Source organism: Phaseolus vulgaris, chromosome 9 (genome assembly GCF_000499845.2).
Source record: "Phaseolus vulgaris cultivar G19833 chromosome 9, P. vulgaris v2.0, whole genome shotgun sequence".
Lineage (NCBI taxonomy): Eukaryota > Viridiplantae > Streptophyta > Magnoliopsida > Fabales > Fabaceae > Phaseolus > Phaseolus vulgaris.
The window spans coordinates 7,217,934-7,290,022 of NC_023751.2; the positions used below are offsets into that span (position 1 = coordinate 7,217,934).

The 72,089-nt window shown below is 32.8% G+C and overlaps 5 protein-coding genes and 2 non-coding genes across 9 annotated transcripts; 3 read left to right on the forward strand and 4 right to left on the reverse strand.

Annotated features, from left to right (window-relative positions):
- The first annotated feature begins 7,099 nt into the window (after window positions 1-7,099).
- On the forward strand, window positions 7,100-8,035 carry LOC137822178 (uncharacterized). Its single transcript, XM_068627079.1, has one exon. It carries the CDS (start codon window positions 7,100-7,102, stop codon window positions 8,033-8,035), a length of 936 nt encoding a protein of 311 aa, XP_068483180.1.
- A 13,319-nt stretch (window positions 8,036-21,354) lies between these two features.
- On the forward strand, window positions 21,355-25,211 carry LOC137820521 (uncharacterized). 2 transcript variants are annotated; one of them, XM_068624653.1, is made up of 5 exons: window positions 21,355-21,700; window positions 22,058-22,458; window positions 22,656-23,985; window positions 24,070-24,216; window positions 24,323-25,211. In XM_068624653.1, the coding sequence occupies exons 2-5, from the start codon at window positions 22,405-22,407 to the stop codon at window positions 24,802-24,804; spliced, it is 2,013 nt and encodes a 670-aa protein (XP_068480754.1). In that variant the 5' UTR covers window positions 21,355-21,700; window positions 22,058-22,404; the 3' UTR covers window positions 24,805-25,211. The 2 variants fall into 2 exon arrangements, with proteins under 2 accessions (XP_068480754.1, XP_068480752.1); XM_068624651.1 differs by having other exon boundaries at window positions 21,367-21,786.
- Window positions 25,212-26,579: 1,368 nt separating this feature from the next.
- Window positions 26,580-28,347, reverse strand: LOC137820522 (protein WHAT'S THIS FACTOR 1 homolog, chloroplastic). The gene has a single exon (XM_068624654.1). It carries the CDS (start codon window positions 28,196-28,198, stop codon window positions 27,005-27,007), a length of 1,194 nt encoding a protein of 397 aa, XP_068480755.1. The 5' UTR covers window positions 28,199-28,347; the 3' UTR covers window positions 26,580-27,004.
- TRNAY-GUA (transfer RNA tyrosine (anticodon GUA)) lies at window positions 28,313-28,398 on the reverse strand. The gene is given in 2 exon segments: window positions 28,313-28,348; window positions 28,362-28,398. It is a non-coding gene; the product is annotated as a tRNA-Tyr (tRNA).
- Window positions 28,399-32,143: 3,745 nt separating this feature from the next.
- LOC137820520 (probable pectin methyltransferase QUA2) lies at window positions 32,144-40,655 on the reverse strand. 2 transcript variants are annotated; one of them, XM_068624650.1, is made up of 9 exons: window positions 40,311-40,655; window positions 38,733-39,556; window positions 38,511-38,643; window positions 37,692-37,932; window positions 36,219-36,432; window positions 35,572-35,747; window positions 35,143-35,446; window positions 33,482-33,620; window positions 32,144-32,700 (listed from the first exon to the last, which is right to left on the reverse strand). In XM_068624650.1, the coding sequence occupies exons 2-9, from the start codon at window positions 39,425-39,427 to the stop codon at window positions 32,542-32,544; spliced, it is 2,061 nt and encodes a 686-aa protein (XP_068480751.1). In that variant the 5' UTR covers window positions 39,428-39,556; window positions 40,311-40,655; the 3' UTR covers window positions 32,144-32,541. The 2 variants fall into 2 exon arrangements, with proteins under 2 accessions (XP_068480751.1, XP_068480750.1); XM_068624649.1 differs by having other exon boundaries at window positions 40,170-40,649.
- A 4,391-nt stretch (window positions 40,656-45,046) lies between these two features.
- On the forward strand, window positions 45,047-50,476 carry LOC137822179 (uncharacterized). Its single transcript, XM_068627080.1, has one exon. The coding sequence runs from the start codon at window positions 45,047-45,049 to the stop codon at window positions 50,474-50,476; it is 5,430 nt and encodes a 1,809-aa protein (XP_068483181.1).
- Window positions 50,477-66,420: 15,944 nt separating this feature from the next.
- TRNAM-CAU (transfer RNA methionine (anticodon CAU)) lies at window positions 66,421-66,505 on the reverse strand. The gene is given in 2 exon segments: window positions 66,421-66,456; window positions 66,468-66,505. It is a non-coding gene; the product is annotated as a tRNA-Met (tRNA).
- Window positions 66,506-72,089: the final 5,584 nt, after the last annotated feature.

Sequence of the window (72,089 nt, forward strand, 5' to 3'; positions counted from 1 at the left end):
CTTTTTATTATATTGACTACTAATTATGATGAATAGTCTTTTTATAAATCATTAAAAATCAGTTATATTTATAAGAGAAAAATATATACAGAAAAAAAAATATTTATAAAATAAATTTTTTTTTATAAATAACTAATAAAAACATATGCACATATGTGTATGCCTATTTATTTTTTAATGATAATTTATAAAATAAATATTATAATAAATATTCAAAAAATAAAAAGAATATTACTAAAATTTGTATTAAAAGTTGTAAAAATGTATGTAAAAAACAATTATAAGAATAAATTATCTTTATTGAAATTTATAATTTTATTGATAGTAGTTTTTTAAATAATAAAATTGATTAAATGTGAAATAATCTTAACCATTAATTCAGTTCAATACATTCAATAATACACTCCATACAAAAATTATTTTAGTTAAAAAATTTATTAAAATTTTGCATTATTGGTAAAAGTTCGCTTAATTTTTTTGTTTATGTATAACAAATTGAAAAAATAGTTAAAAAAATAAATTATCTGAAATGAATTACCATATTATGATATTTATTTAAAATTGGTTAATACTTTGTAATTATACCTTATAAGTATTTGTTTCAAAATAAGTGTATTAATAATATAATGAATGTTTCCATTTTATAATATACTTTAGTGGTATTGATTTTTAATGTTATTTCATTAAGCATGGATAATTCGTTGTTTTTTAGTATAATCCAATGCTATGTCTTTTAGTATAGTTTGATATTGTGCCAATTTTTTTCATATATAATTGTTCTTAGATTTAGTTTGGTGATTTGACATAATGTCTTTGATAGTTAATTATTTATGTTTGTTAATATATTTTAATATTACACTATGATGTCTTGTATAACTAGTTTTCATTTTTTAAGTATAGTGTGGTGTTTTGACATGATATCTTCCATACAAAAAAAAATCTTATGGTTTTTAATATAGTTCAGTCTTGTGGTGTAATGTTTTGCATAACTAATTTATTATGTTTTTAATTTATTTCAAGGTTACAACTAGATGTTTTGTATAATTGAATGATTGATTGCATGAATCTTATGTTTTTTAATGTTGTTAAATACTATAATGTAGTGTGTTATATAAGTGATTACTTATCCTTTTAATATAACTCAATGTTACAACGTGGTACATATTAATTACTGTAAGAGTTAGAAGGAGTACAATAGATAAAAACTTAATAAAAAATAAGATTCATGGATAGGGTGAAAGAGTTAAAGAGGAAAGATAGAAGAAAATAGTTTAATAGAATTTTTCTTTACAAAAGAAAATGTTTTAAAATTTAATGAAATGATTTCTTCTAATAAAATTCTAGAATATTATTCTAAAATATTTCTCTAAAAAATATTACCCCTCCTATAACTTTCTACCGTGTTTCATAACAATATACAATATCTCTTTAGTGTTATTAACTAATTTAAAAGTTAGAACTAACTAATGCACTTAATTATCATTATCATTTTTGATAAAAAAAATAATTATGACTTATTAACCTCTTATTATCTATACTTATATATAAATGGATTCCTTCTACTCTCAAATATTTAATTTTATTATTATATTATGAACATGGTGTTATTTTTTATTTTTTTCTAAAATATATTAAAATAGTTATCAATAAGCAATTTTGAACATATCTCTATTTTTTTATAATTTTTATGGATGGCGGCTGTTTTTTAATTTGAATTTTTGGGATTTTATCACCATTTTTTCTCTCTCTTTGTTTTTTCTCACTTTATATCTCTTCTTTTTCAAATTCTTAAAACTTAATAACATGGCTCTCATGCTCTTTGTTTCTTCCACACAGATACACATAAATTTATATTTCATTTAAATAAATATAAATATATATATATATAATAATAAAAAAAAAATGTGGATGCATTAGCACGGGAGCGTTTGTTCCCACTAGTCATTAACTAAAGGAGGTTGTGTCATGTTACAACACTTAATACAAATACAATGTTCACCTTTTTAGTTTTTAAAATAAATATACAATTTAATTAATATAATAATTAATATGTTTTTTAATGTTATAACATGATTTGTTTGATATTTAGATCACCATTGATTGATTTTTATTTTGAAAATTTGGGACAGTTATACATTAAGAAGTTAACTCATAAAACTTAGTGGATTGGTTAATTATAATTTTATTGATTTAGTACTCAAATTTACATTAATAAATAAGGTAATATATTTTAATAATATATTAAATTGTAAACTCTTATATATCATTTTGTATAAGTTCTTTTATAACTGATTGAATTATGTCTTACAATAAGTAAATAATGATATTCAATATTACTAACCTTGTTTTAATATTATCTAAACATATATCATTTGAACTATTTAAATTTTAATTAATATAGATTTTTAATCTAACTATGTACAAGTTTCAAAGTAGACACGGTATTATAACCAACCATGAAAATAAACTATTTTAGTATTAATGAGTAAAACTCATTTTTAATAAGATTTTTTAAAAATACTTATTTTGAGTTTATAGTGTAACATCCATATATTTTACCATATCTAATAACCATAATTTTGTATGAAATATTAAAATAAACATATAATCATAATACAAATATATCTAAAATTCTTTTTTATAATGTTTCAAAATATCTTTCTCTTCATAAAACTTTAAATATTTACATAAAATTAAAACAAATATTCAAAAGAAAATAAAATATTTTCATTATCCAACTTCTCACTCATGAGCTCTATCACCTGTAACATCATTTGTTCCCGTGTAAAATACATGATCATCACAAATCAAAGACAAACAACCACAAAACAAAGGGTAAGCTAGGTATTTTTAAAACTTATAACATAAATATAACTTTAAAGATCCACTTAAATCCAACATTTCTCATGCATTTCACATAATCATCAAGTGTGTATCAACAATTTCAATATTCATCTTTTTCACGTCAATCTTCTACTAACTCACAACACATAAACATTTGACTCTACTTCCGGAAGACTTGTGTGTTGACTCAGACTCAGAGATCTGCATGAGTTAATTCATATAATAGGTTAAGTTAATTATCTTTCAAACAACTTACTCATTCATATGAACCTCCTTCGACTCTCACCACCTAAATAACTTCATTTATATGATTCCATTATACCAGGAGAGTCAGGATATATCCTTCTAGACGAATCACTATTCAATGCACATCCTAAACAATCTTAACACAGTATTTTCTCTCCTGAAAATATTATGTCTGGATTAAAATTCATATTATGACTCTCACAACATCCAAATCACACAATCAAATCATACCAAAGTTTAGAATTTCCAAATCACACAACAATTCATTCACTAATCATATAAATATTTTAAAATTTTATAAACAATTCAATTATATATAAAAATTCACTTAAACACATGACTAAGTTCCAAATATATTTTGAACTAGTGACCACGTCACCCCCACATCTAGATCTTCTAATATATGGTTCTATAAAAATAAAAAATAAAAAATAAAAAATAAAAAATAAAAAATAAAAAAACTAGCTTCCCTTACCTGAACTTGAGCATATGCTCACTAAAAACTCAAAACCCACCAAAAGCTTAAGGATAGCCTAACCTGCACCACAGAATCTTGATCACAAATCTAACTATATCACTCAAATTCTCAGCTAACAAAGACTACTTTTGAAGATACAAACATCACATGCATGATTAACTAAGAGCAAAACTAACTCAAAGGAAAAGGAGCCAATAATGAACTTACTCTATCTAAGATTTTGATCGGACAATCTCGTAGAGTTCACTACCAGGAGTCCAATTACAAAGTTCGATCGTTAAACTGATAAGCAAGGATATCCTAATCTTACAGAGAAGAAAAAGGAAAGGAAGAAGGGAACAAAAATGAACTTACTCTATCAAAGATTCTGATCAGACATTCTTGTAGATCTCACTGTCAGGAATCTAATCGTTAAACAGATGAGCGAGAAGGTCAAAATCTTAAAGATAAGAGATGAAAGTAAAATGAAACTTATAGAGAAATGATAATGAAACCTAAATAACTAAATTTCTATTTATATAGCTTTTTCACTTTAATAATAAAATATTTCAATATCATTTTAATTGTACTATTTCTACTTTAAGACTATTTTTCTCGGTCCTTACACATATGTCATGTAGCAAGCCAATATGTAAATTGATTAATTCAAGAAACTAGTTTTTAAAACTAATTTTGGTAATTATGGAAAGAAGTTTACAAAATGTTGTTTTACATTTCTAAAATTAGTTTTCTAAAGTTGTTTTAAATTTCAAAAATAAATTTTGGCATATACAACAACATTTAAAAAACAAAATTTCAATAAATATAGAAAATTAGACGGAGGAAAAAACTAAAAAAAAAAGAGTCCAAAAAGAAAAACGAAGGAGAGATAGTGAGAATCTGAGTGCGGGACCGTGACTTGTATTTAGTACCCACTTAAAAAATTTACGTGGCAAGAGAAAATTACTAAAAATAACAACTTAATTTTTTGATTTTTAAAAATCTTATTAAATTTTTATATAAATATTTATTAGTGATATCTTCTATCATTTAAAAATTATAATTAACTAAATTTGTTATTAATGAAAATGAAAAAAATTACTTGATACCAAATATTCTTGATGGTGTTAATCAAAGATGTCTTGTTCCTACTAGGGAGATGAGACCTAGAGAACTGTTGAAGTCTTCTTCTCCTTCCTTCGGTCGGTCAGGTTGCTAGGTGATGAACTAGGATTCTTATTGTCCTCATGCTTCTCCTTCGGCACTCGGTCTCGGTGAACACCGGATGGTGGGGTACCTGCGAAGGCACTCCGACGCTCAAGTTAGTAAAGCGCGTGATGGTGTTCTGGTAGGTGAACAGTAATAAATGACATAACTTACTCCTTGGGATGTGTACTATTTATATTATTCTAATGGGCCTACCTTGTTGGGTCCGTTTATCGGAGTGGACCCTCCTTAGGGTTGTATTACCTAATTCTTAATGACGAATTAACTTCACTGACCTTGGTTTGAGCATTAGCGGTAATATGGGTCGGCCGTCGGCCAGGTTTCCCAAGTTTCGGTCGTCTCGGCCAAGTCTCTCAGGTCTCGGCCAGGCTTCCCCCGTCTCGGTCAGGTTTCCCTGCTATCGGTCGTCTCGGCCAAGTAGACCAAGTCTCGGGCAGCCAGGTGGGTCTCGGTCAGGGAGACCAGGGGTCGGTCTCGGCCAAGTCTCTAGGGTCTCGACCAGGCTTCCCCGGTCTCGGCCGTCTCGGCCAAGTCTCTCGGGTCTCGGGCAGGTTTCCTTGGTCTCGGTCGTCTCGGCCAAATCTCTAAGGTCTTGGCTAGGTAGACCAGGTCTCGGGCAACCAGGTGGGTCTCGGTTAGGGAGACCAGGGGTCGGTCTCGGCCAAGTCTCTAGGGTCTCGGCCATGCTTCCCCGGTCTCGGTCATCTCGGCCAAGTCTCTAGGGTCTCGACCAGGCTTCCCCGGTCTCGGTCATCTCGGCCAAGTCTCTCGGGTCTCAACCAGGTTTCCCTGGTCTCGGTTATCTCGACAAAGTCTCTAAGATCTTGACCAGGTAGACCAGGTCTCGGGCAGTCAAGTGGGTCTCGATCAGGAAAACCAGGGGTCGCTCTCGCCCATATCGTTACATGTCTAAAACTGAAAATAATGAAAAAAGGGGTAAAATTGATTAAGTTGTGTTCAGGGGTAAAAATATAAAAATAAAATATAAGCATGAAAAAGGAAAAAGGAGAAGTATAGTTAAGAAGGGGTTGGAAAGAGAATAGTCCATCAAATTTTAATTAACTGTTGAATTAATAAAACTTAATTTAATGAAAAGAGTTACTATTTGTAATTTGGTTCCACTTATATTATATATATATATATATATATATATATATATAATATTAGTATATGTATGTACAAATATATGAACTAAAATTTGCAATAAATAGGAGGCTTGTGATGGGCCATGTATGGGCCAGCAATAATGAGAATGGGACTGGTAGTTTTGCCTTGGCAATTACTTTCTGAACCTGCACTAGATTTATGTGTGGAAGCATATTATTATAATATCAATAATATTTTTGGAATACGTTTTCGAATTTGAATTTTCAGAATTCCTGAAATATTTTTCTGAAATTCATTTTTAAATTTTAATTTTTAGATTTTTTATATAATGGATTTGCTTTTTCATAACAAAATTTTGATTTTTAATTTTTATTCTAAAATTTTATTTCTAAAACACACTAATCTATTTCAGATTTAAGATATTTTTAAATTCTGATTTTTCATTCGGAATAAAAGATAATTTTGGAAAGTAGTCAGGTCCATGTGTGACATTGTTAAAATGCCTTTAATCACATCTGTACTGGGCCAAGAGATTGGACCGAAAGCAAGGTGTATTAAGCCGACCGAAAGCAAGGTGTACTAAGCCGACCGAAAGCAAGGTGTATTAAGCCGACCGAAAGCAAGGTGTACTAAGCCGACCGAAAGTAAACTAAATAACGAAAGAAATAAAATAGAATGGAAATTATTATTAAGCAAAAGCCCATGAAACGGGACCCAAATATGTAGGTATGTATAGTAAATGTTTAATACAAAAAGAAAAGGCCCAAATAACTTCTGGGCCCAATAAAAGAGCAGTATAAATAGAGGGTCATCCTGAGAGGTAAGGGAGGTTGAATTCATTTTAATATCCTGTAAAACTGAATCTAACTTTGGCATCGGAGCACCTTTCAGGTACGCACACCCATCTGTGAGAGGATGCCGAGACCAAAAACCGAAAGATCGAATGGAGTAAATTAAAGTTGACCGGGAAGTGTCAGTCAAGCAATTCAATAAAACGTGAAAGATTTTCAAACCAAATACAAACCAAGAACGAGTAAGCCGAAAGATCACACCGAGAAGGGAGTCCGGAAGCGAAGGCCGAGAGGTCAACAGGTGGAAGACGAAGACAGTTTGTTTCTAGGTCCTTGTAAGAACATTTTGGCGCCCACCGTGGGGCCGAGAAACAAAATGAGCGAAAGAGGAGAACATTCTAGAGAACAAGAAGATTGTCAGAACGCCATGACTATGGCCATGTTAATGCAATTGCAAGAGGAATTTGAGACACTGAAGAAGAGTAATGAAGAGGAGTTGAGCATGTTGAGAGCTGAGAATGCTTACCTGAGACAAAGATTGAATGGAGAAACATCGTTAAATACTTCCCCGAGAAACTTTGTTAATGAAAGAGAGAACAAGGAAGAGAGTTTCGGGGTTACACAAAGGAAGATACCTGAGACTTCCGGTGTCGCTGTGGAAACGCCAGTCAGAAGACACCCGTTTTCTGAGACTATAATAGAGACCCCATTACCTGACAATTGGAAGAGTTTAACAATAGAGAAGTATGATGGGAGCACAGATCCAGATGAACATGTTGCAATATACACAACTCAAATAAGTCTGTACACGTGGAACGACGCCATTCTATGTAGGGTTTTCCCAACTACCTTGAAAGGAGCGGCTCTAAGCTGGTTTACCCGGCTACCACCCTTATCTGTTGATTGTTTTGACACTTTGATAGAAAAGTTTGGAGCTCAATTCGCTACAAGTAGACCACATCACTTAACATCTATAGCTCTCGTAAACATAAGACAAGAACAGAATGAGTCACTGCGAGCTTTTATGGAACGCTTTGGAAGGATGGCTTTAAGTATTAGAAACCTCAGTCCGGAAGTTTCTATGCATCATATGATAACTGCCTTGAGACCGGGACCATTTGCCGATAGCTTATGCAAAAAACCAGCCGTAAGCCTTGATGAATTAAGACGGCGCGCAGCAAAGTTCATGCAGATGGAGGAGTTAAGGGACTTTAGGAATCAGGCAAGGATGGACGTGAAGAACGAGAAGAAAACAAATGAAAGAGAGGTAGGATATCAAAGTAGACGTTTCAGAGAGGAACCCCGTGGCCGAAAGTTTCAACAATACACACCATTGAGCACAACTCGGACCCGAATACTTTAAGAGGCAATGGCAACCGCAGTAATACCGCCACCAAGGAAAGCACGAACCCCAGATCGAGCTGACCATAGCAGACGTTGCCAGTACCATAAAAATCATGGCCATCACACTGAAGAATGCATAGCGCTGAAAGACCGAATTGAAGAGTTGATTCAGACAGGGCAATTAAAACGCTTTGTTAGAGTCGGAAGAATGAAGGCTAGTCAAAGTCCAGAACAAGATGTCAGGAGTAGAGGAGAAAAATTTGGAAGAACGACTGATATACAAAACGATCGAAAGGAGAGAAGAGGAGGAAGAGACGAAAAAAGAGATTTAAGAAGTGGAGGAAGCCACCTCCATTCTCAAGAGAGAAGGAGCCGACAACGCAGTTTGGGAAGGCCAGTCAGGGGGTTCATTAATACCATCTCTGGAGGTTTTTCGGAAAAGGAAACATATAATACGATGGGAAAGAAATATTTGAGAGGTGCCATGACCGTGAATTATGTTTTCAAAAGAAGAAGTTTGCCACCTATGTTATTTACTGATGAAGATTTCCAAGATATTGATCCTGATCAACGAGACCCAATGGTGATAACAATTGAAATTGCCAGGTACGCGGTAATGAAAACTCTAGTAGATCAAGGGAGCTCAGTCGATATTCTGTTCTGGGAAACCTTCAAAAAATTACATTTGAAAGAACAAGACATAGTTCTTTTGAAGGAGCAAATAATTGGGTTTTCAGGTGAAAAGGTTGACACCAAGGGATATATTGATTTGCCGACAACCTTTGGTAGAGGAAATGCAACGAAAACAATTACAATCAGATACCTGGTGGTAGATACTCGTACTTCCTATAATGCCTTGTTAGGAAGATCTTCGTTGAATAAGTTGGGAGCTATAGTGTCGACGCCGCATTTGGCAATGAAATTTCCAACTGAACGGGGAGACATAGCAACCATATACGTTGATCAAAAAGCAGCCAAAGAGTGTTATGTGACCGGATTGAAGATGGTCCGAGAGCCGAGAGTGGCGACCGGAAGTATGGAAGCAAGAAACATGGTTGCAACGGTGGACTTGGATCCCAGAATGAATGATGATGAAAGGATAGAGCCAAGAGAAGAAATTACATCGGTTCAATTAGGCGAAGATGAAACGCAATGTACATATGTTGGGGGTAGTATGCCCGAAGAAATGATTGATGACTTAGTGGCAGTGATAAGAATGAACAAAGATTTGTTCGCCTGGAAGGCATCAGACATACCGGGAATTGATCATAACATCATTTCTCACAAATTATCTGTTTGCCGAGAAGCAAGACCGATAGCTCAAAAACGAAGGAAGTTGGGAGAGGAAAAACGAAAAGCTGCTCTTGAAGAAACTGAAAAATTGTTACAGGCGGGTTTCATTAAAGAAATCCAATATACGACTTGGTTAGCAAATGTAGTTCTCGTCAAGAAGGCAAACGGAAAGTGGCGAATGTGTACTGATTATACAGATTTGAACAAGGCATGTCCGAAAGATTCCTATCCTTTGCCGAGTATTGACAGGTTGGTTGATGGGGCATCTGGTCAAGCCATGATGAGTTTCTTGGATGCTTATTCCGGTTACAATCAAATACAAATGTATAAACCTGACATCCCGAAGACTGCATTCACTACCGATATGGCAAACTATTGCTATCAGGTCATGCCCTTCGGTTTGAAAAATGCCGGAGCAACATATCAAAGATTGATGGATATGGTGTTTAAAAAACAAATTGGAAAGAATATGGAAGTGTATGTGGATGATATGATTGTTAAGTCTCATGCGGTAGATAACCATGTGAAAGATCTTGAAGAAATATTTGCACAGATAAGGAAGTATAACTTGCGATTGAATCCAGAAAAATGCGTTTTTGGAGTCAAAGGTGGGAAGTTTCTCGGCTTCATGTTGACTAACAGAGGAATTGAGGCAAACCCAGATAAATGTGAAGCGATAATGAATATGAGGAATCCGATAAATTTGAAAGAAGTTCAGAGGTTAGTAGGAAGGTTAAATGCATTGGCAAGGTTTTTGCCGATACTGGCCGAGAAGTCCAAACCGATAGTGAAGTTGTTGAGGAAGGCCGAAACGTTCACGTGGAATGAACAATGTGAGCAAGCTTTTGCAACGATCAAAGAGACGATAGCTAAACCTCCCATCCTGGTCAAACCTATGTCAACTTTGCCTATCATTGTCTACCTTGCCACTTCTCACGAAGCCGTAGGAGCAGCCTTGATACAAGAAAATCCAGAACAAAAGCCTATATACTTCGTGAGCAGAGTTCTCCAAAGCGCCGAAACTAGATACCAACGGGTTGAAAAAATTGCTTTAACACTTGTATACACAGCAAGACGACTTCGGCCATACTTTCAGAATCATCAGGTTATTGTCAGAACCGATTGCCCGATAGCCAAAGTATTAAGAAAACCTGAACTTGCGGGAAGAATGGTAGCATGGTCAGTAGAGTTGTCAGAATTTGGAATCAAATATGAGCCGCGAGGAGCAATCAAAGCACAAGCATTAGCAGACTTTATTATCCAAATGCCGACAATGGAAGCTGATCATGAAGCGTGGATTGTATTTGTTGACGGATCATCCAGCAAGAAGGGGAGTGGGGCAGGAATCGTGCTAGAAGGACCAGGGAACTTTCATTTGGAAATGGCTCTGAAATTTGAATTCAAAACTTCAAATAACCAAGCCGAGTATGAGGCTTTAATTGCAGGGTTGGTTTTAGCCAAAGACATGGGTGCACAAAATGTTATATGCCGAAGTGATTCTCAATTAATGGTGGGACATATGAGAGGTGAATACCAGATAAGAGATCCTTTGTTATTAAGGTATTATCACAAAGTCTTAAGCATTATGGAAAACTTTATCACAGCCGAGATCATACACATTCCGAGAGAACAAAACACAAAAGCAGATTCTCTATCCAAGTTGGCAAGTCAACGAAGACAACCTCAGCACAACTCCATTTTACAACAAACCTTGCACAATCCGACAGTTGGAGTGGAAGAATGTTTGATTGTTACCACAGAGAAAGATGATTGGATTCGATCATACAAAGAAGTGATTAACAATCAAGAACAAGGAATTGAAATTGATGTTAGAATGGCTAGAAAAGTCGCTAATTTTATCCTCATAGGGGATGAACTGTACAAGAGAGGGTTTTCAACTCCTTTGTTAAAGTGTCTTTCTCATGAGCAAGCTGAACAGTAATCCGCGAACTTCATGAAGGACTATGTGGATTGCACTGTGGTGCGCGAACAATGGCAACACGAATCTGTCGTGCCGGATATTATTGGCGACAATACGTGAAGATTGCAATCAATACGTTAAAACCTGTAAGAAGTGTCAGGAATTTGGAAGCCTCAATCATATACCATCACAAGAGTTGCAGAGCATTGCTTCTCCTTGGCCATTCGCTAAATGGGGAATGGATATCCTCGGCCCATTCCCTTTAGGCCGAGGACAAACAAAATTCATGATTGTTGCGGTTGATTATTTCACAAAATGGATAGAAGCTGAAGCGTTGACAAAAATAACAGCTCAACAAGTTCAAACATTTGTGTGGAAGAATATAATTTGTAGATTCGGCATTCCACATTCTATTATAACCGACAATGGCCGACAGTTTATTGATAAAAAGCTTCTGGAATTCTATGCGGATTTGGGAATCAAGTCTACAACTACCTCAGTTGAACATCCGCAAACAAATGGGCAAGCAGAATCAGCTAACAAAGTCATTCTCAGTCAACTAAAGAGAAGATTGGGAAGTGCGAAAGGGTTGTGGGCCGAGAAGTTACCTGAAATATTGTGGGCATATAGGTGCACACCGCAGACATCAACTGGAGAAACACCATTTAATCTCACATATGGAACAGATGCTATGTTGCCCATAGAGGTCATTGAACCAACATTGCGAAGCCAAATAGAAGATTGGAGTGTTAACAATGAATGTTTAAAGGCAGAATTAGATTTGATTGAAGAACTTCGAGAGAAAGCCAAAATCAGAGAAGAAGCAGTGAAAAGAAGAGCATGTAAGAGGTTCAATGCGAAGGTAAGACCGAGAACTTTTAGTGAAGGAGATTTGGTATGGAGAATGAGAACTGATGCAAGAAAAGATCCAGCACAAGGGAAGTTAGCACCAAACTGGGAAGGACCGTTCAGAGTAAAAGAAAACTTGAAGAATGGAGCCTATAGGTTGGAAACGTTAGACGAAAAGCCAATACCCAGAACTTGGAATATGAGTCACTTAAAATTTTATTTCAGTTAAGGCTTGTATTTAAGAACACTAACTATTGTATATTAAGATCTTTTGTTGAAAGTTCTAAGTATCAACTAGAAACTCTCGGTCTTGGACGCTTTCACTCCAGGTGAAATCCTTCCCGAAAGAACGATTGCCCGCTTGCTTGATTAACATCGTAAGTGCCGGCCGAACGCTCACCAAATTTGCTTGATTAACATCGCAAATATTGGCTGAACGTAACATTGCAAGTGCCGGCCGAACGCTCACCAAATTTGCTTGATTAACATCGCAAATATTGGCTGAACGTAACATTGCAAGTGTCGGTCGAACGCTCACCAAATTTGTTTCATTAACATCGCAAATATTGGCTGAACGTAACATCTCAAGTGCCGGCCGAACGCTCACCAAATTTGCTTGATTAACATCGCAAATATTGGCTGAACGTAACATCGCAAGTGCCGACCGAACGCTCACCAAATTTGCTTGATTAACATCGCAAATATTGGCTGAACGTAACATCGCAAGCGCCGGTCGAACGCTCACCAAATTTGCTTGATTAACATCGCAAATATTGGCTGAACGTAACATCGCAAGCGCCGGCCGAACGCTCACCAAATTTGCTTGATTAACATCGCAAATATTGGCTGAACGTAACATCGCAAGTGCCGACCGAACGCTCACCAAATTTGCTTGATTAACATCGCAAATATTGGCTGAACGTAACATCGCAAGTGCCGACCGAACGCTCACCAAATTTGCTTGATTAACATCGCAAATATTGGTTGAACGTAACATCGCAAGCGCCGGCCGAACGCTCACCAAATTTGCTTGATTAACATCGCAAATATTGGCTGAACGTAACATCGCAAGCGCCGACCGAACGCTCACCAAATTTGCTTGATTAACATCGCAAATATTGGCTGAACGTAACATCGCAAGTGCCGGCCGAACGCTCACCAAATTTGCTTGATTAACATCGCAAATATTGGCTGAACGTAACATCTCAAGTGCCAGTCGAACGCTTACCAAATTTGCTTGATTAACATCGCAAGTAAGCTGGCCACCTATCCTTAGTTGTTCGCTTAAAGATCACAATTAAATGGCCGATCGCCCGTTCTTGTTCGATTAAATAGAATACATTTATCGTATGAAATTAAGATAATAAATAGCTGGAACTGATCACGTAAGATAGACACGAAGTACATCAAATATTATCATATAATTTGATGCCGTATATCCAAAATTCCTATTACTACAGAGACAAAACGTCCTAAAAAGTCCGAAAGTTTTTACTCGGAGCTATTACAAAAAACAAAAAACATCCTAATTAGATTACTATTCGGCCTCGTCATTCATTTTTCATCCTTCATTTTCCCTCTCATCTTCTGGAGATCCGTCATAAGGAATATCACTGACTGGAATTAATTTGCCCTTATAGAAGTCTTTGCCGACATCAAAGTTACCGGCATCTAACGGGATCTTGTAGAAATATTCGGCTTGTTGAAGAGCTTTCTCAAAACCCAACTGGTGTTGTTGAATAACAAAACTCTCAGCTTCACCAACTCTCAACTTTAACTTGTTTACTTCTCCTTCCAATTGAGAAATGCTTTCAGCATCGATTTTCTTCGCAGCAGTGAGTTTAGCAACGTCTACCTTCAATTCTTGATTCTCCGAGTTAAGTGCCAAAGTTTGGGCCGAGAGCTGGACGTTTTCACTCTTCAATTTTTCTTTCTCAGTTTCTTGTCGGTTATTAACCGCAGAAAGTTCATCAATTTGCGAATTTAGTAACGCGATTTTCTCATTCGATTCAGCTGCTTCCCTCTTCAATTTCTCAAATTCAGCAGAAGTAACATGGCTCTTTGTTTTTTCTTTTATCGCTTCACTAATCAAAAAAGCACGGCTAGTCAATTCAAACATTGAATCAGCTAGAGAAGGAACAGAAACCACTTTGAACATATCCCGAGCAGAGGAATCAAGGTTGCAATCAACAAAGTCTGAAAAGCGTGTGGACGATGTGAACATTGTTTCAAAAAGCGATTCAGAAGAACTCCCAGAACCATGACGATGCTTTTTAGAGGAGTGTGACCTTCTATTATTCTTGTCTCGTTTCCTACTCTTTCTAGAAGGTCCTATTCCGGCGTCCGCGGCTATTTCAACCTCTAAGCGAGGGGTAGGCTCAACAACTTCATTTCCTGTTCCTGGAGCTTCATTCTCAAAACGAGGAGTTGAACCTCCAGCCTGATTAAACAGCTTAGAGAAATAAGCACGATCCTTCGGTTTTGTGGCCGCCATTAAACCTGGACATCACCAATAGATTCAGCAAAGTTAAAATTCTTATTACTAAAAGAGAAAATCCGAAAGAATCACATACCCATGAAATCCTTTTGGGGTTTACGAGAAACGTATAGCCGAAGCAGAGCACGAGTTGGAATCTTATGGGAGAAGTGACTTAGAACCGCAATACTATGCTTCTCTTCGGTAGTCATCGAATGGTAAGAACAAGAGTTGAATTTCACAGGAGCACGGGTCCAGTAAAAAGGGAATTTTGGAATATCACCATCAAAGAAGTACTTTCTCCCGGTTTCCTCAATTAGAATTTTAAAGAAGCCTCCTTTGAAATTTTTATACGAAGAAGTAAATGGAGAAAGGAAACACACTTTTGTCTTACTGATCAGGGACAACCAACTAGGCTTCTTACCGGGCCGAGAGCTATAATAATATAAAAAGGTTTTCGGACTCGGAATTAAAGAAAGGTATCTACACAAAATACTAAAAGCTTGCATATAAGCCCAACCGTTGGGGTGAAGTTGAGTAGGAGCAATATTAAGAAAACGCAGGACACCCATCTGAAATTCACTTAACGGAAACCGAATATGGAGATCAGTAAAGAGACATTCATAAAAATAAAAAAATTCGTGTTCGTCGCCTTCACGGCCATGACAAACATTATCAATGGCACAAGTTCGCCGAAAAGAAATGATTTCCTCAGTGGCATCAGGAGAATACACATAAATTTTAGAAAGGAAGTTACGAAGGGTTGAAGTAAATTGGTACCGAGAGAAATATTCCCGAACTTTTGGATTAACCCATTCGTACCCGCGCCGAAGGCTTAATTTTTGTTCGGCCACTTCTTTTTCCTCGACCTCAACATCTACGCCGTCCTTGCTTGACGAATTCAGACACGAAACCGTTTCAGGTGACAAAGCAGGGTTGGCATTCTTATTGGTCTCAATCACTCTCCCAGTAGATTCATTACTCGTGCTCGAAAATTCCGTAAACTCAGAAGAAACGGAAACAGAACTTGATGAGGACATTATACCTTCCGCGAATATTTGCTTCAGCTTTAATATATAATGTAGGGAGAAACTGTGAAATAAGGTAAATAGAAGTGAAGATTTATAGTGGTGGAAGAGTGGTGAAATCTGAAGAGTCATGGCATAGTGACCATCAGATTTACTTACATCCGATGGTTGGCACTTCCAGCTTGTCCTGTCAAGCGGTCTCATCAGCTTGTCTTTTCATAGTTAATACACCATTCAAGTTTTTCTCTCTTTTCTTTCAAAATTGATTTTCCCTCCAAAAAATACAAGAGGTAGCATTTTATCTTCTAATAGACATTTCGTCGTCTACACCTCCTTATGCCTGGGGGGCTTAGTGTACTGGGCCAAGAGATTGGACCGAAAGCAAGGTGTATTAAGCCGACCGAAAGCAAGGTGTACTAAGCCGACCGAAAGCAAGGTGTATTAAGCCGACCGAAAGCAAGGTGTACTAAGCCGACCGAAAGCAAGGTGTACTAAGCCGACCGAAAGTAAACTAAATAACGAAAGAAATAAAATAGAATGGAAATTATTATTAAGCAAAAGCCCATGAAACGGAGCCCAAATATGTAGGTATGTATAGTAAATGTTTAATACAAAAAGAAAAGGCCCAAATAACTTCTGGGCCCAATAAAAGAGCAGTATAAATAGAGGGTCATCCTGAGAGGTAAGGGAGGTTGAATTCATTTTAATATCCTGTAAAACTGAATCTAACTTTGGCATCGGAGCACCTTTCAGGTACGCACACCCATCTGTGAGAGGATGCCGAGACCAAAAACCGAAAGATCGAATGGAGTAAATTAAAGTTGACCGGGAAGTGTCAGTCAAGCAATTCAATAAAACGTGAAAGATTTTCAAACCAAATACAAACCAAGAACGAGTAAGCCGAAAGATCACACCGAGAAGGGAGTCCGGAAGCGAAGGCCGAGAGGTCAACAGGTGGAAGACGAAGACAGTTTGTTTCTAGGTCCTTGTAAGAACAACATCACACCATTATTTTACAATATTGAGGACTTTCTTATCGCAAAAGCAAAACCACATGTTTGTTTGTTTCCATATATTTTTATTATGATTACACAAATGTACTCTGTTTTTATTTCATTTCTTACACTTTCTTTTAAATTTTATAAATAAAAAATAAAATAATGTTTTATATTATTATGGTAAAAATGTCGAACAAAATAAAGCCACCTCCCATATACACTGAAAACTACCTGCAGTATAAATAAAAATATATGTTGATTAATATAATTTTTTAACTACATTAAAAAAATATTATTTTGTATTTTAATGTAGTTTTTGCTAATACCAATCAATGTTATCTTTTAATGACGTTAGTAAAAACTTTATTTGTTAATATCAACAACTTTTTCATTAATATCAAACACAATTTTGATATTAAACAGAATTTTTTATCGATGAAGTCGCAGTTATATTTAATTAGGTTTTTTCGAGTAATACTTACAAAATTATTTCTGTTATTATTATTGAAAATTAAATTTTATTAACAACAATGAGATATAGATTGATACAAATTAGAATATTTTAGTCCATGTTTGAAAAAGTTATTTTCTTATTTACTTTTATTCATATACTAGATTTTTTTTTTTCAATTTTTTCTGTGAAATTGGCACATTCTTTTAAGATATGCTAATAACATAAAGTGATATTTTTAATTAATGTATTTATTTTTTATTGATATTTGAAGATTGTTGGAGATTCCACATCTACTTAGATATTAAGACATTTCATTGTATATAAGTGGGGTGCAAATCTCATCTCATAAACCGGTTTTATGAGGTTGAGTTAAGCTTAAAACTCACTTCTTTACATGGTATCAGAGTCATTTCAAGCCTATTTTAACGAGTATTTATTGAGTTTTTTTAGCAGGTCACCCGCTATTGGACCGTTATCGGACAAAGATAATTAAAATCTAAATAATGAAATTAAATTTACTAAACTTAAATTATTTTACTCAAACATAACATTTAAAAATACAAATTTAATCCAAATTTCTATAATATAAAGTTCTCATAATTTGTTTGATAAAAAAACTATTAAAATAGGTAACTACAGGTGAATAGATATTGTGTAAAGGAAATCTAAGTGGCGATATTCTTAATGAATCCTCCATTGATCCTATTTGGTATTCTCTGCCATTATTATTATTAGGTGAATGAGTTGAAACTAATTGGCGTTGGTTGCAGAAGAGGTAGGAGACATAGGAAAACATGGTATAGAGTAGAGAGAAGACAGAAAAATTTGTTGAAGAAACACGAAATGCAACTTGAAAGTTGACGACACCAGGATAGCATCCGACAAGACAAGAAATCCGTACGTTGTTGTGTGTGACACGTGAGCAACAAGTTGGTGTGGTTGTTCCTGATCTTCCACATTCTGAGTTTGTGAAAGGTTGAAGAAGAAGAAGAAAGGAAGGAGGAGTGCGCATGCAGTGGATGGTGGAGCTTGTTGTACTTGTTGCAACTGCTTTCAAACTGCACATTAATACTTTCTCTACTCTTCTCACTACTTTTATTTGCAATTCACAGGCTAAAATATCCTTATATCAAAACCACAATTATTATTTTTATTTTTAATTTCAATATTCAAATATTTACTTAACAATTCATTCAAACTTCATGTACTAATCAAATCATTAAACCATATTATTATAACAAAAATTATATATATACCAAAATAATTAATTAATATAATGACTAAATTATGTATTATTTTATAAAAAAATTATTGGTATATAAAGTAGTTTTTATTATTAATAAAAAAAATATAAAGTAGTTTATAAATTGGTAAGTTTTAATTCTTAGTTACTTTATATTCTAAATTAGTATATCTTCACCTTATAGAAACCAAATTAGAGTTAATTTTGTATAAGGGTTGGGATATCTCTTAAGTGTCCCATTTAATTTAATTTATTTATTGATGAAAAAAAGAACCAATTTAAAATATAAACTACTAGTAGTTGGAAACTTTATAGTTAATTTATATGTTAATCTAAATATTATTTTATAATTTTTTTTTAATAATAGATTTCACTTTAGATACTAATAATATTTGTAGTCTATAAAGTAATACGTATTTAATTTAATCAACATAGTGACTAATTAGTTTTTAATGATTTTTTTTAGTGTATATAAGATATCTAGGTTATATAGACTCAAATTAATATCTGAATCTATTGTTTAATATTTATTAAAGAAAATCATTAAATAAAAACTAATTGGTTGTTATACTAGACAAACTAGATATTATTTTAGATATTAACAAAAATTATTAGTATATAAAGTATTTTATATATTATTGATAAATAGTTTGTAAATTAATATATAATTAGCTACCAAAGTTTTAACTATCAACTCTAAAATCTAAATAATTAATAGTTAAAACTTTGTTAGCTAATTATATATGAATTTATAAATTATTTATCAAATAATAGAAGTTATTCTATATATCAATAATTTATTTAAATTTTAAAATAGTATATAATTTAAATTATCTTTTTTATTTAATTATTTTCTAATAGTGATTATTGTTTAGTGAGAACTCTTATAATTATAATCATTATTATTGTCATGGTAATTAATGAAATTCTTCTTATTAATATTATTATTCTTTTTAATATAATTATTATTATTGTGGTATTCTCCTCTATCATTATTCAATAATGAGAGATAATCATTAATGATAATAATAAAAATAAATTAATAGTCATAATGATAAAAAAATATATCAAATTCAAGTAAAATTAACATGATAATTAAGTTATTTATGGAAAAAAAATTGGATATTTTATTTTTTTTATTTGATAAAACTTTTAAAATTCGAAGATTATGTTAGATCGATCTTAACAAATTTTTAAATAAATATTTTTTAAATAAGCCTTTTAACTTATATATTTTTATTTTAGTTAATTAATTAAGAAGAGTGATTATCACACACATATATATATATATATAAATGAATAATTTAATTTTTAAATAATCATGTCCTTTTATTTATACGATGTGTTTTTACTATTTCCACTAAAAATGGGTTTCTCACTAAACATTCTTTTAAAAAATTATTAAATAAAAACCAAATTTAAAGAAAAATTAGTTAATTAATTATATTAACTAAATTAAATATTATTTTAAAAAATAAAAAATTATTAAAAAAATTTATTAAAAATAATTTTTAAATTGATATCTAATTAATTATAAAAAATTTAGAATTTTTATTAATAATATAAATTATTTTAAATATTCATATTTTTTTGTATTTTTTAAAATAATATTTAATTTAATTAGTTTAAAATAATTTAATATTCTATGTTAAACTTCCACGTAATTCATATGAGTAAGAAAAGTGCACTAATTACATGTGTAAGATATGTAATTTTTAAAAAATGTGAATTGTTTGTCTTTTTCTCTTATGTACATTGAATTGTTTATCACTTATTATCCTTCTTTTCCTTCATCGAGAAATCAGGATTACTTCTTAATCCATAGGCCCACACCCAATTCAATATATATCACGTATTTAAAAGAGATCTTCAATCATGCTTCAATTCAAACACAAACGCAATAATTCACCCAAATTACTTCATTAATTGATTTTAACTATAAAGTTAAGGTACCCAATTCGCTATATACACATAAATATTCGGATAAAATTATTTATAAAATGAAAATTAAATGAACATGTATTATTTTATTTACGGGATAAATTAAAATGAAAATAAAGATAATATGCTTTTTGGACTAATTATTTTTAAGAGTACAAAAAATAATTTTTTATTTTAAAAAAAAAGCTTTTGCGAAACAATCATTGTCAAACCATGTGATGAAGCACGGCATTGCTGAAATTTTATAAAGACAAAAAAATAATTGAGGTTCGTTGTAGATTATGAATAGAATAAATAAAGAGAAGCTAAGCCTTACAAAAAAAAAAATTAAAAATTATGGTGGGGAATCCGAATGCGAGAGTTACTCCAAGAATACCACCTTTAATTATTTATGCCGGCACTTGGAAACTAAAAAATATATATGTAAAAGGCGGAAAATAGAATAATTTTATTCCCTTTTTATAAAAAAATTTATTATATTTTAAACACTAATCTTTAAGTATTATTAATATAATTTATAATAATATTGATTTCCTGAAGTGAATTTTTTTTCTTAACTTAGGAAAATAATTAATAATTTTCTCAAACGACTTTAAAGTGCCACCCTTAAACATTTTCAACTAGAGATCTTTTAAAAGGTAATTACATTAAAATTAATAAATTAACAGATAAACGGATAAAAATGAATTAATTTAAAGTTTCTTAAAGCATCTAAGTTACTTTACAAGAATTTTCATTAATGTGAATTCCATAAATAAGTAATTTTTTTTAAAATATGACAATAATATCTTTATTTTTAAAACACTTGTATAAAGAAATTGTCGAGTAATTTAGTGATTTTGAATTAAAAGTTACAGTGAATTTTATATAGTTTTGATAAGTGTTGATATATTACACTGATTACAATTAAAAGAGAATGAATATTTTATTGAAATTATCATAAAGTGTATTTTAAGTCTAATTCAATCTCATAAAACTAAATTAGTGAAATGAGTTTTTACATTCAATTATATATAATTCAATTATATATAATTCAATTATATATAATTCAATTATATATAATTCAATTATATATAATTCAATTATATATAATATATAATCCACTTATATAATGAAATGTGCTGTGTGGATCTGTGAGATTTTCAATAGAACAATTTAAAAATTGGATTAGAGAGTAAAAAAGTAACACTTTCCTAGTTTGATATATGTAGTTGTCGCATTTGGTTATGAAGAGGCACATGCAGAGGGCAAGCCATGGTCACAACCCCTCCCAAGGAACTTTCGACAGCCATCAGCATGATGACTGAAGACACCGTGTGGATTGCGCGTTTCTCTCTCATTGTTTTTTCAGAACAAATTCTACCACCACCCACCATTTAATAATCTTTCTCTCTCTCTCCCACACACCACAATTATGCTCCTTTGACAGTTATCCGCACAGCCACAACAGATCTTGGGCCGAATTACCATCCCTTCAGAAGGTTCGTTTTTTACCACGCATGTTCCCTCTTTATGTGCCTGGGACAGTGTCTGTGTTACAATCACCAGGTGTTTTTGTTTTGGTCAGGTTAGTGTTTTTGTTCCCTGTCTTTGACCCCTCAAACAATCGCCAGGTGTCTGCTGTTCATGTTTTGCACAGATGTTGAATTCCTGGCATATGCCTTAAATCAGTATATATTCTTATTTGATAGATGCATGAGTATAGGCTGCAAGCTCGAGATGTAGTATATAAATATTTTTTTCAAAGATTTTATTCTTGTACTGCAAGTTTTACTTGGTTGGCATATATTGTTTATCTGAATTTTTGAATGGTTGGTTGGTCTTCTTCCACTGCGCAGGTCTATTTCAAGATACAAATATTCGCGGAGCTTTGAGTAGCTGCGTCATATACTACAACTCTGGCCAATTCTCTAGAAATATTTTCACCAACTGTTGAAGGTGTTGGTCATTATTCCTTTTGTGGTTCGCGGTTTTGTGTTGACAGGCTTCTATCTCTTGTTCTGCACCTTCCCATCGACTATGGCTAACTTTTGACTCACTCTTGCTTCAATCTTACTGCTATGATATAACTGAGTCAAACAAGATGTGAGTGGCCATAGGATTATAGGAATTGTGCGAAGTTTGAATGCGCAAGAGGATTGAATAAAGTTATAAAAAGGATTCAGAACAAGCTTTATCTTCTGTCATGGCCTTGTGCAGGTGTTTCTCCTTCTTTACTGGAAAGAAAGAGGGAAACAAGGTAACAAATATGTACTCATATTGGGTGTGCTTGATTTCTATTTCAAAAATCGTATTTGGTGTGTTCGATTTCTATCTTCAAAAACTATTTTTTGTAATAAAAACAAATATAGTAAACAGATATCCACACTCAGCTCATATCTCACTCTACCTGCTTCAGCAACCCGTATATCTTACCTGCTTTGTTTACTTCTTCAGGGTACTGCTGAAGGGCCTTTAACAGGGGACCTTAAAGCTCAACTTGGTGAAATACAGCACCCGAAGATTTCAACAGAGAGTCGTGATTTGAAGCCGGCCACCCTCGATGTCACGGTACCCTTTGGTGTGCAGAAGAATTCAAGGGGAAATGTGAGGATCATGAATCTTGAGAGTCCTGTGAAGACTGAGGTGGAGGAAGCTTATGAAGGGGAAGACGAGCATGAGGAGTCTCCTTCCATCAAGAGGGAGCTCTCTGATTTTGATCTTCAAGTCCACCAAGCTGCTGCAAGCAAAGGAGGATATGATCCATCAAATGAAGAGATAGAATACCCCAGTCCGTATGAAGACCAAGCTAACATTCAATTCGAAGACAGAGACCATAAATACAGCAAAAAGAGTGATGATATAATCCAAAGTGGACATGTCAGTGATCCTGGGATTGGCAAGGCTGACTTTTGGGCTTCTCCAGAGCTCAAGAGATCTTGTTCTGACCTGGAAAGAAGGGATGTATTTATGAAGACTTCTCATCTCTTTCCAACTTCTAAGTCACAGTCTTTTGAGGATTTGAAAGGATTATCAGCATATCAGATGGTTAATCTAAGCCCCAGGTCTGCGATGACTCACTGCAGTGCTGATAGAGTGATGTTGAAAAGGCATTCCTCAAGTCAAGTTCTCCCTTCTAGAAGTAAAAGATTGTGGTGGAAGTTGTTCCTGTGGAGCCACAGGAATATACATAGATCTAACTTAAGCAAGTCGACACAAATACATCCTGCAATTGCTGCTTTAAGTAGTCAATGTGGCTACTCCTCCGACACCGTTGAACCAAAACAAGGCAAGGCATTGAGACACGAAGAATCACCCTCACCAACCTCATCTTTTGGGGAATATTTTCAGAAAAGCTGCGATGACCAAAATATTGATAATCAAAGGTGGAGCAGATTTCAGAAAGAGAATTTTGGATTTTGGCCACAAAATCAATGGGTGGCTTTCTCAACAGAATCATCCTCGCTTAGCAGAGTGGATGAGTGGGTGAAAGATCTCGAAATTCAGCAGCCACCTCCTGAGGATGATTTTGGTGATGACAGCATTGGAAGCATTGCCTTTCCACCTTCTCCTGATGATGGTAGATCAATTGCAAGAAGCACATCTGAGTTGATTCGACATCCAGATGCCAATATTTCAAAAGATATAATGAATGCCAATAGTCTGGTCCAATCCCTGAACCCAGCCTCAACTGCAGCTCATATATCAGGCATTGGTATAAAAGCCATCCCCTCCCTTTCACACTTCTTCAGTCTCCGCTCTGTCAATTTGTCAAGCAATCTTATAGGTACGCTTTTCTGAGAGAAAAAAGTTACCCTTTACATCACTTACTCATAATAATAATAATAATACTAACTAAACTGATTTGTAGTTCACATCACGCCTGGATTTCTCCCAAAGGGTATTCATACACTGAATCTGTCAAGAAACAAAATCAGCACTATTGAGGGCCTCAGAGAATTAACCCGGCTGCGGGTACTTGATTTAAGTTATAATCGCATTTCAAGAATTGGACAAGGTTAGTTTCTATATTGGTTGATGCTAAATGAAGGATGTCACTTCTCGAATTTGTTGGCCATGTGCATTATTTTCTATAATAAAATTATCCACTATGTTCTTATCAGGATTATCAAATTGTACCCTTGTCAAAGAGCTATATCTTGCCGGAAACAAGATAGGTGATGTTGAAGGGCTACACAGGTTATTGAAGCTAACAGTTCTGGACTTGAGCTTTAACAAGATCGCAACCACAAAAGCATTAGGCCAGCTGGTGGCTAACTACAACTCACTCCAGGCCTTGAGTCTGCTAGGAAATCCAATTCAAAGCAACATCAGCGATGACCAGTTGCGCAAAGCAGTTAGTGGTCTTCTTCCAAAGCTTGTGTACCTGAACAAGCAATCTATCAAGCCTCAAAGGGGACGAGAAATACTCACTGATAGTGTTGCCAAAGCTGCCCTTGGGAACAGCGGCCACAACTCCTACAGAAGAGTACTAAAGAAAGCTGGTGGCCAAGGAGGCTCAAGTTCCTCCAGTGTGCATAGAGGAAGTGCTAGTGTTTCCCACAGTAGCAGGAACAGGTCAAGGAGCCGAACTAAGCGTCATTAGTTCTCGGTAAAAGGTGCAATTTATCAGTCTATTTCTAAAGTGGAGGAGTTTATCAGTCCGTTTCAACCTGTTAGTTATCTTGGGTATTTGATTAAGATCGCTCTATTCATGAGATTCTCTTGGTTTAAGACTTGGAATGGAAGTACTACAGCCTTCATCGTTTGGCTGGTTTCCCTATATACTACTTAAAAGTGGAATAATGAAGAGATGAAAATTTGTGGATTTCCATCTTGAAGAAGTTTTTCTGCAGCATTTTTTGTCTTTTTTTTGGCAAAGCGACACTAGGTTTGAACATTTTAAGTTGCTCTAGAATTCCCTCAGTCATTGTCATTAGTAGTGATCAATGTTGGATATAAAAAATTTGGAATTGAAATAGAGAATGTTCCATGAAACACTACATAATCAAATTGTCGCCAAATCTGTTATAGTTTCTCAAATATGGCAGTAGATTCTGAAACCGAAGAGCCAAGTTATGATCCATAAACATCAAGTCTGCTTGACGGCATTTCTTTTAGGCTACTGCTCTTCACGAGGTCGTATTTCAATCGCACAATTTGAAACTTGCAGGTGGATTTTTGCGGTTGCTAATAAACATAGTACTTCTCGAGTGCCACGTTTTTCAGGGCTCATTACGAACAAAGTCAAATCCGAAACACAGAATTTGAGTCCTAGAATAATATAAGGTAGCCCAGCTAAAGATGATAGCTTGTAAACAGGCTAATAACAGAGTTTTTCATATAAAACAGAGAGGTATGTGATCTTAGATATATACATATAAAAACAGCAGAAAAAGAAGATAGGGTCGTAGCAGTTATTTTGTTGACCCCTGGGAACGACCGAACGACGCTATTAACAACAAATTCAGAATTTTGGGTTTATTTTTATAATTAAAGACTTTTTAAAAAATAGTTTTTAATTTTTAGTGACTTACAAGTTCATGGTATAAAATTTACTGAAACTTAAGTAGTAAAGTTCATCGTCTAAAATATATTGTTACTGTAGTTGTGAGAAAGACTTCGCTAAGTTTTTAAATTCTTATATTTGAATTAATTCAAATTGACAGATCTTACACTTAACCATTAAGATCGTAATGTCTCTTTTATCTTCTTTCCCATTTTCTATTTTGTTAATTCTTTAATGAAATTATCATTTTCCATTTTATTAATTTCATGGAAATTTTCGATAATAAATGGATCAAATATTAGATACTGATGCTTGCGTCCCCAACATTTTCATAACAGTTTCAAAGGGTTTCGTTGATAGACTATTTACCCACCCATTAAATTAATAATTTTCCAGGCACTATTTTATGATGTGTAGATTACTTCTAAATAATTGCCCACCTGAGCAACACCAGTGGCTGTTGGGTACACAATGTTACGTATGCAATAGTAAAGAACTTCTGAAGCAACATCATTGTTTAGGTATTTGATTTGTTACTAAATGAAACACTTCTGCCGCGAATAGGAACAATTTGTGTGGTGGGGGGAGGCTGGGGCACAGACACCAATTTTCTTCAAGCAGAAGCAGAAGATAGACCAAAAATAATGCAAATTTAAGAGGAATGTAAAAACACCACATATCGTGGTTCTCACATTTAAATAAGGAGATATAGTCTTGAAATAAGAAGTCAAACCTAACAAATTTCAATCAATAACAGAGAAAAATTATTGATTTTTTTTAAGCAATAGAGAAAATATTGATATTATTTACTTTATTTTAATAACTAAGGAAGAATTGCAGTACAAAAACTATGGAACCTCAATGCCCAGATAGAAAGTTGAAACTTTGGAACCTTGTGGCTATATAACTCAAGAAAAATATACAAGGATTGGGAGTACAACCAAATCTAGATAGAAAGTTGAAACTACTGAACCTTGTATACCCAGATAAAATGACAGAGAGACTTAAAATCCTTGCCACTTATCCAATCTTCACAATTCCTCCGTGGAATCCAAGAGGACCCGTGAAGCCAATAACCAGCATAGACATGGACTAAATTTTCAAAAGAAACTCTAATCTTTTTCAATTCCATTATCAAAAAGTCATTTGATTTCTGTTTAAGAGAACCCTTAAATTGAAGAGTTCCAAATTCCAATCAGTCTTTCTTTTCTTAACTTCCAGACACATTTCATTCTCCTAACTCAGCACAAATTTCTCTTCCTGGGAAGCACACCGCAAGTAACTCAAAAGCATCAAGTCAAATGCGCTCTTCCACCCCCAGATCAGGTTCCATTTGGTCCACCTGAGCATACTTATAAAGCTTCTCATTAAACACCACCTGGGGGTCCTTCTCAATCAAAACCCCATTCTCATCATAGGCATCCTTCAAGAACACAACCCAATTCATCTCAGTCCCGGCCAAGTAAAACGCTCGTGGCTGCTTCCGCAGCATCTGATAAGTATGCTTGGTCAAACTAAACTCCTCCTTGAACTCCACAAGGTGATGAATGGATGCCCTCTTCTCCAAAGTCAAGCTCAAGAACTCATGAATCAACCCAACCCTATACTTCTCCGCCTCCAACGTCCACAGATCAAACCTGTGCCCATCCGAATAGGGAGACACCAAGGGAAGCGAGTTCAGCAAATCAAGCTTCCTATTATCGTCCAATTCCAAATCCAAATCCTTCCCGTGCTTCACGGGAAACCTAAACTTCCGCTTAGCCGAATCCTCGTCAACAACGAACTCCCTCTCAAGAGCACTCACGGCGAGAAGTGGATCCCACTTCACCAACTCGAGCACCCTCTTGCCGTCGCCGTCAACCGCGATTTTGAAAAGGTCGGGGTATTTGGAGACCCTGTCGCGGAAATCGTCGGGGATGCCGAAGAGGGTTCTGCAGTGGTGGATTTTGCTGAGAGGGATGCGGTTGCGCGCGGACATCATGATGAGTTTGCGAACCTTCTCTACGCGGTTCAGTTCCATTGCGTCCATGAGGGAGTGTTCCTCTGCGAGAAGGTCCTCCATGAGATCGGTTAAACCGAGCCAGGACTTGCCGTCGGTGTGACGGTACGTTTGGAAGAGGAGGGGGTGATGCTGGAGGAAACGGGAGACCTTGCGGCCGCGAGGGAATCCGAGCTCTCGGTGGAGCTTGCCGGCGTCATCGAGGCGGATGACGTGCTCCGGCTGGGCGGAGAGGAACTGTTTGGAGCGCGTAACGAAGCGGAGGAGGGCGTCGCGGTGGAGAATGCGCTCGAAAGAGGGGATGCGGTTGGGCTGAGTCTGAACCAGGGTGGTTCTAGGGCTGGGCTTGGACTTACGCTTTTTCTTGAACTTTTTGGGGGTTTTGGTTACAAGGAAGGAGGTAGAGAATGGGGCTGTGTAGGAGATAGGGTTAGGGTTTAGAGTATTTGAGGTTTTGATGGTGGAGACGAAGGAGAATAAGCGCCAAGCCATGAATTGAGACTTGAATCATCCATCATCAACGCTTTTATATGTGTGGATAGCGATCAACGGTGATTAGATGATCCAAGAGTAAGCGACTGTAAAAAAATATTACCAAAAAGTATTTCCGACCTGCCGGATTCGAACCAGCGACCTAAGGATATCTGTCTCACAACTACAGTCCTCCGCTCTACCAACTGAGCTAAGGTCGGACGATGGATTAGTTTCATGAATTAAAGTTAATATAAAGAATAATAATTTCATTTTAAATGTGCATTTTCTGCTCTACCTCCAAATCTCTGTATAACAACAGGGACTTCTCTTTTAATTAATAACTCCATCCTTATGTGTCATTTAAACTTTTAATAACTTTCTAAATAAATTATTATTTATTTCTTTTAATATAATAATTACAATTTTATTTCGCTATTTTCCTCCATAAATATTCTCACTAATATAAATTCTTTCATTATTAATTACAAACTAATTAGATGGGATATATAGGTGGAAAATCAATCCTTGAAATATCTTCTACTAGAGTTATTTACAATTATTTATAAAAATATTATTTTAATATAAATTCACATGAGGTTCACGTGTGGTTTTGGAAGGGGTTAAATGATGTTAATATGAAACAATCAATATATTATAATGCATTAGATAATGAGTGTAGGACCCATGAATGTATTGATGCATCTAGGACATATGAGGTAAAAGTTACTACCAAAAAAAGATGTACATATTGTGTATCCGTGAACCATACTTGGTGAATGAAGTATAAAGTTGCCATAAGTTTTTGTAGGTATTCATTACTCAGAATGACCTCTTAAAGTGGGCAAGAAAGGTTGCCGATTGTTATTTTTATATTAAGTTTGGATACATCAATTGTCAATGGACATATGTATTATTATGTTGTGATAGATGAGGTAAATGTAGACAATATAAAAAAAACATAAATGTTACCGAAAGTGAAAGTAGAAAATGTGATTATCCTTTTAGATTGAGAGGGAACCCAATAAAAGTGGTGAATGATGGATTGTCAAATTACTTTGTGTCTATCATAATCATGATTTGACATATACGTTGGTAGATCATTCATATGTTGCTAGGTTAACACTTAATGAGAAGTTTGTGCTTGTTGATATGACAAAAAGTTCAATAAAACCTAAAATTATTTTGCTAACAATGAAGGAGCATAATGATGAGAATGTCATCACTATAAAAGCAAGTTTATAATGTCATTATTGTGTATCTAATCTCAAAACAAGGTCATAGAAATGAAATGCAACAATTGATGATGTTACTTCAACGATACATGTATATTCATTAGTTTAGGTTTATTGAAGACATGAATATGGCACAAAATATGTTTTGGACACTCCCTGATTCAGTGAAACTACTTAATTTTTTTAACATTGTGTTGATGATGGATAATACCTACAAAACTAACAGGTAGAAGATGCCTTTACTTGAAGTTATTGGTGTTACCTCAACAGGGTTGACATTCTCTATTGCATCTCCTTTACTCAAATCTAAATGTGAAAATAACTTTGTGTGGACCTCTAAGAGACTTAACAAGTTGTTTTTGAGAATTTATGCATTCCTTAAGGCTCATAGTTAGTGATAGAGATATTGCTTTCATGAATGCAATAAATGTTGTGTTTTCTGAAGCTTTTAATCTTCTATGTCGTTTTCACATTGATAAAAATGTGAAAGCAAAGTGTAAAATGTTAGTGCATCCAAGAGATGCATGGGATCTGTTGTGGAATGTGATCATGTAGAAGGATTTCAACTTCGTGTATTGACATTTAAAGATTTTTGTTCTCCATGACCCATATCTGTTGAACATGTCAGTGCTACTTGGTTAATTCTCCACAAAGAAAATTTGTTAAGGTATAGATGGATAGGGTGATACACTTAGATAACACAATAAGTAACATGTATGTACGTCTTTTAACCATATATTATTGTGATTGAAAACCGAAGTCTATTAATATTTGTTTTCCTTTGTAAGGTTGAGGTTGGACAATGGAGTTTAAAGAGAATGTTTTAGACCCCATGGAGACTTATGTTTTTGTTGGAATTCCATGAACAAAATGTTTATTGTACATCTAAAGATTTATAATGCAATATTTTCCACACATGTATTAGAATTGTATTATTTATAAATATTTTATTCTAAGACTTCAAGGAATAATAATGATAAGAATAAGTATTAGTTTTAAAATAATAATAATAATAATAAATTATTAATTTTGAAAAAAAAATAAGTATTAATTTTAAAATAATAATAAATATTAATTTAAAAAGAAAATTATTATTAATTAATTTAAAAAAAAGATATAAAGACTTATCTCTAAGATATAAGCATGAGTGTTGCAATTAATGTGACTTAATCTTATATGTTTGGAGAGGGAGGGGAAGGGGGATAGGATAGAGTTATGAGAAGGGCTTGAGTTTTTTTTTTTTTTTTATACAGGTTGAACCATTCCTGAAGTAGTTCACATTTATTGATTTTTTATTGTCCATAAAAAAAAAGAGTTATGAGAAGGGACAAAAATAAGAGAGAGAAGAAGGGAAAAAAATAATAGTATAAACTTTTAGTGAGATTTCAACACCTTAATTACACTTCAATAATTAAGATAAGGGAATGAGATATCATTTATTTATTTATTTTTATTTATAAATATGGTGTAACATACCTCATTTATTTTATTTATTTCATTTATATTATTTTTAGTTATGTAGTGATATATTTTATTTATCTTCAATCACACACAAATCTATTTTATTTATTTTATATATATTATTTATCTTCAATCACATACTGATGCATTTTATTTATATTATTTTTCCCTAATCACATATTGGTCTATTTTATTTATTCTATTTGTATTCTCTTTCGTCACACACTAGTCAATTTTATTTATTTTATCTTTAATCACACTAACACACGAATCCATTTAATTTATCTCTATATATTGATTTAATTATATTATCTCGCTAATATGTATTTTTTTATTATATAATTTTTATTATTTATTTTATTCAACAAATGAATATGATAGAAATAATTTAAAAAAAAGTTATTCTACAAATATAATAAAGCTATTAATAAATAAAGATTTGAAAACATGATTGATGAAGATTTGATCTTGAGAATTTAAATGAGTAAATATTGCTCAAAATGATATCATCTTGTACTATTATGTCAACCATGGTAAAATTCATTTTTCCGGATTAGTCACTACAAACTTTATTCAAATCTTCCTAATATGAAAAAAAAAATATTATTAAAATTATAAAAGATGATTTTTATATTATTTTGATATGATATTATTTTGTTCTCACTTTCCTATATTTACTTTTGGTACATGAAACAAAATATAATATTTTGAAAATATCACATAAATAGATGAAAGCTACAAATTATTCCAATTCATTCTCCACCATCAGTATCACAATATTTCTAGAATAAGTTAGAATACTAACATGGTAAACAATTTAGTTACTTTTCATGGAACATGACTCATCTCACATGTGGATACCCCAGTCATTTTAGAAAGATCCATTGTGGTCACCTTTTAAATGTTAACTACTCTTCACATTAACCTCCTAACTGATATTTTTCCTCCAAAGATAAAATAAAGTAACAGTGCTACAAAAGAAAGGGTTTGCAGACAAAAAAAACCTACTACTTAATTATAACCCCTTGAGGTCATTTATGTCATTTCGTTAACGTGAAGGGTGCAGAAAAACTGATTCTCCAGGCACGGAAATATAACTTGGTTTTAATCATACTGGGTAATGTCAACTCCACCAATTAGGTATTTTTACACTGGCTAATGTTGAAAGTGAGTTTGATTTCACACTATAAATACTGACAAGATTTATCAAAATATGGTTTTGCTGGGGTTTTACAGGAATGAGAGCAGAAAAAATAATTGTATACGAATATGGGGGAATTAATTGCTGAGCATTTTATACACCACAGCAAACATATATAATATATATAAATTATTCTATCATGATTTATCTTGCCAATCTGAAATGATCATGTGTATAACTGTAATCAGACATCACATGAAAAATTGAATCAACCAGTATACTTCTTCATCCGCTCTGCTCTGCTCCTCGTTTGATAATTACAAGGCCCTATGTATATATGCCTTACGGCTACATAGGAGTTGTGGTGGTATCATTGACGAGAAATCACTGTTTCCTCTATGTTTTTTTTTTTCTGTCCAAAATTTTCAATCCCCACCTTCTATGGCGGAGCATTATGATAATAAATGAACACTGTGAAAATGAATATATGAATATTATGGTCTAATTTCCTGTGGACTTTTAATGAATTAATTTGCCTGTTTCTTAAAGAAAGGTTTCTGACAGATCAGGAGTCTCTGATCGCTGTCACTGTCCATTTCTACAACTCGAGCATCCCACTTTAACCTTGTTGTTAGAGCTCTGGCTGACTCTACGAAAGGAGCTGTATCACGAATTATAATCCAACCCTGCACACATCATCACCAATTGTCACCATATCAAATGGCTTAAAAATATATCAATCCATTCAAAAGGAAGTACCTAGGCTATCTGGTGATAGCCTCCTGAAAATCTAACAATTCTCTATTTTCCCCTTAGTATACCTGAGAAAATTCCATTTTAGCCTTATGTTTCCACAAGGAAAAAAATAAAGTTAAAGCTTTCACAAATGCATCTCAATTTGATGATGACATTAGAGTTACTAGGCTGACCCCAGTGGTTCTCAAATGAACATTGAACTGACTACACAATGGGGATGCATACCCTACATATATGCAATATCATGCTGATAGTACAATTTTAAAACTGGCGTTTTTTCAAAAAAAGGGGAAAGCCCTATAGGCAGGGAAACTGATAGCTACAAAAGTAAGGCCATAAATCACACAATATTAGGCAAACTGGCGATAAATATTCAGCGAAATCAATATCCAGTTAGTATTAGATCATATGATCAAATCCAGGCCATTATGATTTAATTTAATAAAGAAACAGAATCTATTGCATTACTTTATGATAATAAAACCCAACCAAAGTGAAATCAAGAGACTCCTTCCTTTGCTAAGTGTTTAGCTAAGGTTTTGAAACGGTTATCCTCACTCCAAAGAGTGTTTAATAAAAACGGATTCACGTTTGTTCATAGCTTTATATACTTATACCTCATAAAATCAGATGAAGTTAGTAGGAAAACACACAACTAAAAAGATAAAGGACCACAAATGAAAAGTTAAAGCGCGGAGTATATTTACATACCTCTGGCCGAAGTAACCTGTCAATTTCAATGAACAGGTCAAGCATCTTACAGCTGCGCTGCCGAGCAAATTCAAGGGATAAAAGTCCTGCTGCATGCACCAAGTCATAGGTTCTAGGGTACGTTGGAAAGGCCTCACACCTAGAAACCACAGAAGACCAAAATTGTAAGAAATATATAAGTGGCGACAAGTGTTCACAAACAGTGCCCTTTTCAATTAACTATGACCTTTTCACAAGGAAGATAAGTTTAGAATATTTAGTTTTAATCTGCAAAAACTTTGGCATGTGATAGAGTCTAAAGATTCTAAACCATTCTTAAGGAACCGTTTAAAAGCTTAAGTTTTAAGATGAGTCGGTCCTTCAAATGGTCTTCAAGTGCTCTGAATTTAATCCTTGCTGCTCCTATTCACAATTTAATTTAATTTTCGCATTGAGTGAGTGGTATAAGGTTGTTCACTGTTCATGCTCAAGCCCGAATAGCTTTTTCATTAAGGGAAAGTTAGAGATATAAAGCATTCAACTGCTCTCTCCTAGCATCTTAGGCTTTATAGGTTAAACTAGTTCTTGACAGATTCAAGCTTCCATTATCTATCAACAATTTTCCAAGAAACAAAACAAAACTTAGGGAAATAAAAATGGGAGGAGATGCCATACCACAAGTTTTGAAATTTAAATTTCTGGGATCAATATTTCAAATACTAAGATAGATGTGTGGTCACTCAAGAAAGGACGAGATACAAAATGATTGTATGCAAGAAAATATAGGAAAAAATTAAGGAAATAAACTAGTGTTTTGACATGTAGAAAGAGGCCATTCGAATCAATAATCAATAATAAAGAGAATACATTGCATGAATTGTAGTCATGTGAAAAGGGGTGGCGAAGGAAATCAAAGAGGGACAATGGAAAAGGCTGCTAAGAGTAATCTCATGGTGAATGATTATCTCCAAGGAATTTGTCTTTTACAAAACCAAATGATGACACATAATTCTTGCAGTCGATCTTACCCAATGAGATAAGGCTTTTGTTGTTGGATTACAATATTGTTTCTGACAGAAGTCAGAAATTTTTTTTTTACTTAGTTTACATCAAATAAAACTAAAAAACAGAGAATACCCAAACCTAATTGCAAATGTTATATCCTCCCCGCCAGAACTTATGTAAGTTATGATAGGCATCAACCCATGGAAAGCTTATGTCACAATGAAAAATTGAGTAACTGAAAGAAGTTAGTTTAGAGGGGCAATTGTGTGTGGATGACAGTTATTTTATCAGTTATGTGTCAACTATTTTACGGGGTAGTTATTATACGTTATAAGTGTTTTAGTGATATATGGCAGTTTGAATGTGTGTTTGAAAGAGAGAACTATAAGTCAGGGCTTAGGCCTGCGTTTAGTGGGTTTGTCAGTAAAACTGTCTCATTTGTGTGTGAAATCTCTTGAGCCTAACAAGTACACAACCTAGTTCAAGGCCTTAATGGTTATATTGTATATAAGGAAATCAATAGTTCTATATATTTGGAATGATGACGTTAAAACAAAATTGAAAGAAAGGTCAAGGAAGAAAGATTTTTAGCAGGAGGCTGTGAATTTCAGCCAAACAAGAAAAGGGCAAACAAAGAATCATGAAATTCTAAAATAAGAGAAAGGAGTTTAAAATACCAATCATGCATAACGCCAACATAACCTCGGTCCAGGATCAAGGGAAGGTAGTTGGGTCCATCCAAAGGTACCACATTCATTACCCATACAGATTTTCCAGCGTGCAACAGAGCAGAATTAAAACCACCAAAATGAGAATTCATGTCTAGCACATTTCTTAGCATGTTATATGGTGGCGGAGGGTCCTCATCACCAGGTCTCTTTGGATGATCAGAAAATATTAAAGGTGACAGAAGAGACCAATAATTACGCACTGATGCTCTCCAGCTTTCAGAATCCTCGGCAAATTCATCAGATTGCAACCCTAATGCAAGTAAATAGATACGTATTTAGATAACCTACCTGATAGCAGATTTCATTCAGATATATAGTACAGTGAAATCCTTCTGATAAGAGAAACATAAAAATATTAAAGAATATAACAATTACCAAAGTTTTCAAGCTCCTTCTTGTTCAATTGATCTCTGGAAGGCCAAGTTTGCCTCTTTTCAACAGAAATCCAACGGCTGCTATCTGTTCCTCCGATGCAGTTTTGCAGTTCTCGATAATATGGAGTTTCCACGTCATAGCCTCTGCCACATAAAGGAGGGGGAGAAGTATTCTTTCTGGAAATCCAAACAGACAAGAAATGCTAAGTATTAGGGACAGCTATAAAACTTTATGTAGTATACAAATTGTTGAATAATGTCCTGTCATAGATTGAATAATTATTGATTTTTTTTGAAAAAATATTTAGTAGTACTCATGTGACTCTTTAGATTTGTAACTATTAGAGCATTGTTATAGCAATAAGGTATTTTTCAATCTCTAAAATGTCTTTGAATGTCATACAGAATGTAAGCAGAAAGAAAAAAAAAGAGTAATTCAGTTTTAAATCATCTTCCTCTTGTTCTAAATTTTCTGCACAATTTTAAAGAATGTAAGATTCTTGGGTGTTAAATACCAACATCACCTCTGGAATACCACTAACACAACTTCATATTCATATAAAGCAGATCCTGGATGCTAAAAATTTCTTCCCAGTATATACAAAGTGTAATATATTTTGATCGATACATGTCACAGCAGTGATATACCTTGAACTGTAGCAAGTCTTCTCACTCGTTTTCTTCCATACAACAGTTTCATCTTGTTGTGACATCATATCCCAGCAAAGATTTTCAGCAAAACTTTGTATAAACTTCCATCTTTCTTGACTGTCTTTGTCACGAGCATTTGTAAGCGGTGAAGTCCAGACAAAATAGCCCCCTGGCCTTAAAAGCCTATCAGCTTCAATCATGAGAGTGCCATCTATGCCATTGAATATGAAGGTTAATAAGATTTAAGAAGAGTCCAGATATTCAACGAATTCACCTCACTGACCACAAGGTACTATACCATTACAAAATGCAGAAAAATTAAGGCCAATGTTTTAAATATTAGAACTAAATTTTCAGATTCTTGAGTTTAAACTTTGAAAAGGGAATAATAATATGAAAAAGAGGCAGCTTGATGGATAAAATGTATGCAGAAATATGAGGAATACATCAGCCAGTAAACTCCAGTTTGTTGGAAAATTCAATGATTAAGAAAATAAACATTGAAGGTATGACCATATTATGCTATTATGAAGTTTGCAATTAGAGGACGGGAATGATATTTTATAATAATTCTAATCTATGGTTCTGAATAATCATTTTATAATACTAACAAAAAATAATATTTTAAGTACAATGTTTAGTTTGAGATGGTTTCACACAGACATTTAACTTTAAGAAATTCCTACAATAAAGAACTTGTTTCCCCTAGTGTACAGCATACACCCTCCCACCCCCAAATAATTCTGCAGTTCAAAAGTAGAATTACGCAACAAAAAAGAAAGAGTGGTGGGAGGGACTTTCATGCATCTCATGGAATATTTTTAACGTAATCAACATAAATGGATAGAGTAATAATCTAATAATCAAAATGGGAAAAACATATTGGATTAGTTGGAACAACCAGAAAGAACATAAAAGGCCATATAACTACCATTATTTGACATAGGTGGGGATAAAAATACAACACTGGAGGAAACAGCCGGTTGACATAAATCAACATATGAACTGTGTTCAAAATTTCAAAAAGAAATAATTAAAGAACCTAAGAATTGCAATAAAAAAAAAATACTTAGATTGAAATGGGAAAATCCATGTAGAAGCGTATTTGTAAGATAACCATAAATATTATATGACTATCAATCAACAGTTAATATTTTCCCTGGTTCCAAAAGAGTGTTGATGGATGGTCTATGTTCACTTGTGAAACAATGCAGTACCACAAGGGACAACCAGCCCTCAATGTTCAATTCCTGAATATGTAAAAATGAAAAAGTATAACTTGAAGAAACAGAATGAGTAAGTATTATAAGTCTATAAGAACAATTTATTTATTTTTATTTGTTATCTAATTTCTCCTTCCACAGGCAATCATAGTCCAACATCTTCTTTGGAGTTGCGGAATAAATATGCAGAATGACAGAATTACATTGACCTTATAGAAAATAGTAGGAGGTAGGTTTTCAAAGATACCCTTTCGGTCCCAATCAATGCCACATCTGGCACAATGCAACATGTCAAAGGAGAGAGATGGATATGGCAATTGTTTTGAATTGAAAGAAGCAACCATAGCAGGAAAACCCCTCTCAAGTGTAAGCTGAACTTGACTGCCAGAAGGCTCATAGCTTGCAACGCACATGGTTAAAAGCTGATTCTGAAAAAGGTGTGCTCCAAAGCTACCGTAACCACAGTCAATATCCAGTATTGTTCTAACCTGCATATTTAGAATCCCAACATGTTCAATCAAGGGAATATTATAATCAAACTAAGAACTAAGTTCACATTCACTACCTCTATAATCCGTTAGAAAATATATCACAAAACCCTCTAAGTGCAGGGTACATAAATACTATGAATACAAGGACCCATCAAGTAGATGAGGACATGTTGCTTAGCCAAAAATGTGAAGAGACATATTCCATAATCCCATGGGATGGCACTTAAAGACAAACAATTGTATCTTTGCAGGGTAAGGTTTTTGCTAATAGAACAGTTCAGATATAAATAAGAACATTTCAACCAAAGGAAGAATATTTGAATTTTCACTAATTGTTTGAACAAAATACCTTCAAGATAATTAATAATGATATCTATTTCAGTATTAGTACTATTAGAATTACAATGAACTCAATGCAGATGGCTACCCATTTATCAAAATTAAGTAATGTTGATGAATTTAAGTTTTTATAACTGAAGTTCACTGAATTAGTGGAATATGACTATAATTGATGAGGAACACCACAACAAATCCTTAATTACACCATTTCCAATGGAGAATAAATATTCATTTACCCCTGCTTGTATGAAGTTAGATTCATTTCTGAGCCCAATCATTTCAGCAATTTGATGTGAATAGTCTTCCACACCATCAAACATATGAGAGACTGAGCGAAAGGAAATTTGCTCTTCATCAAGCATCATCATCCTATAACCAAATAAAATACATGAAAACTTTAAGATGAAACAATAGCTCAATGTATGACAGCAAGTAGGAAAGACATATCACTCACTCACCTTTTGGTCAAGCTTCCAGAAGAAAGAACCTCCTGTGCAGTGAGTTTAACATTAGCAACCCAGATAATATCCCTTCCAGTAGGCCACCTAAGAGGAATTTTGTAATTTGGTGGTGAGAGTGATAAACAATCTTGCCTGGGCTCATGGTTGCATTGCCGGTCAAACTCATTGCCATCAGAAAAACCAAGAGCTAGATTGTCAGAAACATTAAAGCAAGGAACATAATTTTCAAACTCCTTATAACAAAATTCCAGTTCTTTCAGCCTTGAGGGAGCGTAAGATATCTCCCCTATATCCAACAGGTCCAATACAAGTTGCTCATGGAGTCTTCTATAGCCATGGTAAATGTGACCCCTTGACGCAGTTGAAATCGATATTGTCCACCAAAAAGACCCCGCAAGAGCAAGAATAACTACAAACACTAAACTAAACTTCAAGAAAAAAAGAATCAACTTATGCCTGTTTCTTGGAGTGCCAATAATGTAGGGGTCAGATAGTAAACCATTCTCAGTGATACCTAATTTGGAATTAGAATTATCTGATAAAAGCAAAGACCTCAAGGGTGAGGGGTGAGGAGAGGAAAATCTTTTATCAAAACCTTCCTTTTCTGTCTTATCTTTGGATTGAGAGTCCCTCGAGTCATTGTTTCTTTCAGGGATCCGAATAGATACCCCTCTGTGTAGATGCCTGGACATTCTATAACCAATAAGCTCGATGCTTAGCGTGCAAATCCTCTATGAATACACCCAGAAACCAATAGCATCATTCAATGTGAGTAAAGAAAAACATTGAGTGAATCCCCCTCCAGTTCAGCATGCACAAACCTAACATCAAAAAGGAAAATGGTGGTGTTCATTTAAAATAAAACAACGAAGTAATTTAAAACATCAATCCAGCAAATAAACAAAACAAACTTCCTATTCAGAGAACAAAAACATGGGAATAGGTGAAAGAAAGACCGTTAATAAATTCACACCACCAGATCCATAAGAGACCCAATATTGAGTTGCATAGGTATCAACAAAAGATTTAAATCATTAAAAAAGGATAAACTTGAGTGGCAATTACAAGTCTGAACTCGGAAAGAACAAGATGCGAAGAAGTTAAAGTTGAAGTAGAGAAGAACATAGGTAGGAGGATAACACAAGAGTTAAATCACTTTCAGCTACTTCCATCAACATTAACTAGACTCTCATTAAAGCATAAGCTTGTTTTTATTTTTCAAGAGAAAAAATCATCGTCATTGCGTTACCGAATCGCAACCCAAAACCGAATCAAGATAGTAAATGGTAATTTTCGTAAAAAGAAAAGAAATCACCTTCGTTAGCCATCCCAATCGAAACCCAGATACGAGTCATAAAAAAGCGGAAGCACGCTTTGTTATTTGAAAAAAAAAAAAAAAGGAAAGCCAAAACGAAAAAGAACAATTTGACGTACCCCAATTGAAATTGAGAGAGGAAAAATAAAATCCCATTTAGATCAATGCAGGAAGCAACATGAACGGGCGAAAAATTGGGGAGAAACGTCAGATCGAAGGCAGTGAAAAGGAAGAGCTTTGGAAGGAGCAATGACGAGTACCTCCTCCTTGTTTGAGGAAAAAACGAAGAAGAAGACGAAAATTAAGAATCCCGAGAAAGCAGGTTGAATTTTATGGGCACTTTCGTTGCTTGGTGCACTCCAGTCACAGAAACAACACAACACCACCGCCCGCTCTTTATCTCTATCCCCTCTGGTTTTAGATTTTGCTTTGGTTTCCCTCTGTAACGTATATTTCTCTCTTTCTCTTTCTCTTTCTCACACAGACACACTAATAGCTTCCAATACTAACTCTGCTTGTGAAACAAACGAACGAAACATAAGCAACCAGATTTTGTACTGATCCGATCGTGACTCGTGACACTACCCCCCAGGCCAAGCAATAATAAAATTAAATTCCACAAATAAATAACTAATACGAGTATTTAATAACCATGATTAAAAACTTTACGTGTTTATATTAATTCTAGTGCTAATTAAGACAAGCAGTAAATAATGTAACTATTGCAGATTAACTTGTATTAATTATTTGGGATGAATGAACAGAAGAAAAAGTGAGAAATAGGAAGCTACCTAAAAAGGACCCTAATTAATCAATCTTCTACAGGAATTGTTTCCCGCTAATTATGTCATGTTTTGAGATAGAAAAAAAATTGCACGCATCTTGTGGGAAACCGTACGAAATTAATCCAAGCCCCACATCTTCTCTAATGCATGATTAATTAATATAACTAATATGGGGGTTTTAAATATTCATTTTAGTAAATTTATTAATGCATCTTTATGTTCAATATAATGAATTGTGTGGCATTAAACAGTCTTTGGAGGTCATTAATTAGAAGTTAATATGTGTAATAAATTTTTAGTAATTAATTTAAGGTGTCATTAATTATAATTTCTTAATGCATTTATGCTGATCATTGAACCAAAACCGTGTGTATATTATTAAAATCATGAATTTTGTTAATGCAAATTGTAAAAGTTAATCCCTTATTGTTTTTTAGAAAGTCTAAAGCTATGTGGTGAAGAGAAAAATAAAGGAGTGGAAAGTGGGAATTGTTAAGTTGCTGTAGAAAAGGGTAGCCACATGGTAGATCTGATAGAGAGAGAAAGAAAAAACAAAAAGATTGGTTCGGTTGTGTTGTTTGGTAGTTTAATTTGATGTAAGGTTATCTTGTCTGCGTTTTGACTTGAGCACGAAAAGGGGAACATCACCCACAACACAACACCCCTCCTTATTTATTTTTTGCCTTTATTATTCTTTTTCTCTAAACTTTTTTAATTAATAATTTTTTTATCAATTTTACATTCTTAATTTCTAGATTTTTTTTTTAAAAAATTCTATCGTTCTTCCACCATGTTTTACGACCATGATCATTTTCATGGACAAGGTGGAAAAAGGAGATAATGATGTTTTTCTGTTTTTTTATCATTTATTCTTGTTTTGTTGGTAATTACTATTTCATGTCAAGAAGATTTAAAATCTTTTGTTATTTATGATGCAATGTATACAAGGTGGATTCGACAAATATCACAGTCAGTTTAAAAAAGGAACAAATTTAAAGTTAGGAATTAGGGATAGCTTCACCTAGAATCTTTCCTTCATGTTTTTGTCTTGGGTTCTGTTTTTAAATGAATAACATAAATATTCTTTCCATTTTTTAAAAATAAGTAAAAATATGTTTTCTATTATATTTTTTATTGATTAAATATTCATCATACGAAAAGAAAACTTTGGTTAATTGTAAAAAATATATAAAAAAAATGTATGACTCGCATTTTTTTTTAATAAATAGAAAACAAATAAGTAATTTTTTTTGTAATCGAGTGTTTCCACTGTGGCAAACATTTATTTCAGTGTTGAGCAGGTGTTGCTACTTAACAAAAGAATAGTTTGTGCATGTGAATTGCCACGTAGGTTTGGTTGAGTGTGGAATTGCTTAAGGACAAAAATAGAAATAGAAACACAAGAACAGAGCGTTGGAAATGCTATAATAATAATAGAATAATGGATGAGCCTCCAAATGCTGCTCAACTTTCAATCAGAAATTGAGCACATGGGAGTAATCTTAATCTTATCCCAGTTTTGTAGAACTTAGTACAAATAGCATGTGTAATTAAACAATAAAGGAATTTAAATTATACTTTATATTTTATAATTCTATAAGATACTTAAAAGTAAATAATACCACTATAAATATAATATTATTATATAAAATAATATATATTAAATAAAAATTTATATAAAATTGTATTGCTATATATACACACATACATAACTATACATACACCTTTAACTATCTATAATTATTAATAAGGAAGTTTTTTCTTATAACCATTTTCAATATATAAATGTTATCTACTTTATTTTTATTAATCACAACTTATTTTATTATTTGTAAACAAATTATTTAATCATTAGTAATAAGGAATTTTTTTCATTTATATATATTAGTTTATGTTTTTATTTATTTTTATTATTATTTCAATGTAAATTTTACTAGTACTTTTTTAATTTAACAACTATTATAATGTTTGATTTTTAACTATACTTCTTATTTTCTGTGGTCATAAATAGTGGGTACACATGAAGCACATGTATTTCTATTGGTATATATAAATACAGTTCTACAAAATATGTAAAACACGGTTGAGCAGTTGATACGAATCTATTCTATTATCAAAATACATTGGAACTAGTTTCTGAAATTTAAACTCGACATAATAATTCTTTTTAAGTTGGTTAAGATGAAAAAATAACATTGTTAATATGAGTAAAAAGAAGTACTAATTTATTTCAAATGTTGTGAAGATATAAAGCGTTTTTCAAGAGTGATTAAAAGTAATTGTAAATATTTTATAAGAATATATATAATGAAATAAAATTTACATATTTGAAATTCTTTTTTCTTACTCAAAAGGAAATCTCTTCTCGAGTTAAAACTTAAAATAACTATAAAAAAATAAAACATAAACTTATATGTATATATAAAAAGAAATCAAATTTACTTAAACAATATTTTAAAACAATAGAAATTAATTTTTCCAACACAAAACAAATTTAATATAATGTATTGTCTAAGTTAGTATACCTGTTCGTCTTAAACCTTTAGTAACATTTACTCAAATTTTCAATATATGATTGACAAGACAAAACATATATAACGGGAAAATTAATATGAAAGAATTTAAATTTACAATTTTATTAATTCTAATATGTAAATATCATATAACATTATACACAATCCTACTAAAACATGGGGTAGAAAGGATGTGGTTAGCAACTTTGTGGGGGTATCTCAAAACATTAAAATGAAGTTATTTGTGAAAGGGGAAGATAGATTTTTAAGAGATTTTGTATACAGTCTAATTAAAAGCTTGAATTTTGTTGAAAACTAAATTATCAAACTTTAGTCACTCTTTTTTGGATTGGTTTTCTTGTCCTATATTAGGAAGTGGACTTTAAGCCTAACTCGTGCGTGAGACTATATATTATGGGTGGTCCGATAGCGGCCCGATAGCGGGTGGCACGATAGACCCAACAAATACTCACTAGGATAGGTTCAAAATGGCTCTGATACCATATTACGAAGTGGACTTTAAGCCTAACTCAACCCCATAAAACCGACTCAATGGAGTGAGGTTTGCACCCACTTATATATAATGAAAGGCTCTAATCTCTAGTCGATGTGGGATCTCCAACATCCTAATCAATGTTTTATGAGTATTTATTAAGTGATTATCGAGACAAATAAATTTTTGTGATGAATATTTATCTACATAGAATTATGGGGTCATTTGCTTATCAACAACATGTAAGAAATTTTTTGTGTGCGTGTATGAAAAGGTTGGAGGTTAATAATGCATATGGAAGTTCAACAATTATCTACAACGTTTGGCTCCACTGCACCTCATTTAAGCAATGTCATTAATACCTCCAAAACTGTTTTTCGAAGTCTCTTATACATGCATGAAGCAAGGACAAGATATGTTAATACTGAGTTTTTCTTTTATGTTGGACAATTAATTTTTGTACATTAGACACCATTCTTGTTAGTCTCTAAAAACTTTTTCTTAGATAAAACTTTTTGTTTTTTTGGTCTTTTTATGTATTCATACAGACAGTAATAGATGTAATTTGTTCAATCGAATGTTGATTGTGTACCGGTCGGCACCGGACGACCGCAGTATACTCATGGTAAAATCATCACAAAACCCTGCGTCTTATACGACTCTTCGTCCTTCCATGACCTCTAGCCGGACGACCGAATGGTTTATGTCGATTAAATCTAATTTAATCCAGAACGTGGTTACACGTGTAGAAAAGAGCAGTTATGACAACCATTGACGAAGTAAAAACACGTTCTCTAGACCACTCCCCTGGTTTTCAGGAAACCACCAGGCACGACCCAAAGACCACTAAGCATGTCTCTAACCATCAACTGATTGGCCCACATGGCCAAGGCCCAGGTCAACCTACTAAAGGGACTTCTGAAAAGGGGGAAAAGGTACGTTTTCCATACTATCAGAGAATTCTCACTTGAGCACCATCGCTGACTTGAGCGTCGGAGTGCAATCGCAGGTACCCCCGCCGGCCGACCGAAGCCCGCGAAGAGAAAGAAGACTTGAAGAATAGGACAACCAAGAGTGAAGAAGACACCTTGTATCGACGTGGATCAACATTACTCAGTCCCCAATATCCATACAGGTACAATTGGCGCCCACCGTGGGGCCCGAGTAATCATTATTCCCAGACCCAAGGATCCCAACGCTTGAAGATGGACTCAACGGCAAACAACAACAATGATATCTCCGAAGAGCATAGGACCATACTCCAAACCCTCCAGATTCAGATGCAGGAGTTACTCCAAAAAGGAGTCATCGATCAACTTCGCCAGGATGAAGAAAGGAAAAGACGAGAAGAAGAGCGTCAACAACACGCAGAGGAGATAGCACAATTGAAAGAACAGAACAAGAGATTGTTGGATAGACTTGAGCAATCTGAACGCGAAGGGCATTCACGTGCACCTTCTCCATCACCGTTCCAATCAGGAACAAGAACAATAGCCCAGGCTATACCTCACACGTCACTCGTTCAACACACCCGTCAGAGTGCAAAGCCAGTAACCCCAAACGAGGTAGCAAACCCGAAAGGCCATCCGTTCACTGATGACATCATAGCCACTCCTCTCCCTGACAAGTGGAGGGGCCTAACGATAAACCTTTATGACGGTTCCACAGACCCAGACGAACATCTGAATATATTTAGAACTCAAATGACCCTTTACACAACCGACCGAACGGTATGGTGTAAAGTCTTCCCCACCTCTCTCAGGGAAGGCCCCCTTGGATGGTTTTCGGACCTTCCACCCAATTCCATTGCAAGCTTCGACGCTTTGGAATTGAAGTTCACCACGCAATACGCCACAAGTAGACCTCATCGGACATCCTCCATGTCTCTTCTAAATGTCAAACAAGAAAGGGGAGAATCATTGAGAACATTCATGAACAGATTTAGCAAAGTGTGTATGAACATTCGTAATCTTAATCCAGAAATAGCCATGCATCATTTGGTCTCGGCCATACTACCAGGAAGGTTCACTGAAAGCCTTATCAAACGACCTCCGTGCAATATGGATGAATTAAGAACAAGAGCAACAAAGTTCATGCAGATAGAAGAACATATTGACTACCATCGAAAAACTTATGCTGAGAACACGGACAATAGCAAAGGAATTCGTCCCCCCACAATACCGACCGACCGAGAACGACATCGCCCCAATAGGGGACCCCGTTTCCACAACTACACTCCCTTGATTGTACCAAGGGGTAAGGTTCTCGACGAAGCACTGCAGATTGAATTGATTCCGACATTGAGGCCATCACAAACCCCTCCCAATGCCGACACCAGTAAACGTTGCCAATACCATCGTAACTATGGCCACACGACCGAAGGATGCCAAGCACTGAAAGATAAAATTGAAGAGCTCGTCCAGGCCGGTCATCTGCGCAAGTTCGTGAAAACCACCATCACTGCACCCAGGTCACCCCAGCGTGATCATGATCCCCGCGAACGTTCGGGACGAAGAGACGACCGGACCCGTGACAACCACTATCGTTCAAGCAGAAGAAAAAGAAGCGAAAGTCCGATCAGACGAACGAGGCCTAAAAGCGAAAGCCCTGAACGTAGAAGTCGAACTAAACAAAAAGTTCGCACAGTCATCAATACAATCGCTGGACCGGTGTCGCTCGGTCAGCCCCCTCAAGAAATTAATTACATTGCAGGCGGCTTTGCGGGTGGAGGATGCTCTAATTCGGCAAGGAAAAAACATTTGAGAGCAATTCAATCCGTTCATTCGACTCCCACACAACGCCGACCGCATATACCACCAATCACTTTCACTGACGAAGACTTCACAGCAATCGATCCATCTCAAGATGACCCCATGGTAATAACTGTGGAGATAGATAAATTTGCAATTGCAAAAGTTTTGGTAGATCAGGGTAGCTCGGTCGACATCCTATATTGGGAAACGTTTAAGAAGATGAAGATTCCAGAAGCAGAGATACAACCCTACAACGAGCAGATAGTTGGTTTCTCAGGGGAAAGAGTGGATACGAAAGGATTTATCGATCTATACACCACGTTCGGGGATGATTACCTCAGCAAGACCATCAACATACGATATCTACTCGTTAATGCCAATACATCGTACAATATTTTGCTCGGTCGACCATCTATCAACAGATTGAAAGCCATTGTCTCAACTCCTCATTTAGCTATGAAGTTCCCCTCGGTCAATGGAGACATAGCAACCGTACATATAGACCAGAAGACAGCACGAGAGTGTTATGTAGCTAGCCTGAAGGTGGAGCCGACCCGAAGGCTTTATACCACGTCAGCCGAACGGACCACAGAGCGAAGAGGTCGGTCAACAGAAAGACGCTCCAGAGGAAGAGAATCTAGAAGACACTTGGTCGCTTTAGTCGATCTAGATCCTCGACTGGATGATCCCCGAATGGAAGCAGGAGAAGATCTTCAACCCATATTCCTTCGGGACAAAGACCGGAAAACATACATGGGAACATCCCTCAAACCAGACGACCGAGAGACGATCGGTAAAACATTAACAAAGAACGCTGATCTTTTCGCCTGGACGGCTGCAGACATGCCAGGGGTAAAATCAGATGTGATTACCCATCGATTGTCTGTTTATACGGAGGCCAGGCCGATCGCTCAAAAGAAAAGGAAACTAGGTGAAGAACGGCGGAAAGCCGCACGAGAAGAAACCGACAAGCTAATTCAAGCTGGTTTTATTCAAAAGGCCCACTATACGACATGGCTAGCCAATGTAGTGATGGTAAAAAAGACGAATGGAAAATGGAGAATGTGCGTAGACTACACAGACCTTAACAAAGCGTGCCCAAAGGACTCGTATCCTCTACCTACTATCGACCGGCTGGTCGACGGTGCAGCCGGTCATCAAATCCTAAGTTTCCTTGATGCTTATTCAGGTTACAATCAAATACAAATGTACCACCGTGATCGAGAAAAAACCGCGTTTAGAACAGATTCTGATAATTTCTTCTATGAAGTCATGCCGTTCGGCCTCAAGAATGCAGGAGCCACATACCAACGACTCATGGATCACGTATTCCACGACATGATCGGTCGGAATGTAGAAGTATACGTTGACGACATCGTCGTCAAATCAGACTCTTGCGAACAACATGTTTCTGACTTAAAAGAGGTTTTTCAAGCCTTGCGTCAATACCGCATGCGTTTAAACCCGGAGAAGTGCGCGTTCGGCGTAGAAGGGGGGAAGTTCTTAGGCTTCATGCTCACACATCGGGGTATAGAGGCTAATCCAGAAAAATGCAAGGCAATCACCGAAATGCGAAGTCCCAACGGACTCAAAGAGATCCAGAGACTAGTCGGTCGTCTCACTTCGTTGTCTCGATTCGTACCTAAGCTTGCCGAACGAACGAGACCCATCATAAAACTTCTGAAGAAGACAAGTAAATTTGAATGGACAGATGAATGTGAACAAAATTTCCAACAGTTAAAAGCATTTCTGGCATTCCCACCGGTCATCCAGAAACCGAACGCACGGGAACCCATTGTGGTCTACCTCGCCGTCTCCAATGAAGCGGTGAGTTCCGCTCTGGTACAAGAAATTAAAGCGGAAGAACGACCGGTATATTTTGTAAGTCGAGTCTTACATGACGCAGAAACCCGGTACCAAATGGTCGAAAAAGTTGCCTTCGCTTTGGTCATCACCGCACGACGGATGCGGATGTATTTCCAAAATCACAAGGTCATTGTTAGGACTAACTATCCCATTATGAAGATTCTCACCAAACCTGACCTCGCCGGACGAATGATAGGTTGGGCAGTCGAACTGTCAGAATTCCACATCGAATACCAACCCAGGGGAGCCATCAAGTCCCAAGCCCTCGCCGACTTCACAGCAGAACTCACTCCCTATCTGACCGAACGGACTCCCCGATGGACACTATACGTAGATGGGTCATCTAACAGTCGTTCGTCCGGAGCAGGAGTTGTACTTGAAGGACCAGGGGAGATTGTTGTCGAACAAGCCATGAAATTTGAATTTAAAACTTCCAATAATCAAGCCGAATACGAAGCTATAATCGCAGGTTTGCATCTGGCGATTGAATTGGAGGTAACAAATATAACTTGTAAAAGCGACTCCCGTCTAGTCGTCGGACAGCTTACAGGGGAGTATGAGGTAAGAGAAACATTACTCCAACAGTATTTTCATTTCGTAAAAAATCTTCTAAACAGGTTCAAAGAAATCTCCTTCCAACACGTACGGAGGGAAAATAATACTAGGGCGGACGCTCTATCGAGATTGGCTACCCTAAAAAAGAAAGGCGCCCACCGGTCGGCCATACACGTGACCCTGGCTAAACCAAGTGTTGGTACCGAAGAATGCATGGCGACTGACACCCAACCTAACTGGATGACTCCCATAAAACAATATCTTACCGATGGTGTATGCGATCCACATTTGGAGAAAACGATGAAGTTACAAGCCGCCCGATACATACTGATTGGCGAAGATCTTTACAGGAGAGGGTATTCCCGTCCCCTCCTAAAATGCCTTGGTCCAGAACAAGTCACTTATGTAATGACCGAGTTACACGAAGGGATATGCGGAACCCATTCAGGAGCACGGACTATGTCCGCCAAAATTCTGAGAGCAGGATACTACTGGCCGACCTTACAAGGAGACTGCACTGAATACGTTCAAAAGTGCGTGAAATGTCAAGAGTTCGGCACCCTATTGCACCAAAAACCAGAGCATTTGCACTACATCCTATCCCCTTGGCCGTTCGTGAAATGGGGAATGGATATTATCGGACCTTTCACACCCGGAAAAGGGCAATGCAAGTTCCTACTGGTGGGTATAGATTACTTTACCAAATGGATTGAGGCTGAACCACTAACAGCCATCACCGCCCGGAACGTACAAAGCTTTGTGTGGAAAAACATTGTCTGCAGGTTCGGCCTACCTCAGATCATTATCACAGACAACGGTCGACAGTTCACCGACCGTGGGCTAGCTGAATTTTATGAGAAACTTCACATCAAACATATAACGAGTTCGGTCGAACACCCTCAAACCAACGGTCAGGCGGAAGCCGCCAACAAAGTTATTCTCAATGAGTTAAAGAAGAGACTTGGCCCGTCCAAGGGAAATTGGACTGAAGAATTGTTAGAGGTTCTGTGGGCTTATCGTTGTACTCCCCAGTCAACAACTCAAGAAACACCTTATAGCCTGACGTACGGCACAGAAGCCATGATTCCGGTCGAAATCGGCGAGCCTTCACTACGCCGACAGACGTTAGACCTAGACTTAAACAAGGAAAGTCTACTAGTCGGCCTCGACCTCATCAATGAATTAAGGGACAAATGCAAGATAAGGGAAGAAGCATGCAAGATACGAGCAGCACGAAGGTACAACTCCAAAGTGAAGCCACGAAGCTATCAGAAAGGAGATCTAGTTTGGCACATGCGCAGCGACGCCCGGAAGGACGGAGGAAAGTTTTCAAGCAATTGGGAAGGTCCGTTCCGCATCTCCAACACAGCAACAGGAGGAGCTTATTACTTAGAATATTTATCAGGAAAATCTGCACCGAGAATGTGGAATGCCACGCATCTCAAATTCTATTACAGTTGATGAATAAACTTAGTGCACTCTTTCCTCGCTCGGTAGTTTTATCCCTAAGGAGGGTTTTCTACCGAGAAGGTTTTAACGAGGCACTTTAAATCACCAATCTTGGTCAGAAATTCAGTTAATTCACCGTTCATTCGGTCGGAATACATAACGAAAGTTATCCGAATTATAAACGTTATTCACCAATCTTGGTCAGAAATTCAATTAATTCACCGTTCATTCGGTCGGAATACATAACGAAAGTTATCCGAATTATAACTTAAACGTTATTCACCAACCTTGGTCAGAAATTCAATTAATTCACCGTTCATTCGGTCGGAATACATAACGAAAGTTATCCGAATTATAACTTAAACGTTATTCACCAACCTTGGTCAGAAATCGAAATTATTTATGCCTCGTTCGGCATCAGAATTATTCAGAATTATTTATGCCTCGTCCGGCATCAGAATTATCTTATTACTTTAATGTAATCAGAATTATTTATGCCTCGTCCGGCATCAGAATTATCTTATTACTTTAAGGTAATCCGAATTATTTATGCCTCGTCCGGCATCCGAATTATCTATTAATTCATTAACCGTGCGTTCGGCCAGAATATATAACGAATTATAACTTCAACGTTATTCACCAACCTTGGTCAGAAATCGAAATTATTTATTAATTAACCGTTCATTCGGTCGAGATTATATAACTACGGCTATCCGAATCATATACTTCTTCAAAACCCGGATCTATGCTCACAACAATCTCTGCAACACAAACACGAAAGTAAGAAACAGATACGCTATTAGCCGAACGACCGCAAGAAGAAGGTGCTCACCTTTTAGTTCCGCCTACTGCTTGGACGACCCATAAAGAGCTATCAGTTCCCACGTAGGGAGCCTACACGGTAGTTGATTCACGACCATCAAAATTTCTTGGTCGATGGGAGACAAAGATTCCCAAAGCCGATGGTCAAGAGAGGTGGGATTCTCCGTCCAATAGAATGGAAATTTTGTGCCTCCAGCAGCATTATAGAATAGATTTCGTGCACCGGACGACCGCAGGGTACTCATAGTAAAATTATCACAAAAACCCCTGCGTCTCATACGACTCTTCGTCCTTCCATGACCTCGAGCCTGGGGGGCAAGTGTACCGGTCGGCACCGGACGACCGCAGTATACTCATGGTAAAATCATCACAAAACCCTGCGTCTTATACGACTCTTCGTCCTTCCATGACCTCTAGCCGGACGACCGAATGGTTTATGTCGATTAAATCTAATTTAATCCAGAACGTGGTTACACGTGTAGAAAAGAGCAGTTATGACAACCATTGACGAAGTAAAAACACGTTCTCTAGACCACTCCCCTGGTTTTCAGGAAACCACCAGGCACGACCCAAAGACCACTAAGCATGTCTCTAACCATCAACTGATTGGCCCACATGGCCAAGGCCCAGGTCAACCTACTAAAGGGACTTCTGAAAAGGGGGAAAAGGTACGTTTTCCATACTATCAGAGAATTCTCACTTGAGCACCATCGCTGACTTGAGCGTCGGAGTGCGATTTAGGTACCCCCGCCGGCCGACCGAAGCCCGCGAAGAGAAAGAAGACTTGAAGAATAGGACAACCAAGAGTGAAGAAGACACCGTGTATCGACGTGGATCAACATTACTCAGTCCCCAATATCCATACAGGTACAGATTGTAACTGGAAAGATACTCTCTTTTTGTTGGATTTTTTAAATTATGCAAGAATAACATGTATAAGTTGTAATAAGATTGAAAAATTTCCATATTTATTTACTCTTTCTATTGCTGATAAAAAGCAAAATCTTATTAAATTACATTTGACTTAAAAAAAACCAAACTTATATTATATTTAATATATCACACTTATAAAATATATTATTAAATATTTTCACATAAGAGTAACTCATGATTATATAAGTGCTAAGTTTCATTAGATTATAATAACTCTTTTTCTACTGGGCACAAATATTTTGTGCATGAGTCTTATTGAACTTGATATATTTATTCATTATTTGAGTGAGATCTCATCATTAATGAGTTAGTGATTAGTGATTAATGCACACCAATATGTAAGTCAAGCCAAAATCTAATTTAGGTAATTACTTTTCACAATTATTTACAACCATAAACATATCATTGGCTACTAAAAACACTTGCAGAATTTTTTTCACGAAATACAACAAAAATATATTTAATACACTAGTATTATTAAGATGCTAAAACGCAAGTTCTTAATTTTTTAAAAGTAAAATTATGTTGAAGAAATCAATTTATAAACCGTTTAGTAAGATATGTTGTTCTAAGGGATTTTTTGATCATGATCAATGGTGACCGACAAACATCACATGTGAAGAAGGAGTCAAATTTGCTGAAATAAAAAAATAGCCATTAAAATATATCGTGACCTGGTATAGAAAATTCTGTCACATGAGCACTTCATAGACATGTATAGGAACAAAAATCACGTGGAATTATTGCAAGACACGTGGTGTAACCAAAATGTCTACTGGTCCTTTAACACAACTATTAGCTTATGCACAAAAATATATAGAACTGTTGAATAGGATAATGTCGATTAAAACATTTTGTATTAGAATTCTGCATGAATAACTGGAAGTTATTTATTTAAAAAAATAGAGGAATTTTACATGAAATTAAGAAAATAATATTTTTTGTTGGTCTATCTTCTAAATAAAAGAGAAATATTAATTTGCCATATATAACACTTTGATGCTAGATTTTATTAGACAAAACTATATATATTCTTCGTTACTCATCATGTGTCAATAGCTAAATAAACGATAACGTTAACATTGATTTTTTCTGTTGTGAGTTACCTTTTTAACCAGGTTCATATCCATATACAATAATAATGATATGGCAGACTAACCATCTTCATTACAAAATAAATAGAAAAAATTCTTAAAATGTCTTTATATTATTTATTTTTTGTAGATAAATTAAGATATGAATTGTTTTGTAACTTACATCATAGAAAAATGACATCATTTATTGAAAAAAAAAGAGATTAAATAGCAGTTAATTTGAAATATTATAGAAAGAAGTTTAAGGAAAAAAAAAATTAAATGGAGTGAATATTGTTTTATGTTAACTTAAAAATTAACATAAGTGCATTGCACATTCGGTTTGCTTGTATGATTAAAATATGTAGTTAAAAGTTTTCAAAGTGGTGAATCTGTGGCATTTTTTTTGTCGGTTGAACAAAATCGTGGCGTACCAGTCAGGTTCATGTACTGGTGTGTTGGGTTTTGTATGATAAATAAGTATTTTAAATATTTAAATATATTATGAATAAATTAAAATAAATGCGTATTTCAAAAAAATTATTGAGCACAATATAAAATAATAACAGAAGAATTTAAAATTTTGCGTAGATCCTGTAGTAGTGAAGTGCGCTTCTGAAGTTGCGGAATTAAATATTGGTAGGTAGTGACGGCGCAAAATGTCACGGGACCCTTGACCGTTCCTTTTCCCTGTTTTTCAACTCCCGTTTCCTATCATGTTTTTAAAATGATACTAGTTAAAAATATAATAAGTTTTTTAATAAAAAAATATTTCTTTAAAAGTGGATAATATAATTTGGTTGAGAGGAATGTTAGAAAGTGGGATGACATATTATGAGTGGTGGTCTGATAAACCTAACAAATACTCAATAAGATAGATTCGAAATGACTCTGATACCATATTACAAAGTGAACTTTAACCTAATTTAATCTCATAAAATTGACTCATGGAAATGAGTTTTGCAGTCACTTATATACAATGAAAGACTCTAATTTGTAGTTGATATGAGATTAAAAAAAAGAAATAGAAAAAGAGAGAATGGAAGAAAAAAAAGTGAGGAAAATGATTAAAAATAAAGGTGGATTAGTCGTAAAGAATAAGGTAGAGAGAAAAAGGAAACACAATTTTTTATTGAAAGAAAGTAAAAGAAAATAATTATAATAAGACAAAGAAAAAAGTTGTTATATTAATTATGGTAATACATAATTGATCGTGAGATATTTTTCCAAACAAAATGTTTACTCATTTGTAATATAATTAATTAATTAGGTTGTATTTTCAGTCGACTTTTTTTATATTTCTAAGACTACTTACTCTTTTAAACTTCACTCTCATTTTTGGACTTTGGTCCTCCTTTTTCTATACCAACCTCCCTTTCTTCTTCTTTCATTTCTTTTTGTCTTTTTCTCTCCATCTTTCGTATCTTAAAAAAATACTCTAAATTCTAATAAACAAACTAAAAAAGCAATTAATCTTTTTATCATACTTTTTAATAAATGGATTTTTCGTATTTATTACTTTATTTTTGGTAAAATCGTATTTATTACTTTAAAACGTCCTACCATCATTTTACTTTTATAAATAAATGTGAAACTAAGGGTGTAACAAAAACAAGGATTATATTTAAGGTTTCTAAAATGATCGAAAATAAATAATTAAAAAATTCTAAATGGAGAAATAAAAATATAATGCAATATATGTTTTTCAATGCTGCAATGAGATACGGACAAAGCCAATAATGATCAATTTGCAATAATTGAAAGAAATTTAATATCAAAGTTAATTCTCAATTATCTAATAAATACTCACAAAATTTAATTGATCAATTATTTAATTTTATTATTCATCAAAATTATTAAAATAAAATAAGAGAATATTTAAAGTGTTTAACCTTTAGAATATTATATTTATTAAGTTTATTTCCAATCACGAAATAAGATCATCTCACATCTAGTATAACAATAGATTGAGATTTTTTTTTCATTAAAATTCAGTTATTCAACCAAGGATATGTAGAAAATAAAACATAATTATAAGATGCCTTACCAAAACTCTACAAATATAAACGAAAACCTTTGAAGACTTTAATATTGCAAAACTACTACAAGAATAAAAACCCACACACAACCAAGTGTGCCAAAGATTTCAATTTGATAGAAAAAATGGCAAAAAAAATCCATTTATGTATGACCAATAAAAAACTTAGTAAAGTAAGCCTTTTTGCAATAAATGAATCCCTATGACAAACTATACATTTTGAAAAGTAATTTATTACTCGTGAATTGTTAAAAGCATCAGAAATCATTTTTAAATTAAAATAAAAATAATATTTTCAGCTAAAATCCATGACAAACTATGACTATGAGATTAAACTACTGATTGTCACGTACTAATGACGACTATACGAAGGAAGAAAAATAAAGAATTAGTAAAATCCGTCACTTAAAAAAAAAATTAAATTTAGATAATTGAGCACAAAAATAATATAAATTTCAGAGCTCAAAAACACATTTAATCATCTGTTATAAGTGTAATCTAACGTTCGAATGAAACTAAATATGCAGCAATTCTATGTCACCTTGGCTGCCTCTGAACTTTCTTATATTCTTGTTTGAGTTTTCAGTGCTTTTTTTCCTCGTCCATGTTTGAGTATGGAACATATATGGAAGAATCACTGCAAAAACACCGTACTGCAGGACTACGTGCCTTCTTCCCTGTTATCTTTTCTTCATAGCATTCATTCTAATCCTTTCTTCATTCTCAATTATTGCCTACCCTCCAAACTTGCAACCATGGTGGGGTAACCTAAATAACTACCTCCCTTTTTATTTTTCCACTTTCTTCTTTTATACTCATGGTAGGGATATCGTGTGCAGAAACGTACTTTAAATAGAGGTAAAAAATCACCGGCGAGAGAACCAAAATTTCCACTATAATGGTATTGGGAGTACAATGAATTCCTCTCAGACTAATGATAAATAGCCCAAAAACAAATTATCTCTATATGAGTTAAACACTTACACCCAAGAACCAAGAACAGAAATAGAGAGTATAAGAAAAAGAGAGAGGAAGCAAGTGTGTTGCTGTTTGATGTGTGTTACATTACTTGAAGGAAACCACTATATATATAGTGGTTCTAGGAGACAACAATTAATGGTTATTAACTTTCCATTGATTGCAATTGATTGTGACAATTAACGACTCAATTCCCTATCTAGCATCATTTACATCTTTATTTCCCTATCTAGCACCCTTTTGTTTTTATTTCCCTATCTAGCACCCTTTTGTTTTTATTTCCCTATCTAGCACTCTTTTATTTTTTATTTCCCTATCTAGCACCATTTTAAAAATAAATAAATAAATAAATAATAATTATTTTTTTAATAATTTTAATTTTGAATGCATTAAAAAATAAATATTTTTAATGTTTAAAATAATTAGAAATATAATTAATGAATAAATAAATGAATTTTTACAAAATAAAAAAAAGTAATAAATTAAAAATGTTTAGTTTAAAATTATTATTTTTAAAAATGAAGAAAATAAAAAATTAAACTATACAACAACATAAAAGTTGAATCTATAAACATAAATTAGTATTTATTTTTATTATTATATAATCATGTTAATTTCAAGTAAAAAATACAGGACATAATTATTAAAAAACCAAAGTCAATTAGTATTAATTAATAGTGAACACATAAATAATATTGAAGTGTCTACCCTAAATGCAAAATTCTAAAAAAAAAGCTAATGCAAATGCTACACTTAATGCTACACTGAATGCATTAAAAAATAAATATTTTTAATGTTTAAAATAATTAGAAATATAATTAATGAATAAATAAATGAGTTTTTACAAAATAAAAACAAAAAAGTAATAAATTAAAAATGTTTAGTTTAAATTTTTTTTTTAAAAATGAAGAAAATTAAAAATTAAACTCTACAACAACATAAAAGTTGAATCTATAAACATACATTAGTATTTATTTTTATTATTATTGATGATGTAATCATGTTAATTTCAAGTAAAAAATACATGACATATTTATAAAAAAAAACCAAAGTCAATTAGTATTAATTAATAGTGGACACATAAATAATATTGAAGTGTTTACCTAAATGCAAAATTCTAAAAAAAACTAATACAAATGTTACACTTAATGCTTAAAAATGAGAAGAAAAAAAATGCAAAAATAAATAAGTCTAGAAAATAAAAACAACAACAATAAAATAAAAACAAAAACCATAAATAAATAAATAAAGATTGCATAAAAAATAATAATAACTAAAAACATAAAAGGTATAAAATAAAGGAAAAACAAAATAAGATAAAGATAAAAGATATAAAAAAAAATCAAATAAATCAAAACAAGATAAATACAAGAGATATAAGACGATACTAAATAAGTATATGTTGATCATAAAAAGTAAAATAAATGAGAGATGATCATTCATTTAATATGTTTCTAGTTATTATTATTTTTTCTGCCATTCTTTATTTATTTCTATTTATGTTTTTATTCATTAATTATATTTCTAACTATTTTAAATACTAAAAATATATTTTTTTAATGCATTCAAAATTAAAATTATAAAAAAATTACTAGATTGTGCAATTCTCGTCATTAATTATGTTTCATTTTGCACAAACTATTTAATGTACCAGTAAAGAAAATATCAAATGAATGATCATCTTTTATTTATTTTCCTTTTTATGATCAACATATACTTATTTAATATCGCCTTATATCTCTTATCTTTATCTTGTTTGAATTTTTTTTATATCTTTTATCTTTATCTTATTTTGTTTTGCCTTTATTTTATATCTTTTATGTTTTTAGTTGTTATTTTTTTCTGTCATTCTTTATTTATATCTATTTTTTGTTTTTATTTTATTGTTGTTGTTTTTATTTTTTATACTTATTTTTTTGGTCTCATTTTTAAGCATTAAGTGTAACATTTGTATTAGTTTTTTTTAGAATTTTGCTAGGTAAACACTTCAATATTATTTATGTGTCCACTATTAATTAATACTAATTGACTTTGGTTTTTTTTATAAATATGTCCTGTATTTTTTACTTGAAATTAACATGATTACATCATCAATAATAATAAAAATAAATACTAATTTATGTTTATAGATTCAACTTTTATGTTGTTGTAGAGTTTAATTTTTTATTTTCTTCATTTAAAAAAATAATAATTTTAAACTAAACATTTTTAATTTATTACTTTTTTATTTTTATTTTGTAAAAACTCATTTATTCATTAATTATATTTCTAATTATTTTAAACATTAAAAATATTTATTTTTTAATGCATTCAAAATTAAAATTATTAAAATAATGATAATTTATTATTTATTTATTTATTTTTAAAATGGTGATAGATAGGGAAATAAAAAATAAAAGAATGCTAAATAGGGAAATAAAAACAAAAGGGTGCTAGATAGGAAAATAAAGATGTAAATGGTGCTAGGGAATTGAGCCACAATTAACCTCTCATTGATTGCAATTGATTGTGACAATTAACCTCCCAATTATGATAAGAAAATGGTTAAAGATGAGTCATAACCCACACTCATATTGCTCTGATAAAAAAACATTACTTATGGTAAAAGAATACTCGTTTTGCTAATATTCGCAGTATTTTTCATAATATCACATTTGTTAAGAAATATATTGATATATACTATAGTAGCATATGAAAATGCGTTTAGCTTTACTATTCTACAAGGCCATGTGTGATTGAGACTGGAATATCGTGTTGTCGAGGGTGTACTTATAACCCCGTTACACTTGCCCTATGTCACGATCTTGGAAGTATAACAAATAAGTTCATTAATTGTGAAGGAATCTATTTTTTTTCCCACACTAAATCAAAATGTTGACAATTATAAAATGAAAGACATTAATTTTATAATTATGTTACAGTATAATTTTAATGAAAGATTATTATTTTTTTAATTATAATCTGTATAATATGTACATATGAATATAAAAACAAGTAACAGTGCATAAGAATGACCCACTGTTTCTGCGCAGATATAGCGAACTAAAGTTAAATTTCAAACCTTATGGGTAATCATTGTGAGTCAACCCTTTTGGAGATCTGCGATTAATAAATGCAGCTATAGAAAAAGTAAAACAAGTGAACTTTTTAATGACTTTTTTTCACAAGAACATTGATGTAACAGAGCAGAAACAATTTGCAATTCCGAAAATCTAGATGGATCTTAGATCCCTACCTTGTAATTCGAGTTTGTGATACTGTGTAGAGAATTCATAGTAGAATGGAAGCCCTTATATACTAAAATGGAGTTGGATGGCGTTCATTTTCTTCTTTTGATGCTTTTTCTTCACTAAAAAAAATCATCATCAAATAAAAAATAATTTTTAAATTGATATTTAATTAATAATCATGATTTTAATTACTAATTACTTAATTTTCAAATTTAGTCTCTAAAATTTTAATTACTAATTAAATATCAATTTAAAAACTATTTAACAATAATAGAAATCAATTTTTTATTTAGTTTCTAAATGGTCTCTAATTTAGTTACTATTACAATTAATTATTTTGGTCTCTACAAATTAATTTATATTAATTTTTGTGTAATGAATGTAGATCTATGCACACTTCGTTGTCTAGATATTGCATATCTCTGTGTAAATTAAAAACATTAAAAATATTGTTATCCAAACAACAAATCATTTGAAATAAATTAAATGTTAAAAAATTAAAATATTTAAAATTTTATTTTCATCATGAAATTATGCTATCATGTTTTAATATTATTTAATTACTGTACCAATATCGATTTAAGCTTGATTTAATTGTAACTAAACTATTTCGAGCTTTAGAGTCTTAACCTATTAGTGTGTAATGAATATGTTATATATCTAGTGCTAATAAATCAGTTTATTAGCATATAAAGCAAAACTAAAGTGAGGTGTATGTAGGACCACATATGAGTCATCTGGGTCCAAATTTATTGCTTTCATCGATTCATGTGGTGGTAAGAGTGTCGGTTAACTCACCTTAATAGGTTATTGTAATTCAAAAGATGACATTTCTAAGAGAAATATGATTAATAATTTTATAAAAATAAATTAAAAAATGTATTATTTAGTTTTTGTCCTTAGAAATCTTTTAAATAACAAATTAACTAAGTACAAATAAAAAATTTGATTGCCAAAAAATAATAAAATTAAATGTAGTGCAAGTTGAAGTAGACCAATCAGTATAAAAAAAGTTGTAGAATGTGACGATGGAGGAAACAAAACATAGTCCAGTAACAGAAAAAAAGGCATTGAACCTCCTAGATGGGCAACACCCCTAGCTTTTTTTACATAAGAGAAGTGAATAAAAATGAGAGCTTTGTTATATAGCACAATGGTAGTGCAGAATACTACATGACTAGCACTGAATTTCTTCCGGCATCCTTGAATTTATTCTCGCATACGCCAACAATATTTCATCATTGTTTCCTTTGATTGTCTTCCAGGGATCAGTGTTACTGCTAAGGCCATGTGTGACTTATTGATTAGAGGGACCAAGGTATATGGAAAAACATACTTGAATGGTTCATGGAGAGGGTTACATAAATAGGAATTAATCGAAGGAGATAAATAGGAATTAATCGAAGGAAATAACAGGAGGTAAAAGGTTGTAGCAACTGATTAAACGTAATTGCACAAAATTGCAAAATTGCTGAACTGATCTTATTCATTTGATTTACTTCAATAATATATATAATAAAATTACAATTACTGGAAGTTATAAAATAGGAATACTAACCGTCCTATAAGTATGATTGTTTGGAGTTTCATTTGATGTGGTTGTCATTAGTACTGCATGATCATCTTGTTTGTGATTACTATCTTCTTGAGCACAATTGGAAGCATGATTATCACCTTTTGATATATATTTATTTGCATAATGGTCGCGTTTATGACAGTTATAACATTCCACATTTGATCTATTATAAATGCCTCCTCGTCCTCCGCGACAAGAGTTATTTGAACTTGGAATGTGATTGGAACCAGTGTTGCTTTGCTCAGCGCCTCGATGATTCTGGTCACCACGACCTTTGCTAAAATAACTACCACCATGTCTCCGTCCTCTGCCTCGTGAACTACCGTGTTTATGATATGAGCTACCAATTGAGGCTTGTGCTTGTAAAGCCTGGTCAATTGGTTTTTCAATATTATTGTCATTCATCCGCTGCTCATGCGCTCATAGGGAACCAGGCGTCATTTTGAAATGTCATTGGCCTCTTCAATTGCGACAACAACATGTTCAAATCTGGGAGTTAAAGATCTCAAAATCTTCTCCACCTTTGCCTGCTCCGAATGTGTTTCACCATTGGTCTTCATCTGATTTGTTAAGGCAAAAACTTTATTTATATAAACAGTCTCTATGGTTTCCATCTACAGCAATTCATATTGGTGTCTTAGGGTTTGAAGATGCACCCTCTTGATCTTGTCATCACCCTTATAATTGGTTGACAAAATGGTCCAAACCTCACTTGCAGGTTTTGCTCCTTCTATCTATTCAAACGTCTCGTCATCCATCCCTTGATGGATGAGATACAAAACCTTATTGTCCTTCTTCTTCTGATCACGATGCGCTACTCGTTGCGCCTCAGTTGCATTAGCTGTAGACACTCCACTCTCAACGACATCCCATAACTCATGATAATCAAACAAAACTTTCATTTGCACACACCACCGATTGTAATTTTTTCCATCAAGGATAGAGACTGATAATTGAGTAGAGTTCATGATAACAAATTGGCTTTGATACCACCTGTAGGAATTAATTGAAGGAAATAACATGAGGCAAAAGGTTGTAGCAACTAATTAAACGTAATTGCACAAAATTGCAAAATTGCTGAACTGATCTTATTCATTTTACAATGACTGGATGTTGGAGATCCCACATCGACTAGAGATTAGAGTCTTTCATTGTATATAAGTGGGTGCAAACCTCAACCCTATGAGCCGGTTTTATGGGGTTGAGTTAGACTTAAAGTCCACTTTGTCATACTGGAATCTATAAAATAGGATTTAATTTTGACATCTTCTGAAAAACAAAGACTTTACCTTCTACTTAAGTCTTCACTCGACAGGTTGTTCAAGAAAGATTAGTCACATGTGAAAATTTACAGCATAGGGAAATACAGGTTGAGAATGAACTATGTATTTTACGTGGATTGACCATGGAGAGTGTACCCATATATTATTTGTTTGTAAGGATGCATTAAGGGTGTGGATGACTAATAAATAGATAGGAAGATCTTTTGTGGACTTCAATAGGTTTGAATGTCATTTCACTCAATTTGAGATAGTTGGTGTAAGTAGGAAGCAAACTATAGCAATTATATGGAGAATTTGGAATTAAAAAGAATGACGCTTCTCTTTAGGGACAAAAAGAATGACACTCTCTTTCTTTCACCTTATTATTTGAAAACAATTTCTTTAAAAAAAATTGTGTCACTTAAATCAAGTAGTTAAAGGAAGAAACAATTAAGGAGAAACATGGAGGTTAATAAAAAAAAGTGGGAAGTTAAAATATTTTGAAACTTAAATAAAGAATCAAAGGTGGAAGCTGAGAAAATGTGAGAAATTAGAAGATTTTTTAGAAATGTTATAACAAAATGTCATACAGAGGAAAGATAAAGAAAGAACATTCACAATTCAAAATTCAAAACTAAAAGAATGAACGGTCACCATTCAAAATTCAAAACCAACTCCTTTATCAATTACAAAATAGTAAAACAACTCAAATAAAATAATAAAATAAAATATTAATATAACAATGAAAAAAATTATATACAAATAGTTTTAAAGAAATGTTTTCTTTATATATTATATACATTACTCATATTATATCTTAAGTTTTTAATAAATTTTATTTTTTATAAGTAAGAAATGATCTTATTTTCTATTTGCTTTGTAGTCATATAATATATAATGTTTGTGTTTTCTAGATATACGCTTACATCAATACATTAATGAACTCGGATTTCTTTATATATATATATATATATGAAAGAAAAATAAAGAAATATTTTTTTATTATAAAATAAAATGTAAAATCTATCATACACAAAATAATGATATGAAATGAAACTCTAAGTCTAGTTTGATTCACACTTAAATGTAAACTTTTAAAACAATATAATGATAATCTATTCTTTATTTTGGACTTATGATTCAGTATATATAAAGACCTTCTATATTAAAAATTTAAATAACTTAGAATAACATTTAACAGGAAGATTTTGAAGATAAGACTATGTTATAATATGAAGTTATGAGAAAGAAATTATATTCTTTTGAAACCTTAAACTTCGTGCAAAGAGTTCAATTCATTGAAATTTTATAAATATAGTCACTGTTATTATGAGGTTGGTATTATTTCATAATTGTTTTGGACAAGTTAGTAGGCGACCTAAAACCTTATAAATATAGTCACTATTATTATGAGGTTGGTATTTATTTCATAATTGTTTTGGACAAGTTAGTAGGCGACCTAAAACCTAGAATATTTAAGGTGGTCAAGAACAAATGTGTTCTTAACCTAATGTGTTGTATGTTTCTATCTAGGAGCTTCTCTAGTATATATATATATATATATATATATATATATATATATATATTCAACCTGCTGTATCTAGTCTTATTTTTTATCATTCTTCATAATAAATGCTTTCCTTTATTTATACGCTGACTTTCATGGATTTCATGATTATCTCAAGACGCATAAAGTCTCTTTAAAACAAAATCGACATCAAATTCTTTCAACATAATATATTGGACCCGGCTCATAATCTTACAATAATATTATTCGGGTAAATTATGTATTGAATTAATTATTAGAATATTTTTATATAGGTTATCTACCAATTCTTTATTGTGTTTAACTACGCTTAGGGAAATTTTGAATTTCAGTTAGTACACCAACCTAATAAATTTCAGAGACTAAAACACTTATACAGGGATTAACCATAGTTTTTTTTCTTAACAAAGAATAATTACACCCTCAGTTTTTTCCTTTTCAAGTTTAAGTCAATTCCTTGTTTTTAAGTGTAAGATAATTTTCGAGAAATTAAAAATAATAATTTTTCTTAGTTTTAATAAAATATGTATTTACTTTTCATTTATACATTACAGTGAATAAATATGTAAATTAATTAAAAATGTGAAGTGTAAAAATATAATAACAAATAAGTAATTAATGTTATCTTAGAAAAAGTAATAAAATAAAAATATTTTAAAAATGTAACGTTTAAAAAAGAATGTAAAATTATGATTTCACTATGACCATAGTAAAAAAATTTAAGAAAAACAAAATTAAAAAGAACTCAAACAAACATCATAAATGACATGTGAAAAAAAATCAACATTCCTTCCGCAACCGTGAGGCTACCTGTTTGACATTCCTTTCAAGATTTCAAAAGGGCTAATCAACAGCTGCAAATTAAATATACATGCATATAAATGCATGTGTGTGAACTTTCTTAACCGTTGAAGACTTCAAAAAGTGGGAAAGAAACTGTTACTACATCTAAAAGTAATATCAGAATAATAAGAATATAAAAATATTTCTGTTTAAAAATATAAATTCTACCAACAACCACATAGAACATTATTGAGAATATGCAACCTTTTCAATATCTGAAATGCTTCAATTTATTTATTTTAATTTTTGTCAGAGAAAAACATTAACTATAATTTATTGATTTGTTATTATAGTTCGCCCCAATTTTTCACATGTCTTCTCCAACTATTTAAACGTATTTTACGAAAGTTAGTTTTAATCTATCAAAGTTCATTATGAGAAAAACCTTAAATTATAATATTTAATTAATAATTTTTTTTATTGTGGATATAGATTAAAATTATTTAACATTTCAATTTAACATAACTATGTTAAATTTTTCTATGTTATTTTGTTACTTTTTTTACTATCTAAGTGTCTAATTGTTATAGTGAGACTTCTATTTGTGTTGATAGATACTCTAGTAGGATAGTATCTATCAAATTTTTGAGGTTATTTCCTTAAGAATTTTTATGTAGAACAAAACTTACTTAATATTCTTGCTGTGGAATTTTGTTCTGTTTCATTAAATTACCTTTTGTTAGAGAGTGCTTCTATGTGTTATCTTTATCCGTATTTTTGATATCATGCATTCATGCAAGAACTTATTGTATATGTGTTATAAATATTGTAGATATGTAGTTTCCATCGCAAGCATTGCCCTAACAAGCGTCTTCTTGCACCTATTTGCTACTTTTAACTTTTCAACACCATACTTGGTTGAAGTAGTAAGTAACTCCATATTATTCTTTTGTTTTTACCAAATATAGTTGTTATCAAATAAGTAATGATTAATTCTTTCATGATGTATTTTATTTAGTAAACAAGATTTTAATACACTAATAAAGTTGATTTTCCAAAGTGTGACTGATCATTGAACTAGCTAGGTGGGAGTGAGATGAGAGAATGAACCCTCTTTATAGTGGAAAAAATGCAACAACCCCTTCTAGCTGTCCAACTTCTCGAGAAGAATAGTCGAGTCTTTGCAAGTCCCAATTTTGCGCGCGAAACACTTGCCTTGCAAAGATCGTGAGTGTAGAAGAAGATCCCACACACAAGAAGAGTTTCAAGAGAATCAGAACGCCTTCACAAGAATTTTCGCAAATCGCACAACAACGAAACTGAACTCTTAATATCGGGTTCGTGAATCAAAACTTCATTCTCTATCTTTTGCGATATTATAGATTCAGTTTTACAACATTTTACAGATTATATTTTATTGATAATTATATAGTTATTAAATAAAATGTGACCCTAATAATTTGTTTGATAAATTTTAACTAATACAACATAATATGTTCAATAAAGAGTATAAAAAGTGAGTTGGTAAGCATAATCTGTTTTACTCAAATCCAGTCAATTTACTACCACTTGGAGTATTTATTACATTCTTCAAATACAAAACAATTCAATTACAAAACTGTCTTTTTCTATAACTCAGTCTAAATTACTTCGATAACTCAAGAAACAGACCCAGTTTTTAATTTAACAAAAAAAAGTTTAAAATGAAAACAATATGAGGTGAGAGAGGCTCGAACTCTCGACCTCAGGATCACTCAGAAGCTATGAGACCTACGCGCTAGCCAACTGCGCCACCACCCCAATTGAGAGTTCGAGCCATATAAAAGCTAAATAAAGTTTGTTTTTTGTATTTTTGAAGCATTTTTTAGTTCAGGTATTCTCTCGTTTGTTTCCCACCAAACTAATGATATGTCCATTACAATTTAGTAATATTTTTTATTCTTTGTAAGCCACTTAATACAAAATAATTTTTTTAAAACAAATATGATTTTTTAATATAAAAATAATTCTTTTAATAGTAATATTATTAACATAAACAACGCATATTGTAATTTACATAAATAATGAGAATATGTCATATATTAATTTTTAGAAATTGTCGTATAATATATATATTTTTTTAATTTTAAAATATAAAATTTAAATATATAAATTTTTTATTTAAGAACCATGTTTATGTTGTCTCTTTCCTACAATATATGGATGTTTAGTGTAAATGGTCCATCATCCTAGACTAACTGCAAAAGATTCAGGATTTCGTCTCATATATTCCTATTTAATTTTTTTTTAAATTAGTTTCTACATTATGAAAAGTTTATTCTATAATGAATAAAAGATGCTAGAAGAAGCTTGTGTTTTTATTTCGTATTTCGTCTCATATATTTCTATTCATTTTGTATTAATTTTTTTTAAATTAGTTTCTACATTATGAAAAGTTTATTCTATAATGAATAAAAGATGCTAGAAGAAGTTTGTGCTTTTATTTCGTAATTGTGACTTTCGGATATTTTTAACAAGTTTTCTAGAGTTTTTAGATCATATACACTTTTTTATTTTTATAATTTACAGAGTTATATTTAATATTAAAAATTAAATAAAAAATATCAATTAAATCAAATAATAATGAGATAAAAATTATAATTTTACTTTTTATTTTTATCATTTACAGAGTTATATTTAACATTAAAAATTAAATAAAATATATTAATTAATTAAATAATAATATGAGATAAAAATTATAATTTTTAAGAAATGAAGATATAAAAAAAAATTATTTCACGTCACATATACAAAATGTTTTAAAAGAAATAAAAAATAGCTTATTATCCATGAAAATAAAATAAAACTAAATATTGATATAAAGATAAAATAAGAAAATAATTGAAAACGGTTAAAGAGAAAAATCTCATTTATATATAGATATATAGATATAAATATTTTTAAAACAAACTTTTCGAAACATATGAGATGTTTTCTATAATAACAAAATACATTATGGAACAAAAAATTCAAAATAAGTTTTCCATAATGTATGAGATGTTTTTCACAGTGAACTAGAAAAAGTTTTTCATAACATATGAGATGCACTCTGTAATAGGATTTTTATAACAAAATTTTCATAACATATATGATATCTTCTAAAAAAGAGTTTTTAAGAACAAACACTCTTCTTCCTCCTCTCAAAGAGTATAACGATGATGGAGAATGAAGGGGTAATTGGAGGTGCAACGGGGATGGCGGTTGCAGTGGTGACAAATGTGACAAGGTGCAATGAGGGAGAGTATTTTAATCTTTCTTTTGTTAGTATGGAAGTGAAGGTAGTAATCATGGGGATGCAAGAAGAAAAAGCCTGAAATTTATAGGGGTGTGGGAAGTCAGTCCTAAGATTAATTCATTGGGTTCCATTTGAAGCCCAACCAGAATATGAGATATATTTCGGCATATGTTTTAGGACTGTTTCTTCCTACACCTTCATATGTTTTTCTTTCACCTCCATAAATTTTCGTATTTTCAAAAATGTCCCTCTTTAATATTCTAGATTATGTAATCCAAAAGTCTTTTTCCAAATTCGTAACTAGCTTCTGGATTACATAATCCGGAAGTTTTTTTTCAGATCCATGATTAGTTTCTGAATTACATAATCCAAAAATATTTTCTAATAATCCGGAAGCCTTTTTTCAAATACGTGTATGGATTACAAATCCGAAAGCTAATATCAAATCCAGACTTCCAAATTATATAATCCAGAATACCATTTTTTAAAAATATATTATAAATTACATAATGCGTAAGCTATTTCTGAATTCAAGATTAATTTCCAGATTATATAATCCGAAATATGAGGATGACACGAAAAGAATAAAAAAGTATTTTCATGTTTTATATGGAATGAGAGAAGAATATATGGAGTTACAAGAAGAATCATACGAGATCTCTAAGCTTTTTTGGGTCCAAGCTTTTAAATCCAATTGGTAACTTCAAATTGTATTATTTGGCCTCATTTTACATTGGGTGGGCGCAAAGGTTTTATATAAGGGGGATTAGTACAAAAGAGTTACATATTTTATCCTTAATCTAACAAATTCAAGCTTTCATTTCTAAGGGTACGATTATTTGTATACTCATTATCTCTTTAAATTATTTCTTATTTATTTCGTGACTTATTGAAATCACGTTAATATTTTTTTTTATTAAGAGTAAGATCACTTTCATTTGCATTACCAAGCCAGCGCATATGATAAATTAAAAATACTTTATGTATCTCTAACACTCAAGTTTTATTTAACAAAAAATTTATGACCTTTTGAGAGATTACAAGTACATTTAAATGAGCTTCTATGATTTTCATTGGTTGCACCGGATTTACTTGTGCTTTTGAGAAAATTTTCACCATTTGTTAGCTTATACTTTATCTATTTTTTTCAATGTATTTGCCACTTTCTAATTGTTTTAAGGAGGGTATTTACTTGTTCTTCTATTTTTCAAAAAATAGGTTTCTATGAATTATTTAATTATTCTAATATTAAAAAAATATTGTGAACAATATATCTAGCTAAACTTATGAAGTGCCTATGACAACTATTTCTGATATCTTCCTAGCTAATTATTAAAACTTAAACTATTAAATCACTACAAGAAAATCATGAAATAGAAACCAATTTTTAGATACTAAAATAATTAGTTGCAATAGTAACTAAATTAGAGACCATTTTATAAACTAAAAAAAATTGGTTTCTAAATTAGTTTCTATTATTGTTAAATAGTTTCTAAATTGGTATCTAATTAGCAACCAAGGTTTTAGAGACCAAATTTAAAAACTAAATAATTGGTAGTTTAAACCTTGGTTGCTAATTAGATACCAATTTATAAACTATTTAACAATAATAGAAACTAATTTAGAAACCAATTTTTCTTTTAGTTTCTAAAATGGTTTCTAATTTAGTTACTATTGCAACTAATTATTTTGGTCTCTAAAAATTGATTTGTATTTGATGATTTTTTTTTTAGTAAATGAAGACGAAAAAGACATATTATTGACCCAAAAGTATTTTCTCATCTTGAATAACTAATAAGTAACCGTGCATAGAAAAGAAACGAGTTAGTCCACCATTATAATTTTAAAAATAATTAAAATATAATTGCAAAAGTTAATTATAAATTAGAAAACAATCACTTTAAAGCAAAACACAATACATAAATTAGATACACAAGATTTAATTAGCATTATAGTACCAGTAGAAATAAAATAAAAAATAATAAAGTTTAAATTACATCCTTAGAAAGTATTAAAGACATCTAATCCTTCACAAACTTATTCTTTAAGTGAGACCACATTCTACCACAAAATTGATCTCATCCTTTATTTTTTTTCATCAATAAAGAAAAATATTATAATAACATAAATGTGGTATAAGAAATAGCATAACAAGGCTACAACCTCAAATATAAAGAGAAGAACAACAAAAATAATAAGAAAGAATATAGTGGACACAAGATAAAGAATTAGAAATCTCAATAGAGACAAGGTGTTGGGACACAAACTAAAGGCAAGTAACAAAACAAATATTCCATATGAACAAAATGATGAGATTTTGATGTCCCCTTTTGCAATCATCTTTGGCAATTTGAAGTAGCTTCACATATTCCATAATAGGTAAAAGTTTCTCTTCCCATTTTTGTTATTTGGTTCAACTTCTAGTAGGCTCGTATCCATTTTATCCCCCAAATACATTATATTATATTTTGTCAAATTCTCACCCTTCAATCAAACATGTTCGAGAATTAACATGTCAAACAATAAGACTTGATATGAGCACCTAAACAAAATATGAGCACTAGCACAAATTTCTTCTTTTTCTCCATGAAGGGGGCATCTGTCAGTGTTGGAACTGAGTACCTTTCCTCATGAGGTTTTCTTTTGTGGAGGAATTTGCATCTCAACAAAAATAAAATGAATCTTAGGTGGAACTTTGAGGCCCGAAATGAAGCTCCATGAATTATGTAAGTTTGATATTCAAATTAGTTTGAGATTTTTTTTTATAAATAAATTATATGACTTTGCTAAAATAATATATTTATTTTATTAAAATTAATTTGGTAAAAGTTAAATTGGTGAACTTTAAATTGAGGATAAGGTGATTAATCAAAGGATAATCTTAATACTTGTCTCACCACAAGAAAGTGATCAAGACTATCACTACAAGAAAATCACTAAATAAAAATCAATTTTAGAGATAAAAAATAATTAGTTGTTATAGTGATTAAATTAGAAACTATTTTAGAGACTAAAAAAATTATTGGTTTCTAAATTAGTTTCTATTATTGATAAATAGTCTCTAAATTGGTATCTAATAAACTATCAATATTTTAACTACCAATTAATTATATTCTAAATTTGGTAGCAAAAACCTTGGTAGCTATTTAGATACCAATTTAGAAACTATTTAATAATAAAAACTAATTTAGAAACCAAAAGTTTTTTTAGTCTCTAAAATGGTCTCTAATTTAATAATATAGCAACTAATTATTTTTTGTTTCTAAAATTGTTTTCTATTTAATGATTTTCTTGCAGTGTATGATAGGAAAAACATGTAAATATGATAGGAAAAACATGTAAAAATGAGTTGAAGTGTTTCAATGTAGGGGTACTCCACCATAAGTATTTATCTCTCTTTTAATATTAATGAAATAAGTTATTATTTTTTTGTATAATTACCTTTTTGGTTCCTATATTTGGTGTCAATATTCAATTTAATATAGTGGTTTTAAAAAAAATTAATTTGATCCCAAGGTTTTATAAAATGGTTTAATTTGGTACCTTCCGTTAAGGTTCCACCAACGAAATTAAACCCTAAACCCTATATTGATGAGGTGGCGTACACAGTGACATTAGTTTGCACACGTGAACTGAACAAAATTTTAGGGTTTGAAATTGGGAAAAGAAGATTGAGGGAGAGAGAGACGGAGGCGGCGACAACTGTGGTGGTGGAGCCAAGAGAGGGGCGACGATGACTATAGTAATGGAGCCAAGGGAGGAACGACGACTAGGAAGTTTTCATACATCCATCCACTCTTATTTTTGTGTTCAATGAAATAACTCATTCTTTTGTTAGGCATTCCTGTATTTTCTTTCGAGCTGAGAAGCACTAATTGAGGATGATTATTTCAATTTTTGAAAGACAATCCCTTCTTTAATCTCATAGTCTGAAACAATAACTCTCCTACCATCTTTCCCCTCCATCCAGACATTTATTCTTTTTCTTACCTTTGTCAATCTTGGGCTGAATCTTCTGTTGTTTAAGAGTGATAGCCTTCTAAACAACTTTGAAAACTTTTCTTTTAAATTCTTATTTTACTTATTCTAATAAGGATTTGAAATACTAGA

Excerpts from the sequence above, each read along its gene's own strand:
- LOC137822178 (XM_068627079.1), top strand. The coding sequence starts at position 7,100 with ATGACTATGGCCATGTTAATGCAATTGCAAGAGGAATTTGAGACACTG.
- LOC137820521 (XM_068624653.1), top strand. The coding sequence starts at position 22,405 with ATGGCCTTGTGCAGGTGTTTCTCCTTCTTTACTGGAAAGAAAGAGGGA. Across the intron at positions 22,459-22,655 it reads GAAAGAAAGAGGGAAACAAG|GGTACTGCTGAAGGGCCTTT; the intron begins GTAACAAATATG and ends TTACTTCTTCAG. Across the intron at positions 23,986-24,069 it reads TTTGTCAAGCAATCTTATAG|TTCACATCACGCCTGGATTT; the intron begins GTACGCTTTTCT and ends ACTGATTTGTAG.
- LOC137820522 (XM_068624654.1), bottom strand. The coding sequence starts at position 28,198 with ATGGCTTGGCGCTTATTCTCCTTCGTCTCCACCATCAAAACCTCAAAT.
- LOC137820520 (XM_068624650.1), bottom strand. The coding sequence starts at position 39,427 with ATGTCCAGGCATCTACACAGAGGGGTATCTATTCGGATCCCTGAAAGA. Across the intron at positions 36,433-37,691 it reads CATTGATTGGGACCGAAAGG|ATGGCACTCTCATGATTGAA; the intron begins GTATCTTTGAAA and ends TCAATGGCATAG. Across the intron at positions 35,748-36,218 it reads AAGACTTGCTACAGTTCAAG|AAAGAATACTTCTCCCCCTC; the intron begins GTATATCACTGC and ends TTGGATTTCCAG.
- LOC137822179 (XM_068627080.1), top strand. The coding sequence starts at position 45,047 with ATGGACTCAACGGCAAACAACAACAATGATATCTCCGAAGAGCATAGG.